At 44.1% G+C, this 72,089-nt stretch overlaps 2 protein-coding genes across 2 annotated transcripts; both read right to left on the bottom strand.

The window, feature by feature from the left end:
• Positions 1-46,846: 46,846 nt before the first annotated feature.
• Positions 46,847-49,940, bottom strand: LOC123447974 (fructose-bisphosphate aldolase, chloroplastic). The gene is made up of 6 exons (XM_045124726.1): positions 49,615-49,940; positions 48,596-48,865; positions 48,219-48,328; positions 48,034-48,124; positions 47,665-47,934; positions 46,847-47,451 (listed from the first exon to the last, which is right to left on the bottom strand). The coding sequence occupies exons 1-6, from the start codon at positions 49,759-49,761 to the stop codon at positions 47,173-47,175; spliced, it is 1,167 nt and encodes a 388-aa protein (XP_044980661.1). The 5' UTR covers positions 49,762-49,940; the 3' UTR covers positions 46,847-47,172.
• Positions 49,941-50,629: 689 nt separating this feature from the next.
• LOC123447975 (integrator complex subunit 3 homolog) lies at positions 50,630-52,820 on the bottom strand. The gene has a single exon (XM_045124727.1). It carries the CDS (start codon positions 52,415-52,417, stop codon positions 51,689-51,691), a length of 729 nt encoding a protein of 242 aa, XP_044980662.1. The 5' UTR covers positions 52,418-52,820; the 3' UTR covers positions 50,630-51,688.
• Between the last annotated feature and the right edge of the window lie 19,269 nt (positions 52,821-72,089).

Below are 72,089 nucleotides of genomic sequence, written 5' to 3'. Positions count from 1 at the left end.
ACGTCATGCACATTTGCAAAGTTTGAAGGGAGTTCAAGCTGATACGCAAGGTCGCCTCTCTTGCCAACAACTCTGAAAGGACCAACGAAATGAGGAGCAAGCTTGCATTTGATGCCAAAGCGTTGTGTACCCTTCATAGGGGACACTTTGAGATAGACGAAGTCATCGAGCTCATAAGACATGTCATGATGCTTGCTATCATTGTAGCTCTTCTAACGGGACTGCGCTGCTCTTAGGTTATCCGGAATGACCCGACACATCTCTTCAGCTTCTTCTATGAAGTTATTCCCAAGAATCTGACGCTCGCCGGTCTCGGACCAGTTGAGCAGGGTACGACACTTCCTGCCATAGAGAATCTCAAACGGAGCTTTGCCTGAACTAGCTTGATAACTGTTGTTATACGAGAACTCAGCGAAAGGCAGGCAGTCTTCCCACTTCATGCCAAAAGAGATAACACAGGATCTCAGCATATCCTCAAGGACCTGATTGACTCTCTCCACTTGCCCACTAGTCTAAGGATGAAAAGTTGTGCTAAATCATATCTTCGTACCCATCGCAGACTAAAAAGAGTCCCAGAACTTGGAAGTGAAGATACTTCCGCGATCTGAAGAAATCAAAATAGGCACGCCGTGCAAAGACACTATCCTGGAAGTGTACAGCTCTGCAAGCTGAGCTGCGGAGATGGATTCCTTGACTGTAAGAAAATGAGCCACTTTACTCAACTTGTCGATGACGAGGAAGATGGCATCATTGCCCTTCTTGGACTTCAGAAACCCGGTGACGAAATCCATCTCAATATGGTCGAACTTCCACTCGGAAATGGGCAATGGATGCAAAAGACCCGCTGGACGTTGATGCTCTGCTTTCGCCCTTCGACATACATCACATTCATTTACGAACTGAGCAATCTCACGCTTCATGCGAGTCCACCAGAAGGTCTGTTTCAAGTCCTGATGCATCTTGGAGCTTCCTGGATGTATTGAGAGCAGAGAGTTATGAGCTTCTTCCATGATTACCTTTCTGAGATCACCTTTCGGAACGACAAGACGATCCTCAAAGAATAACGTGTCTCTGACATCAACACTGAAGCACTTATATTTGGGAACTCCCTTTGCCAAGCCAATCTTAACTTTCTTCACCATTGCATCAAGAAGTTGTGTTAATCGGACCTGATCTTCCAAGGTAGGAGAGATCTGAAGATTTGCAAGAAATCCCTCAGGTACTAACTGAAGGTTGAACTTTCTGAAAGATTCACAAAGGTCAGGCTCGAGAGGCTTTAGAATGAGACTGTTGCAGTAAGCCTTCCTGCTCAAAGCATCTGCCGCGACATTAGCTTTGCCTGGAGTATACTCAATGCTCAGATTAAAATCTTGGAGCATTTCCACCCAACGAGTTTGCCGAAGATTCAGGTTAGGCTGGGTGAAGATGTACTTGAGACTCTTGTGATCGGTGAACACTTCAACCTTTCGTTCCAACAAGAGGTGTCTCCAAGTCATCAGAGCATGTACCACTGCTGCCAGCTCAAGATCATGCACAGGATAATTCTTCTCACTTGGCTTCAACTGCCTCGAGGTATAAGGTACCACTTTCTTCTCTTGCATCAGAACGGTACCAAGACCTTGAAGAGAGGCGTCGCAGAACACTTGGTGAGGTTTGGAGTCATCAGGAGGAACCAAGACTGGAGTAGAGGTGAGCTTCTCTTTGAGTGTGTCGAAGGCCAACTGACACTCTGGAGACCAGGCATACTTCACACCCTTCTGAAGAAGACTTGAGAGAGGCTTAGCAATCTTGGAGAAGTTCTCAACGAACCTTCTACAATAGCTTGCAAGCCCGAGAAAGCTTCGAAGCTGCTTCACATTCTGCGGAGGCTCCCACTCAACAATGGACTGCACCTTCGACGGATCAACTTTGATGCCCTCGGCAGAGATGATGTGCCCAAGATAGAAAACTTCTTTCAACCAGAACTCACACTTGGAAAACTTGTCATAGAACATATGCTCTCTCAGCTTATCAAGCACCAGCCTTAGATGATCTTCATGCTCTTCCTCAGTTTCCGAAAAGACCAGAATATCATCGAGATACAGCAAGAAGAACTCATTCTTCAACGGAGAGAATATGTAGTTCATCATTCTACAAAGTGTTGGTGGAGCATTTGCCAGACCAAAAGACATGACCGTATACTCAAACGAGCCAAAACTTGTCCTGAAAGCAGTCTTTGGAATATCCTCTTCAAGAATGCGAATTTGATGATAGCCCATCCTGAGATCGAGCTTGGAGAAGATCTTAGTCCCTTTCAACTGCTCGAACAACTCATTAATGTTCGGAAGTGGATATTTGTTTCTGATTGTCTTCTTTTTGAACGGACGGTAATTGACACACAATCGGTCTGTGCCATCCTTCTTTTTGACAAACAGCACTCCACAGCCCCAAGGAGACGAGCTTGGTCTGATCAGACCCAAACGCTCCTACTCATCGAGTTGCCTCTTAAGTTCCTTCAGCTCTTCTAGACCCAATTTGTACGGCCGTTTGCACACAGGCTCACTACCCGGTTCAAGCTCAATAACAAATTCAACTTCTCGGTGCGGAGGTGATACGTCTCCATCGTATCTACTTTTCCAAACTCTTTTGCCCTTGTTTTGGACTCTAATTTCCATGATTTGAATGGAACTAACCCGGACTAACGCTGTTCTCAGCAGAATTTCCATGGTGTTGTTTTTGTGCAGAAATGAAAGTTCTCGGAACGTCCTGAAAATTTACGGAGAATATTTCTGGAAAATATGAAAAATACCTGCGCAAAGATCCACCAGAGGGGATTGGCCAGTGGGCCACAAGCCCTGTTGCCGCCCCCTGATACGTCCATTTTGCATCATGTTTTCATGTTGATATTTATTGCTTTTGGGGCTGTTATATTACTTGTGGTACCATATTTATGCCTTTTCTCTCTTATTTTGCAAGGTTTATTTGAAGAGGGAGAATTCAGGCAGCTGGAATTCTGGACTGGAAAAGAAGCAAATCCTAGTCCACTATTCTGCACATCTCCAAATGCCCTGAAAATTTACGTGGATTTTTTCTGGATTATATTAAAAATACTAGGCGAAAGAACTACCGGAGGGGGCCACCAGGGCTCCACAAGCCCCCACTCCGCCACCAACCCCCCTAGTGGCGCAGGGCAGGCTTGTGGGCTGCCTGACGGCCCACTAGCCCCCCTCTTTTGCTATATGAAGGGTTTTGGTCTGGAAAAAATCAATCGGGAGCTTATTCGTGGTTTTGTCACTGCCACGAGGCGGAACTTGAGCAGATCCAATCTAGAGCTCCGGCAGGACGATCCTACCGGGGAAACTTCCCTCCCGGAGGGGGAAATCGTCGCCATCGTCATCACCAACACTCCTCTCGTCGGAGGGGAGGCATCTTCATCAAAATCTTCATCAGCACCATCTCCTCTCCAATCCCTAGTTCATCTCTTGTAACCAATCTTCGTCTCGCAACTCCGATTGGTACTTGTAAGGTTGCTAGTAGTGTTGATTACTCTTTGTAGTTGATGCTAGTTGGATTACTTGGTGGAAGAGTTTATGTTCATATCCTTCATGCTATTCATTACACCTCTGGTCATGATTATGATTATGTCTTGTGAGTAGTTACTTTTGTTCCTGAGGACATGGGATAAGTCATGTTAATAATAGTCATGTGAATTTGATATTCGTTCGGTATTTTGATATGTTGTATGTTGTTTAACCTCTAGTGGTGTTATGTGAACGTTGACTACATAACACTTCACCATATTTGGGCCTAGAGGAAGGCATTGGGAAGTAGTAAGTAGATGATGGGTTGCTGGAGTGACAGAAGCTTAAACCCCAGTCTATGCATTGCTTCGTGAGGGGCTGATTTGGATCCACTAGTTTAATGTTATGGTTAGACTTTGTCTTAATTCTTCTTTTGTAGTTGCGGATGCTTCCGAGAGAGGTTAATCATAAGTGGGATTCTTGTCCAAGTAAGGGCAGTACCCAAGCGCTGGTCCACCCACATATCAAACTATCAAAGTAACGAACGTGAATCATATGGACATGATGAAACTAGCATGACAGAAATTCCCGTGTGTCCTTGGGAGCGTTTTTCCTCCTATAAGACTTTGTTTAGGCTTGTTCCTTGCTACAAAAGGGATTGGGCCACTTGCTGCACCGTTGCTACTACTTGTTACTTGTTACCTTTTGCTCGCTACGTTTCACCTCGCTACACCATCACTTGTTACTGCTACTTTCAGTGCTTGCAGTTATTACCTTGTTGAAATCCGTTTATCACAGCCTTCTGCTCCTCGTTGGGTTCGACACACTTACTTATCAAAAGGACTACGATTGATCCCCTATACTTGTGGGTCATCAAGACTCTTTTCTGGCGCCGTTGCCGGGGAGTAAAGCATCTTTTGTAAGTGGAAATCGGTAAGGAAACATTTATATATTGTGCTGAAATTTATTGTCACTTGTCACTATGGAAACTGTTACTTTGAGGAGTTTGTTCGGGATATCTTCACCACGAACGGAAGCATGAGGAGTTGCTCCTCAACCTGAGGTACCTACTAAAAATATCTTTTATGAAATTCCTTCGGGTATGCTTGAGAAACTGATGGCTAATCCTTTCACAGGAGATGGATCTTCACATCCAGACTTGCATCTGATCTTTGTAGATGAAGTTTGTCGTTTATTTAAGCTTGCAGATTTGCCCGAGGATGAGGTAAAGAAGAAAATCTTTCCTTTATATTTGAAGGATAAGGCGTTGACATGGTATAGGCTATGTGATGATACTGGATCATGGGCCTACAATCGCTTGAAATTGGAATTTCATCAAAAGTTCTATCCTATGCATTTAGTACATCGTGATCAGAACTTTATTTATAACTTTTGGCCTCGTAACAGGGAAAGCATAGCTCAAGCTTGGGGGAGGCTTAAATCAATGCTATATTCATGCCCCAATCATGAGCTCTCGAGAGAAATCATCACTCAAAACTTTTATGCTCGACTTTCTCATGAAGATCGTACCATGCTTGACACTTCTTGTGCCGGTTCTTTTATGAAGAAGGATATTGATCACAAATGGAATTTATTGGAAATAATCAAACGCAACTCTGAAGATTGGGAGCTGGAGGAAGGTAAGGAGTCAGGTATGAATTTCGAGTTTGATTGCGTTAAATCTTTTGTTGAGACAAACACTTCTAGAGATTTTAGCGCTAAGTATGGACTTGACTCTGAGATAGTAGCTTCTCTATGTGAATCTTTTGCTGCTCATGTTGATCTTCCCAAAGAAAAGTGGTTTAAATATCATCCTCCTGTATAAAGCAACATAGCCAAAACCAATCTAGTTGAGGAGAAAATCATAGCTTTTAGTGATCCTGTTATTCCTTGTGCTTACACTGAGAAACCACCATACCCTGCTAGGATAAAGGATTATTCTAAAGCTCCAATGTGATACGTAGGTGTTACATTAGACCACTTGCACCCCCTGAGGATATTAGAGTTGAACCTAGTGTTGCTATTATCAAAGATCTCTTAGCCGAAGACATAGACGGGCATGTTATCAAATTCTGTGAGGACTCCGCTAGAATTGCTAAACCTCACGGAAAGACAAACACGGACCTGTAGTTGTCCTGCCCGTTGTTTCTGTTAAGATAGGAGATCACTGTTACCATGGTTTATGTGATATGGGAGCTAGTGTTAGTGCAATACCCCGTTCTCTATATGATGAAATCAAAGATGAGATTGCACCTGCTGAGTTAGAACCCATTGATGTCACTATTACGCTAGCTAATAGAGACACTATCTGCCCTCTGGGAATTGTGAGAGACGTAGAAGTCCTATGTGGTAAGACGAAGTATCCTACTGATTTCCTCGTCATTGGTACTACGCAAGATAGCTTTTGTCCCATCATATTTGGTAGACCCTTTCTCAACACTGTCAATGCTCACATTGATTGCATTAAGCAGACTATCATAGTAAGTTTCGAGGGTGTGTCTCATGAATTTAACTTCTCCAAGTTTGGAAGACAAACCCATGAAAGAGAGTCGTCTGGTAGAGATGAAATCATTGCTCTTGCCTCTATTGTCGTACCTCCTACGGATCCTTTAGAGCAATATCTACTTGAGCATGACAATGATATGCATATGGAGGAGAGAGATGAGATAGATAAAATTGTCTTAGAACAATATCCTATTCTCAAGAATAATCTGCCTATTGAACTGCTTGGGGATCCTCCCCCACCAAAGGGTGATCATGTGTTCGAGCTTAAACAGTTGTCTGATACTCTTAAGTATGCATATCTTGATGAAAGGAGATATATCCTGTCATTATTAGTGCTCTCCCCTCAGAGCGCGAAGAGAAGAAATTACTAAAAACTCTGAGGAAGCACCGCGCTGCTATTGGATATACTCTTGATGATCTTAAGGGTATTAGTCCTACTCTATGTCAGCACAAGATTAAAACCGATCCTGACTTTAAACCAGTTGCTGATCATCAAAGGAGATTAAATCCTAAGATGAAAGAGGTCGTTAGAAAAGAAATATTAAAGCTTCTGGAAGGAGGAATCATTTATCCTGTCGCTCATATTGATTGGGTAAGTCCAGTACATTGCGTACCCAAGAAGGGAGGTATCACCATCATTCCTAATGATAAGGATGAACTAATCCCACAAAGGATTATTACCGGCTATAGAATGGTGGTAGACTTCCGGAAACTGAACAAGGCAACCAGGAAAGATCATTATCCTTTGTCGTTCATCGACCAAATGCTAGAAAGGCTATCAAAGCACACACACTTCTGCTTTCTAGACGGTTATTCAGGTTTATCGCAGATACCTGTTGCACAATCTGATCAAGAGAAAACCACTTTCACCTGCCCTTTCGGTACCTTTGCCTATAGACGTATGCCTTTTGGCATATGCAATGCACCTACCACCTTTCAAAGATGTATGATGGCTATATTCTCTGACTTTTGTGAAAAGATTGTTGAGGTCTTCATGGATGACTTCTCCGTTTCCGGGTCTTCCTTTGATGATTGCCTCATCAACCTTGATCGAGTCTTACAGAGATGCGAAGAAACCAACCTCGTCTTGAATTGGGAGAAGTGCCACTTTATGGTTAATGAAGGTATCGTCTTAGGACACAAAATCTCTGAAAGAGGCATTGAAGTTGATAAGGCTAAGGTTGATGCAATTGAGAAAATGTCTTGCCCCACAGATATAAGAGGTATACGAAGTTTCCTAGGTCATGCTGGTTCCTATAGAAGGTTCATTAAAGACTTCTATAAGATTTCTAGGCCTCTTACCAACCTCTTGCAGAAGGATGTTCCTTTTGTTTTTGATGAGGATTGTGAGGAAGCCTTTGAAATACTTAAGAAGGCTTTGATAACCGCACCTATTGTTCAACCACCTGACTGGAACTTGCCCTTTGAAATCATGTGTGACGCTAGTGATTACGCTGTTGGTGTTGTTCTAGGACAAAGAGTTGACAAGAAGTTGAATGTCATTCACTACGCTAGTAAAACTCTAGACAGTGTCCAAAGAAATTATGCCACTACGGAGAAGGAATTTTTAGCAGTAGTGTTTGCATGTGAAAAGTTCAGATCTTACATAGTTGACTCCAAAGTCACTATTCACTCTGATGATGCTGCTATTAAGTACCTCATGGAGAAGAAGGACGCTAAGCCTAGGCTGATCAGATGGGTTCTCCTGCTACAGGAATTTGATTTGCACGTCGTTGACCGAAAGGGTGCTGATAACCCTGTAGCAGATAACTTGTCTAGGCTAGAGAATGTCCTTGATGACCCACTACCTATTGATGACAACTTTCCTGATGAGCAATTAAGTGTCATCCGCACTTCACTTAGTGCACCGTGGTATGCCGATTATGCAAACTATATCATAGCCAAATACATACCACCCAGTTTCACCTATCAGCAAAATAAGAAATTCTTCTTTGATTTGAGACACTAGTTTTGGGATGATCCTCACCTTTATAAGGAAGGAGTAGATGGTGTTATTAGACGTTGTGTGCCTGAACATGAACAGGGACAGATCTTGCAGAAGTGTCATTCCGAAGACTACGGAGGACACCATGCTGGAGATAGAACTGCCCATAAGGTATTGCAATCAGGTTTCTATTGTCCCACTCTCTTCAAGGATGCTCGTAAGTTTGTCTTGTCTTGTGAAGAATGCCAAAGGATAGGGAACATCAGTAAGCGTTAAGAAATGCCTATGAACTATTCACTTGTCATTGAACCATTTGATGTCTGGGGCTTTGATTATATGGGACCCTTCCCGAGTTCCAATGGGTACACTCACATCTTAGTTGTTGTGGATTACGTTACTAAGTGGGTAGAGGCTATCCCCACTAAAAATGTTGATCACCACACCTCTATTAAGATGCTTAAAGAAGTCATATTCCCAAGATTTGGTGTCCCTAGATACTTGATGACTGATGGCGGTTCACACTTCATTCATGGTGTTTTCCGCAAGATGCTAGCTAAGTATGATGTCAACCATAGAGTTGCATCTCCTTATCATCCTCAGTCTAGTGGTCAAGTGGAGTTGAGTAATAGGGATATCAAGTTGATCCTACAAAAGACCGTTAATAGATCTCGAAAGATCTGGTCTAGCAAACTTGACGATGCACTATGGGCTTATAGGACTGCTTATAAGAATCACATGGGCATGTCACAGTATAAAATGGTTTATGGTAAGGCCTGTCATTTACCTCTTGAGCTGGAACACAAAGCTTATTGGGCAATCAAAGAGCTCAACTTTGATTTCAAACTTGCCGGTGAGAAGCGGTTGTTTGATATCAGCTCGTTAGATGAATGGAGAGCCCAGGCATATGAGAATGCGAGGTTGTTCAAGGAAAAGGTTAAGAGATGGCAGGACAAACGAATACATAAACGAGAGTTCAATGTAGGTGATTATGTCTTGCTATACAATTCTCGTTTGAGATTCTTTGCAGGCAAGCTTCTCTCTAAATGGGAAGGTCCCTATGTTGTCGAGGAAGTATATCGTTCCGGTGCCATCAAAATCAATAACACGGGAGGAATTTTTCCTAGAGTGGTAAATGGGCAAAGAATCAAGCATTACATCTCTGGTACTCCCATAAATGTTGAGACCAATATCATCAATGTCATAACTCCAGCGGAGTACATAAGGGATGTTTATGAGCCTGTTTCAGACCTTCAAAACGAAGATGTATCTGTTTCGGCAAGAAATTGGACTCCAATATTTTTCCAATAGGAAATTTCTTCCGTTTTGGATTTTTTGGAAAATTAGAAAAATAAAAAGCAATCCGGAGAGCAAACGAGGCAGCCACAAGCCCCCACTCCGCCACCATCCCCTGGCGGCGATGGGCAAGCTTGTGGGCACCTCGTGTGCCTCCCGGACTCTGTTTTCTTGCGGAGGACTCCTTCTGGCCCAGAAAAAATCAATATATAGTCGCCCGAAGGTTTTGATCTCTGTATCGCGCAGTTTTCCTCTGTTTTCGTTTCGAGCTTGTTGTCTGCCGCAGATTTAGAGCAAAGATGTCTCAGGAATCTGTTGGGGAGAATGATCTTCACCATGTTCATGAGGAAGTAGATGTTGATCTGAAAAGAGTAGAAGTCACGGAAGCTAGGGACCAAGCTAAGGAGAAAACCCAAGCTAGGGAGGAAGTTCAACCTATGTTCAACATTGAAGACGTTGAAGGAGTAGATTTTCTCCAACCCTTCCTCCACGTGCTGTCTCCATCCTTGATTGAACTCTTGAGGTTTTGCGAAACAACCCGTGCTCTAAATATTTCTCTTTCTCGTGAAGTTGTTTTGCTAGAAAACCATGTCACAGATCTCAAAGGTATAAATCAAAGATTGATAGATCTCTTGGAATCAAAGGCGACAACAACACCACCATCACCACCAAAGGAAGGCAACTAAGCATTGGTATGGGCAATCCCCTAGGCTTCTGCCAAGCTTGGGGGAGTTGCCCTGGTATCGTATCACCTTTATATCTTTTGCTTTTACCTTTGTTTTAGTTCTTTCCTTTTCAGTTTTTACTTCTTCTTTTAGAGGAATAAGTCTTTAATTTTTAGTTTGAGTCTTTTTGCTTTTGTCTGTCCCCCGATGTATTTGAGCTTACGAGCTATATAATAAAGAGTATCTTAGTCAAGGGCTTTGCTTTGTGCCATGATCAAAAGTATGAAAAGAACGATGGCATGCAAGATCATGAGACGATCTTATGGAAAGTGATAACTTCACTTATGACACGTATGATGATTGAAACTTGTTGAGAATAAATCAACATAGACCTCAGTCATTGTTGCAATTAATAAGAAGTAATAAGGAAAGAGAGGTTCACATATAAATATATCATCTTAGACACTTTTTGCAATTGTGAGCACTCACCAAACTATTACATGCCTAGGAGTAGATGTTGGACAAGGAAGACAACATAATGAATTGTGTTTGCTTGGTTCCAAACAATGTTATATGATTAGAGATCCCTTAGCATGTGACGATTGCTTCCACCTCATATTAGCCAAAACTCCCGCACCAAGTAGAGATACTACTTGTGCATCCATAAACCTCCAACCCAGTTTTGCCATGAGAGTCCACCATACCTACCTATGGATTGATTAAGATCCTTCAAGTAAGTTGTCATCGGTGCAAGCAATAAAAATTGCTCTCTAATATGTATGATCTATTAGTGTGTGGAAAATAAGCTTTGTACGAACCTGTGATGAGGAAGACATAAAAGCGACAGACTGCATAATAAAGTTCTTTATCACAGGAGGCAATATAAAGTGACATTCCTCGGCACTAAGAGGACACGCATTCAAACCTCAAAAGCGCATGACAACCTCTGCTTCCCTCTGCGAAGGGCCTATCGTGTACCTTTACTTTTTACCCTTGTAAGAGTCATGGTGATCTTCACCAATTCCCTTTTTGCGTTTGTCTTGGCTACCGTCAAATGCTTGGGAAAGATCTATATTCATATATCAACTTGGAGTTGAGTACTCATGCTTTATTGTTGTTGACTTTATCCTTGAGGTAAACCGCTGGGAGGCAAAACTGTAAGCCCCTATCTTCCTCTGTGTCCAGCTGAAACTTTGACACCATGAGTACCACGTGAGTTGTAACAATTGTGGAAAACAAAAGAGATGATTGAGTATGTGGGTTTGCCTTACAAGCTCTTATTTGACTCTTTCTGATGTTGTGATAAATTGCAATTTCTTCAATGACTATGGACTATTGTTGGTTACTTCTTGGTAAGGTTTTTGCTTCATGCTTTGCTTTGTGAAGGAATTGTTACTTTCCCATAAGAATCTTTATGATATATTGTTGTTCTATGTGTGATCATGATGCCCTCATGTCCGTATTATGTTTTATCGACACCTTCGTCCCCAAACATGTGGACATGTTTATGGAACTTGGTTTTCGCTTGAGGACAAGCGAGGTCTAAGCTTGGGGGAGTTGATACGTCCATTTTGCATCATGCTTTCATGTTGATATTTATTGCTTTTTGGGCTGTTATATTACTTGTGGTATCATATTTATGCCTTTTCTCTGTTATTTTGCAAGGTTTATTTGAAGAGGGAGAATTCAGGTAGCTGGAATTCTGGACTGGAAAAGGAGCAAATCCTAGTCCACTATTCTGCACATCTCCAAATGCCTTGAAAATTTACGTGGATTTTTTCTGGATTATATTAAAAATACTGGGCGAAAGAACTACCGGGGGGGCCACCAGGGCTCCACAAGCCCCCACTCCGCCACCACCCCCTGGTGGCGCAGGGCAGGCTTGTGGGCTGCCTGACGGCCCACTAGCCCCCCTCTTTTGCTATATGAAGGGTTTTGGTCTGGAAAAAATCAATCAGGAGCTTATTCGTGGTTTTGCCGCCGCCACGAGGCGGAACTTGAGCAGATCCAATCTAGAGCTCCGGCAGGACGATCCTGCCGGGGAAACTTCCCTCCCGGAGGGGGAAATCGTCGCCATCGTCATCACCAACACTCCTCTCGTCGGAGGGGAGGCATCTTCATCAAAATCTTCATCAGCACCATCTCCTCTCCAATCCCTAGTTCATCTCTTGTAACCAATCTTCGTCTCGCAACTCCGATTGGTACTTGTAAGGTTGCTAGTAGTGTTGATTACTCTTTGTAGTTGATGCTAGTTGGATTACTTGGTGGAAGAGTTTATGTTCAGATCCTTGATGCTATTCATTACACCTCTGATCATGATTATGATTATGTCTTGTGAGTAGTTACTTTTGTTCCTGAGGACATGGGATAAGTCATGTTAATAATAGTCATGTGAATTTGATATTCATTCGGTATTTTGATATGATGTATGTTGTTTTTCCTCTAGTGGTGTTATGTGAACGTCGACTACATAACACTTCACCATATTTGGGCCTAGAGGAAGGCATTGGGAAGTAGTAAGTAGATGATGGGTTGCTGGAGTCACAGAAGCTTAAACCCGAGTCTATGCGTTGCTTCGTGAGGGGCTAATTTGGATCCATTAGTTTAATGCTATGGTTAGACTTTGTCTTAATTCTTCTTTTGTAGTTGCGGTTGCTTGCGAGAGAGGTTAATCATAAGTGGGATGCTTTTCCAAGTAAGGGCAGTACCGAAGCGCCGGTCCACCCACATATCAAACTATCAAAGTAACGAACGCGAATCATATGAACATGATGAAACTAGCATGACAGAAATTCCCGTGTGTCCTCGGGAGCGTTTTTCCACCTATAAGACTTTGTTCAGGATTGTCCCTTGCTGCAAAAGGGATTGAGCCACTTGCTGCACCATTGCTACTACTTGTTACTTGTTACCTTTTGCTCGCTACGTTTCACCTCGGTACACCATCACTTGTTACCGCTACTTTCAGTGCTTGCAGTTATTACCTTGCTGAAATCCGTTTATCAGAGCCTTCTGCTCCTCATTGTGTTCGACACTCTTACTTATCGAAAGGACTACGATTCATCCCCTATACTTGTGGGTCATCACCCCCCCATGGCCGCGGAAACCAAGCTTGTGGGGCCCACGTGGGTCTGCCGCCCCCAACTCCAGGAGATTTCATCGCGTTTGCGATAAGGAGGCGCCGCCACCTCCTGTTCTTCATCTAGAGGGCTGATCGGGAGTCCGTTTTGGGCTCCGGAGAGGGGAAATCATCGCCATCGTCATCATCAACCTTATTCCCTCTCCAATTCCATGAAGCTCTTCATCGTTCGTGAGTAATCTATTCTTAGGCTCGCTGGGCAGTGATCAGTAGGATGAGATCTATCATGTAATCGAGTTAGTTTTTACGGGATCAAGATTGATGTTCTGAGATTGATGTTGGTACTACTTTGCCATCCTTAATGCTTTTCACTAGGGCACGAGTGCCATGATTTCAGATCTGAAATTATTATGTTGTCACCAATATATGTGTGTTTTGGATCCGATCTTGCAAGTTGTAGTTACCTACTATGTGTTATGACCCGGCAACCCCGGAGTGACAATAACCGGAACCACTCCCGGTGATGTCCATAGTTTGAGGAGTTCATGTGTTCACAAAGTGCTAATGAGTTGTTCCGGTTCTTTATTAAAAGGAGAACCTTAAATATCCCGTAGTATCCTTTTGGACCCCGCTGCCACGGGAGGGATGGACAATAGATGTCATGCAAGTTCTTTTCCCTAAGCACGTATGACTACACACGGAATGCATGCCTACATCACATTGACGAATGGGAGCTAGCCACATATCTCTCCGTGTTATAACTGTTGCATGATGAATGTCAGCCAAATGAATCACCGACCCATTGCCTACGAGTTTGTCCCACTGCTGTTGTTACTTGTTTTGCTCTGCTGCTGTTACTACTGTTGCTGCTACTGTTACTTGCTACTGCTGTCACTACTGCTCTTCCTTGCCACTGCTGTTACTCGTTACACTGCTGCTACCTGCTACAATACTTTTTCTCGCGCCATTGACGGGAAAGAATATTTTCCATCCACGGTCAACTTCTGGAGCCATTGATACAACAGTTAGGAATAGTCTGCCATCAACAGATCGTTTCTGGCACCGTTGTTATCATACTACTTTGCTACTGATACTTTGCTTGCAGATACTAATCTTTCAGGTGTGGTTGAATCCGACACATTCAGCTGCTAATACTTGAGAGTATCCTTTCACTTCCCGTCTGGCGAACCAACAAATTTGGTTTGAATACTCTACCCTCGAAAACTGACGCGAACCCACACGCTGGTGGGCCATTGCAAGACAATTGCTAATTGTTGAGCAATTGTGAGCAGTTCTGGCTCTGTTGTCGTGGAGGCATCAAGTCAGGCACACGTCAACAACATTCTCCTAGTGTCGTTGCCGTGGACTGCTAGAAAGCAGCTCTTTTCTGGCGCCGTAGCCGGGGAAGGATTGCTATATTCTCTCAGTCACTTGGGATTTATATCTGTTGATCACTATGAGGAATCTGAAAGATCCAAAAACCAAAGTCTTGCCCTCAACTACGAGGGGAGGTAAGGAACTGCCATCTAGCTCTGCACTTGATTCACCTTCAGTTATGAGTAAGTTTGTGACATCACCTCCTGCTAGAAATCTTGATATGTCGCTTGTGCTTGATGATGCTTATGATGCTACTATGGCTGATACTGCTAGAGATGCTATGCCTGATACTGCTAGAGATGCTATGCCTGATACTGCTTTGCCTGATGATGCTAGAGATGCTATTTTGCCTGATGATACTATGCTTGATACTGCTAGAGATACTACTTTGCCTGATGTGCCACTAGGGGTATTCCTTGATGCTCATATTGCTAGAGTTACTGCCAATGCTCGTGATGCTTCTAAAACTGCCGATACTGTTGAGATAGAACCTGCTTTTGCTCCTGCTAGATCTAGCTCTCCTAGATATGAATTGCCTGATATACCCGAGGGTTATGTTATGGAGGGAGAGATAGCTGAGGATTTTCTTGCGTGTAAGGATGCCTATGACGCTGAGAGATTACTTCTCAAGTGGAAGGAAAAATCTCTGAAAGCTAGGATGAAATACGACCCGAAGTTTGCCACTTCACCTATCTTTATCACGGATAAGGATTATGAATTCTCTGTCGACCCTGAGATAATCTCTCAGTCGAATCTGATCCTTTCCACGGTTATGAGTCTGAGACGGTCGTAGCCCATCTTACCAAACTACACGATATAGCCACCCTTTTCACTAGTGAGGAGAAGATCCGCCACTACTATATCCTTAAGCTCTTTCCTTTCTCTCTAAAGGATGACGCTAAAGCCTGGTTCACTTCTCTTGCTCCTGGATGTGTGAGTAGTCCCCAGGATATGGTCTATTACTTCTGTGAGAAATATTTCCCTGCCCATAAGAAGCAAGTTTCCTTGCAGGAAATATATAACTTTGCTCAACTCAAAGAAGAGAGTCTCCCACAAACTTGGGCGAGGCTCATCCAGCTACAGAATGCTTTGCCTAATCACCCTCTTAAGAAGAACGAGATACTTGATATCTTCTATAACGGACTTACCGATGCCTCTAGAGACCACCTAGATAGTTGTGCCGGTTGTGTTTTTAGGGAACGGACTATAGAACAAGTTGAGACTCTACTGAATAACATATTGATCAACGATAATGCTTGGACTATTCCCAAACCACCTCCTAAGACAACTTCAAAGAAAAGAGGTGTTGGGGAACGTCGCATGGGAAACAAAAAATTTCCTACGCGCACGAAGACCTATCATGGTGATGTCCATCTACGAGAGGACATTTCCGATCTACGTACCCTTGTAGATCGCACAGCAGAAGCGTTAGTGAACGCGGTTGATGTAGTGGAACGTCCTCACGTCCCTCGATCCGCCCCGCGAACCGTCCCACGAACCGTCCCGCGATCCGTCCCACGATCTAGTGCCGAACGGACGGCACCACCGTGTTCAACACACGTACAGCTCGACGATGATCTCGGCCTTCTTGATCCAGCAAGAGAGATGGAGAGGTAGATGAGTTCTCCGGCAGCGTGACAGCGCTCCGGAGGTTGGTAATGATCTAATCTCAGCAGGGCTCCGCCCGAGCTCCGCAGAAACGCGATCTAGAGGTAAAACCGTGGAGGTATGTGGTCGGGCTGCCGTGGCAAAAGTTGTCTCAAATCAGCCCTAAAACCCCACTATATATAGGAGGGAGGGAGGGGAGGAGGCAGCCTCAAAACCTAAAGGTTTGGCCGAAATTGGAGGTGGAGGAGTCCTACTCCAATCCTACTTGGAGTAGGATTCCACCTTCCCACTTGGAAACTCTTTCAACCTTGTGTTTTTTCTTCTCAAACCTTATGGGCCTTAGTGGGAACTTATTCCAGCCCACTAGGGGCTGGTTTATCTCTTCCCATAGCCCATGAGACCCCTTGGGGCGTGACACCCCTCCTGATGGTCCCCGGCACCCCTCCCGGCACTCCCAGTACACTACCGATGAGCCCGAAACTTTTCCGGTAATGCACGAAAACCTTCCGGTAACCGAATGAGGTCATCCTATATACCAATCTTCGTTCCCGGACCATTCCGGAAACCCTCGTGACGTCCGTGATCTCATCCGGGACTCCGAACAACATTTGGTAACCAACCATATAACTCTAATACGCATAAAACAACGTCGAACCTTAAGTGTGCAGACCCTGCGGGTTCGAGAACTATGTAGACATGACCCGAGAGACTCCTCGGTCAATATCCAATAGCGGGACCTCGATGCCCATATTGGATCCTACATATTCTACGAAGATCTTATCTTTTGAACCTCAGTGCCAAGGATTCATATAATCCCGTATGTCATTCCCTTTGTCCTTCGCTATGTTACTTGCCTGAGATTCGATCGTCAGTATCCGCATACCTATTTCAATCTCGTTCACCCGCAAGTCTCTTTACTCGTTCCGTAATACAAGATCCCGCAACTTACACTAAGTCACATTGCTTGCAAGGCTTGTGTGTGATGTTGTATTACCGAGTGGGCCCCGAGATACCTCTCCGTCATACGGAGTGACAAATCCCAGTCTTGATCCATACTAACTCAACGAACACCTTCAGAGATATCTATAGAGCATCTTTATAGTCACCCAGTTACGTTGCGACGTTTGATACACACAAAGCATTTATCCGGTGTCAGTGAGTTATATGATCTCATGGTCATAGGAACAAATACTTGACACGCAGAAAATAGTAGCAACAAAATGACACGATCAACATGCTACGTCTATTAGTTTGGGTCTAGTCCATCACATGATTCTCCTAATGATGTGATCCCATTATCAAGTGACAACACTTGCCCATGGTCAGGAAACCTTGACCATCTTTGATCAACGAGCTAGTCAACTAGAGGCTTACTAGGGACAGTGTTTTGTCTATGTATCCACACATGCGCTGTGTTTCCAATCAATACAATTATAGCATGGATAATAAACGATTATCATGAACAAAGAAATATAATAATAACTAATTTATTATTGCCTCTAGGGCATATTTGCAGCAGTCTCCCACTTGCACTAGAGTCAATAATCTAGTTCACATCACCATGTGATTCCAACGAGTCCAACACCCATATAGTTCTGGGGTCTGATCACGTCTTGCTCGTGAGAGAGGTTTTAGTCAATGGTTTTGAAACTTTCAAATCCGTGCGTTGTTTACAAATCTTTATGTCATCTTATAGATGCTGCTACTACGTGCTATTCGGAAATGCTCCAAATATCTACTCTACTATACGAATCCGTTTCACTACTCATAGTTAGTCGGATTAGTGTCAAAGCTTGCATCGACGTAACCCTTTACGACGAACTCTTTAACCACCTCCATAATCGAGAAAAATTCCTTAGTCTATTTAGTTACTAAGGATAACTTTGACCACTGATCAGTGATTCAATCCTGGATCACTCTGTGTACCTCTTAACAGACTTGCTGCAAGGCACACATCAGGTGCGGTACACAGCATGGCATACTTTAGAGTCTACGGCTAAGGCATAGAAGACGACCTTCATCTATTCTCCTTATTCTGGCGTGGTCGGGTTTTGAGTCTTACTCAAATTCACACCTTACAACACAGTCAAGAACTCCTTCTTTGCTGATCTATTTCAAATTCCTTCAAAAACTTGTCAAGGCATGCATCTTGTTGAAACTTCTATTAAGCGTTTTGATCTATATCCATAGAACTTGATGCTCAACGTTCAAGTAGCTCAATCCAGGTATTCCTTTGAAAAACTCCTTTCAAACAACCTTGTATGCTTTACATAAATTCTACATTACTTCTGATCCACAATATGTCAACCACATATACTTATTAGAAATTCTATAGTGCTCCCACTCACTTCTTTGGAAATACAAGTTTCTCGTAAACCTAGTACAAACCCAAAATCTTTGATCATCTCATCAAAGTGTATATTCCAACTCCGAGATGCTTGCAGCAGTCCATTGAAGGATCGCTGCAGCTTGCATACTTGCTAGTATCTTTAGGATCGACAAAACCTCCTGGTTGTATCACATACAATGTATGCTCAAGGAAACCGTCGAGGAAACAATGTTTTGACATTCTATGTGCAATATTTCATAAATAATGCAGCAACTACTAACATAATTCTAACAAACTTTTAGCATCGCTACGAGTGAGAAAGTCTCATCATAGTCAACTGTTTGATCTTGTCGGAAACATCTTTGCGACAAGTCGAGCTTTTCTTAATAGTGACTTATCACCATCATCGTCTGGCTTCCTTTTAAAGATCCATCTTTACTCAATAGTCCTATGACCATCAAGTAGTTCTTCCAAAGTCTACACTTTGTTTTCATACATGGATCCTCTCTCGGATTTCATGGCCTCCAGCCATTTGCCGGAATCCAGGCCGACCATTGCTTTCTCCATAACTCGTAGGTTCATTGTTGCTCAACAACACGACCTCCAAGACAGGGTTACCGTACCACTCTGCAGTAGTACGCGACCTTGTCAACCTACGAGGTTTGTAGTAACTTGATCCGATGCTCGATGATCACCATCATCAGCTTTCACTTCAATTGGTGTAGGCGCCACAGGAACAACTTCCTGCGCCCTGCTACACACTGGTTGAAGTGATGGTTCAATAACCTCATCAAGTTCTAGCCCCCTCCCACTCAATTCTTTCGAGAGAAACCTTTCCTCGAGAAAGGATCCGTTTCTAGAAACAAATACTTTGCTTTCGGATCTGAGATAGGAGATGTACCCAACTGTTTTGGATATCCTATGAAGATGCATTTATCCGCTTTGGGTTCGAGCTTATCAGACTGAAACTTTTTCACATAAGTGTCGAAGCCCCAAACTTTCAAGAAACGACAGTTTAGATTTCTCTAAACCTCAGTCTATACTGTGTCATCTCAACGGAAATACGCGGTGCCCTATTTAAAGTGAATGCGGTTGTCTCTAATGCATAACCCATAAACGATAGTGGTAATTCGATAAGAGACATCATAGCATGCACCATACCAAATAGTGTGTGGCTATGACGTTCAGACACATCATCACACTATGATATTCTAGGTGGCATGAACTGCGAAACAATTTCCACATTGTCTTAACTGCGTACCAAAACTCGTAACTCAGATATTCATTTCTATGATCATATCATAGACAGTTTATCCTCTTGTTATGATGAACTTCACTCCGAAACAGAATTGAACTTTTCAATATTTCAGACTTGTGATTCATTAAGTAAATACTCTTGTATCCACTCAAATCGTCATTGAAGTAAGAACATAATGATATCCACTGCGTGCCTCAGCACCCATTGGACTGCATACATCAAAATGTATCACTTCCAACAAGTTACTATCTTGTTTCATCTCAATGAAAACAAGGCCCTGCTCATGTGGTATGATTTGCATGTCACTAGTGATTCAAAATCAAGTGAGTATAAATATCCATCAGCATGGGGCCTCTTCATGCAATTTATACCAACATGACTCAAGCAGGAGTGCCACAAGTAAGTGGTACTATCATCATTACCTCGTATCTTTTGGCACCAATATCATGAACATGTGTAACACTACGATCGAGATTCAATAAACCATTGAAGGTGATTATTCAAGAAAATAGAGTAACCATTATTCTCTTTAAATGAATAATCGTATTGCAATAAACACGATCCAATCATGTTCATGCTTAACGCAAGCACCAAATAACAATTATTTCGGTTTAACACCGATCCCGATGGTAGACGGAGCGTGCGACGTTTGATCATATCAAGCTTGGAAACACTTCCAACACGTATCGTCACCTCGCCTTTAGCTAGTCTCCGTTTATGTCGTAGCTTTCATTTCGTGTTACTAATCACTTAGCAACCGAACCGGTATCCAATACCCTCGTGCTACTAGGAGTACTAGTAAAGTACACATCAACATCATGTATATCAAATATACTTCTTTCGACTTTTGCCAGCCTTCTTATCTACCAAGTATCTAGAGTTGCTCCGCCTCAGTGACCGTTCCCCTCATAACAGAAGCACTTAGTCTCGGGCTTGGGTTTAATCTGGGGTCTCTTCATTAGTGCAGCAACTGCTTTGTCGTTTCACGAAGTATCCCTTCTAGCCCTTGCCTTTGTCGAAACTTAGTGGTTTTACTAACCATCAACTATTGATGCTCCTTCTTGATTTCTACTTTTGTAGTGTCAAACATCGCGAATCGATCAAGGATCATTGTATCTATCCTTGATATGTTATAGTTCATCACGAAGCTCTCACAGCTTGCTGGCAGTGACTTTGGAGAATCATCACTATCTTATCTGGAAGATCAACTCCCACTTGATTCAAGCGATTGTCGTACTCAGATAATCTGAGCACATGCTCAATGATTGAGCTTTTCTCCTTTACTTCGTGGACAAAGAATCTTGTCGGAGGTCTCATACCTCTTAACAAGGGCACAAGCATGAAATCACAATTTCATCTCTTTAGAACATCTCTTATGTTCCATGACGTTTCAAAACGTCTTCGGCGCCTTGCTTCTAAGCCATTAAGTATTTTGTACTAAACTATCGTGTAGTCATCGGAAACTTGTATGTCGGATGTTCACAACATCTACAGACGACACTTGAGGTGCAGCACACCGAGTGGTGCATTAAGGACATAAGCCTTCTGCGGAGCAACGAGGACAATCCTCGGTTTTACAGACTCAGTCTGCAAAGTTTGCTACTATCAACTTTCAACTAAATTTTCTCTAGGAACATATAAAAACAGTAGAGCTATAGCGCAAGATACATCGTAATTCGCAAAGACCATTAGACGATGTTCATGACAATTAGTTCAATTAATCATATTACTTAAGAACTCCCACTCAAAAAGTACATCTCTCTAGTCATTTGAGTGGTACATGATCCAAATCCACTATCTCAAGTCCGATCATCACGTGAGTCGAGAATAGTTTCAGTCGTAAGCACCTCTATGCTAATCATATCAACTATACGATTCATGCTCGACCTTTCGGTCTCATGTGTTCCGAGGCCATGTCTGCACATGCTAGGCTCGTCAAGCTTAACCCGAGTGTTCCGCGTGTGCAACTTTTTTGCACCTGTTGTATGTGAACATTGAGTCTATCACACCCGATCATCACGTGGTGTCTCGAAACGAAGAACTGTCGCAACGGTGCACAGTCGGGGAGAACACAATTTTGTCTTGAAATTTTAGTGAGAGATCACCTCATAATGCTACCGTCGTTCTAAGCAAGATAAGGTGCATAAAGGATTAACATCACATGCAATTCATAAGTGACATGATATGGCCATCATCATGTGCTTCTTGATCTCCATCACCAAAGCACCGGCACGATCTTCTTGTCACCGGCGTCACACCATGATCTCCATCAACGTGTCGCCATCGGGTTTGTCGTGCTACTCATGCTATTACTACTAAAACTACGTCCTAGCAATATAGTAAACGCATCTGCAAGCACAAACGTTAGTTTAAAGACAACCCTATGGCTCCTGCCGGTTGCCGTACCATCGATGTGCAAGTCGATATTAACTATTACAACATGATCATCTCATACATCCAATATATCACATCACATCATTGGCCATATCACATCACAAGCATACCCTGCAAAAACAAGTTAGACGTCCTCTAATTGTTGTTGCATGTTTTACGTGGTGAACATGGGTATCTAGTAGGATCGCATCTTACTTACGCAAACACCACAACGGAGATATATGAATTGCTATTTAACCTCATCCAAGGACCTCCTCGGTCAAATCCGATTCAACTAAAGTTGGAGAAACCGACACTCGCCGGTCATCTTTGAGCAACGGAGTTACTCGTAGCGATGAAACCAGTCTCTCGTAAGCGTACGAGTAATGTCGGTCCAAGCCGCTTCGATCCAACAATACCGCGGAATCAAGAAAATACTAAGGAGGGCAGCAAAACGCACATCACCGCCCACAAAAACTTTTGTGTTCTACTCGAGATTACATCTATGCATGAACCTAGCTCATGATGCCACTGTTGGGGAACGTCGCATGGGAAACAAAACTTTTCCTACGCGCACGAAGACCTATCATGGTGATGTCCATCTACGAGAGGAGATTTCCGATCTACGTACCCTTGTAGATCGCACAGCAGAAGCGTTAGTGAACGCGGTTGATGTAGTGGAACGTCCTCACGTCCCTCGATCCGCCCCGCGAACCGTCCCATGAACCGTCCCGCGATCCGTCCCACGATCTAGTGTCAAACGGACGGCACCTCCGCGTTCAACACACGTACATCTCGACGATGATCTCGGCCTTCTTGATCCAGCAAGAGAGACGGAGAGGTAGATGAGTTCTCCGGCAGCGTGACAGCGCTCCGGAGGTTGGTGATGATCTAATCTCAGCAGGGCTCCGCCCGAGCTCCGTAGAAACGCGATCTAGAGGTTAAACCGTGGAGGTATGTGGTCGGGCTGCCGTGGCAAAAGTTGTCTCAAATCAGCCCTAAAACCCCACTATATATAGGAGGGAGGGAGGGGAGGAGGCAGACTCAAAACCTAAAGGTTTGGCCGAAATTGGAGGTGGAGAAGTCCTACTCCAATCCTACTTGGAGTAGGATTCCACCTTCCCACTTGGAAACTCTTTGCACCTTGTGTTTTCTCTTCTCAAACCTTATGGGTCTTAGTGGGAACTTATTCCAGCCCACTAGGGGCTGGTTTATCTCTTCCCATAGCCCATGAGACCCCTTGGGGCGTGAAACCCCTCCTGATGGTCCCCGGCACCCCTCCCGGCACTCCCAGTACACTACCGATGAGCCCGAAACTTTTCCGGTAATGCACGAAAACCTTCCGGTAACCAAATGAGGTCATCCTATATATCAATCTTCATTTTCGGACCATTCCGGAAACCCTCGTGACGTCTGTGATCTCATCCGGGAGTCCGAACAACATTCGGTAACCAACCATATAACTCTAATACGCATAAAACAACATCGAGCCTTAAGTGTGCAGACCCTGCGGGTTCGAGAACTATGTAGACATGACCCGAGAGACTCCTCGGTCAATATCCAATAGAGGGACCTGGATGCCCATATTGGATCCTACATATTCTACGAAGATCTTATCGTTTGAACCTCAGTGCCAAGGATTCATATAATCCCGTATGTCATTCCCTTTGTCCTTCGCTACGTTACTTGCCTGAGATTCGATCGTCAGTATCCGCATACCTATTTCAATCTCGTTTACCGGCAAGTCTCTTTTATCGTTCCGTAATACAAGATCCCGCAACTTACACTAAGTCACATTGCTTGCAAGGCTTGTGTGTAATGTTGTATTACCGAGTGGGCCCCGAGATACCTCTCCGTCATACTGAGTGACAAATCCCAGTCTTGATCCATACTAACTCAGCAAACACCTTCGGAGATACCTGTAGAGCATCTTTATAGTCATCCAGTTACGTTGCGACGTTTGATACACACAAAGCATTCCTCCGGTGTCAGTGAGTTATATGATCTCATGGTCATAGGAAAAAAATACTTGACACGCAGAAAACAGTAGCAACAAAATGACACGATCAACATGCTACGTCTATTAGTTTGGGTCTAGTCCATCACATGATTCTCCTAATGATGTGATCCCGTTATCAAGTGACAACACTTGCCTATGGTCAGGAAACCTTGACCATCTTTGATCAACGAGCTAGTCAACTAGAGGCTTACTAGGGACAGTGTTTTGTCTATGTATCCACACATGCACTGTGTTTCCAATCAATACAATTACAGCATGGATAATAAACGATTATCATGAACAAAGAAATATAATAATAACTAATTTATTATTGCCTCTAGGGCATATTTCCAGCAAGAGGTACTCTATTCCTCAGTCCCGAAGATATGCAAGAAGCCAAGAAATCTATGCAAGAGAAAGGCATTAGATCTAAAGATGTCAAAAGTCTACGACCTATCGAAGAGATTCATGGTCTCGATAACCCGATACACGTAGTGGAAGTAAATTCTCTGCGTAGTTTGATGAGAGTGATATTCCTTTTGATAAACCTGCTAGCCTATGCTTAATTTGATGTATTTGACAACTTTGTTGCCAAACAATAGAGTTTCAATGATTATGTTAGCAGACATTTGGAACAAAGTACACGTATGCTTAGTCATTTAAGTGCTTGTGTAGACAAAAATGTCAATGATCTGAAGCTTCTGAGTAAACATGCCTCTATGATTACTACTCAGGTAGAACAAGTACTTAAAGCTCAGAATGACCTGCTCAATGAATTAGATGACAACTGTGTCATCAAGATTCTCAAGGAATTAATGCTGATACACCCAGTCATACTAAGGAGAAGAAGAAGGATGATAGAAACCTGCATGATAGTTCACCAAATACGGTCACACCTGAAGAACCAAATGATATTTCTGCGTGTGATGCAGAAACACAATCTGGTGATGAACATGAACCTGGTGACAATATGGACAGCGATGTTCATAATGATGCTCAACCTAGCAATGATAAGGATGTGGAGATTGAACCTACGGTTAATCCTGATAACCCACAACCTAAGAGATACGATAAGAATGACTTCACTGCTAGGAAGCATGGCAAAGAAAGGGAGCCATGGGTTCAGAGACCTATGCCCTTCCCTCCTAAGCCATTCAAGAAAAAAGATGATGAGGATTTTGAGCACTTTAATGAAATGATAAGACCCGTCTTTCTGCAGATGCGGTTAGTTGATATGCTCAAAATGTCTCCATATGCCAAGTACATGAAAGATATCGTGACCAATAAACGGAAGATACCAGATCTTGAGATCTCCACCATGCTTGCCAATTACACTTTCAAAGGTGGAACTCCTAAGAAACTTGGTGATCCCGGAGTGCCCACTATACCTTGCTCCATTAAAGGAAACTACGTAAGAACTGCCTTATGTGACCTTGGAGCCGGTGTTAGTGTTATGCCTCTCTCTCTTTATCGTAGACTTGAACTGGATAAGTTGACACCCACTGAAATCTCTCTGCAAATGGCCGGCAAATCAACTGCTTTCCCTGTCGGCATTTGCGAGGATGTGCCTGTTGTGGTTGCTAACACCACTATCTTAACAGACTTTGTTATCTTGGATATTCCCGAGGACGATGCCATGGTTGTCATCCTCGGAAGACCCTTTTTAAACAGTACAGGGGCTGTTATAGATTGCAACAAAGGCAATGTCACTTTCCATGTCAACAGTAATGAGCATACCGTGCACTTTCCGAAGAAACGATGTCAAGTACATTACATCAATGCTATCGAAAAACCTTCATCGATTCTTATTGGGAGCTTTGAATGCCATATTCCTCATGTCAAGATGAATTATGATTTGCTTGTTGGGGAGATACATATCCCCATTGAGGTAACTTAGTGGCTATTAAAAAATTCTCGGTTCTCTTTTGCAATTCGAGAAAGTTTTGTCATAAGGATTTGATCAACCCCATTGACGGATTTCTTTCGATGACCATGAAATGGATGAATCAAAGAGTCACATACCTGTGTTTTAAGCTTTCACTTTATTTTGCTTAGAAGAAAAATGATAGGTTTAGTTTAGTTTTTCCTGTTTCCTGTTTTAGCATCCCGGAGAAAAATACCCCGAAAATAAAAGTTCTTCGATGGTCCTGAAAATCTAGTATGATTTTTTTTGGAATATTTGAAAAATACTGGGACTGAGAGCTAGCCCGGGGGCCACACCAGTGGGCCACAAGACCTTTCACCGCGGCCAACCCCCTGGCCGCGGCAAGCAAGCTTGTGGGGCCCACAGGGACCCCCTCCACTCATTCCGGCTCCCATCCTCTTCTTCTTCCTCCAGAAAAAAACGTTTCGCAACTCAAACCCGTGGTCTTGCTCATTTGGCTGTGATTTTCGATCTCCTTGCTCAAAGCACCATTCTCCGAACCGTTTTGGGGAAATTACTCCTTGGTAAGTGACTCCTCCATTGGTCCAATTAGTTTTTTCTCTAGTGCTTTATCCTTCGCGTATTCTTGCTACCTTGGTGACCCTGTTCTTGAGCTTTAAATGTTGATTTTAGCTGGTCCCAAGTAGTTTTAGCGCGTGATACGGTCTCTAGGCACTAGTAGGAGTAGTTGCTACAAGGTGTGGTTGGTCTTTATTCACTTTTCTCTTGAACTTCAAAAATTTCAGGAAAAGAAATTATGTTCAGGAGGAAGTTTCATGGTGGTTCCTCAAGTAAGAAGGGTCCCCATCTTTCTATTCTGGAGCCCGATCCTTATCAACTAAGGGACGCACCGGTACAACCATGTGAGTGGCCTTCCAATGAGTTCATGATCGATGCAGGCTTCAAGGATGAGTTTGATACACTTGTCCGCAATGCCGGGTTAGAAGAATTCCTCTCAGATAAATGTGAACAGTATGCTATGCTCACTTCATCTTTTGTGCGTAGATTTAAATTTTCAGTTGGCCGTGACTCATCCATACTGTTTGATCTGTATGATAAATCCTACGCCATGGATTTGGAGGATTTTAACAGAATTTGCAAAATACCCGATGGGGGTAATCTTAAAGATCCTGCTAAATCTTCGGTTAGAGACTTTTTCTCTAGTATATCTGTTGGAGAAACTAGAGACATCACGCAAGCTACCATAGGAAGCATTCATTTCCCTGCCTTGCAGTACTTTGCCCTCTTCATAGGTAGATGCATTAACGGTAAAGTTGAACATTGGCACCTATGCGCATCCGACCTTAGTATCCTTAAGAGCGCAGTTACGGGTGACAAAAGCTTCAACATTGGAGCTATTATAGCAAGGAGGTTGAATAAGAATGCTATTGAGGGGGATTTCTTTGGCGGCATCTATGCCACCCGCATGGAAAATTTTCTTGGAGTACCCATCCGCGCAGAAGATCCCCCGCTCCATACAGCTTTCCTTGACCGCGTCGCTATGACACATTACCAGTTCCTTGAGAAGGATGATGAATCCCTCCTATACCGATTGATTTTAACCGGCAGCGTGTCTTCCATATTACCCTTGCTGCTCCTGCTTTCTTTGACTTTCAGGTAAAACGGAGATACTACATAACCATAGGAGAGGCGAAGGAGTATGAGAGGGAGGCGACGGCTGCGCGTCTTTATGAGGCAGCTATTCAGGCAGTGGCTGCAGCGCTCCCGTAAAACCCCGATTATGATTTTGGATTTTGCCAGGACCGTCCTTGGTAGTAGACCAAGCTAGGCCAAAAGCCTAAGCTTGGGGGAGTACGTGTTCTCACCGACCTTACATTCATGCTTATGCTTTCACCTTGTTAGCCGGTGTTTACACTTTGCCACTGTATTATCCATGCTAGTTTATTTTCTTTTTCTTCTTTTCTTGTTTTGTGTCCTTTTGAGAAAACCCAAAAATATTTTCCTTTCTTCTTTTGCTTGTTGGGAGTTTTCCCGTGTAAATAGTTTTCTTTTTCTTTGGGTCAAGGTAGAAGATATTGGTTACAATGTTTAGTGGCTCTTGCATGCATACCTGTTTAGCTTTCAAAGAGCCATATTACTTTGTCTTCTCCTTTGTGTTTGCCTGCAGATTCAGCTTAGTCCATTGCACGAGCACGCTTATTATTGTTCACATCATTCCGTCGTGCAAGTGAAAGGAAATAATGACGATATATGATGAAGTGACTGAGCCTGGAAAAGCTGGTATGAACTCTATCTATTTTGTTTTTGTAAATATGACTAGCTTGTCGTCCCAGATTCAGCTTTGTTGTGAGAGAACCATGTTTGCAATGACAACTTAGAGATCATAGTTTCTGATGCCATGCTTATTTAGCTAGGAGCTTATAATGGTTTGTCTTGGATGCCGACATAGATTTTGAGATGACTATGATGTAGTATGATAGGATGGTATTCTTCTTTGAATGATTCAAGTGGCTTGACTTGGCGCATGTTCATGCATGTAGTTGAAAAAAATCAACATAGCCTCTATGATGTTCGTGTTCATGGTGATTTATATCATGTTCATGCTTGCACTCCATATTAGTCAAACTAATTGCATCTTGATGGCCGTTGTCGCTCTCTAGTTGGTCGCTTCCCAGTCTTTTGCTAGCCTTCACTTGTACTAAGCGGAATACTGCTTGTGCATCCACTTCCATAAACCCAAAAGTTTTTCGATGAGAGTCCACCATACCTACCTATTTGCGGTATTTACCTGCCGTTCCAAGTAAATTTGCATGTGCCATTCTCTAAACCTTCAAGAAATAATCTGTTTTGCATGCCCGAACCGCTCATGTGGTGACAGGGGGCTATTGGTATCTTCCATGTTAGGCGTGTTATCCTCGACATGTGTTTATTCACTGTCATTCACTAGAAAGGGGCCGGTAATTGGAATGACCAGTTCCACGCTTAAATCAAAAACATAACTGTAAAACAAGGCTCCCCCCGGATTGATGTTAGTATGGATGGTACCCGAGGATTCGACTAGCCGTGGAGTGTGATTGATTGGTGGTGGGGGAGTTAAAACTTTACTTTTCTGTTTGGGAACCGCCTATAGCATGAGTAGCATGGAAGATATTGAGAAGTCTTGGTCATTGCGTTGACAATGAAAGCATGCCACCCAAAATTATTATATCTGTTTTCAAAGCTTGAGCTCTGGCACCTCTGCAAATCAATGCTTCCCTCTGCAAAGGGCTTGCCTATTTATTTTCCTATTGAGTCATCCTCTTCATATATAAGCACCAATTAGAGAGCACCTCTGTCATTTTTATGCTTTGCTTTTGATTGATATTGCGTATGACTATGACTGGATCTTCGTTGCTATGAATTACAATGTTTAGTCAGCCCTTGATCTTTGAAAGTGCTCTACATTTATGTTTTGCGGTCTCAGAAAGAGCTAGCGAGATACCACCTATTCATATTGCTTCCTTCTTGTTTTGATTGAATTGTTGGTATCTGAAACTTATTATTATTTGCTCGCTAGCTGATTATACCATTGACATTAGTTTACCGTGAGACCTTTGTGTCACTTGCTTATGTGGTTAACTTGTGATATTGCTGAAATTCTGGTTACGAGTTAGACATAGTTGCAACAACAAGATCAAACAGAGTTTGTCAAAGTTTTTCTTTCTCTTTCAGTTTGTCAACTGAGTTGCTTGAGGACAAGCAATGTTTTAAGCTTGGGGGAGTTGATACGTCTCCATCGTATCTACTTTTCCGAACTCTTTTGCCCTTGTTTTGGACTCTAATTTGCATGATTTGAATGGAACTAACCCGGACTGACGTTGTTTTCAGCAGAATTGTCATGGTGTTGTTTTTGTGCAGAAATGAAAGTTCTCGGAACGTCTTGAAAATTTACAGAGAATATTTCTGGAAAATATGAAAAATACCTGCACAAAGATCCACCGGAGGGGATGTGCCAGTGGGCCACAAGCCGTGTTGCCGCGGCCCCCCTAGCCACGGCAACCAAGCTTGTGGGGCCCACATGGGTCTGCTGCCCCCAACTCCAGCTCTATAAATTCACTTTCGCTCAGAAAAAAATCAAGAGAGAAGATTTCATCGCGTTTGCGATACGGAGGCGCCGCCACATCCTGTTCTTCATCTGGAGGTCAGATGTGGAGTCTGTTTTGAGCTCCGGAGAGGGGAAATCGTCGCCATCGTCATCATCAACCTTCTTCCCCCTCCAATTCCATGAAGCTCTTCATCGTTCGTGAGTAATCTATTCGTAGGATCGCTGGGCGGTGATGAGTAGGATGAGATCTATCATGTAATCGAGTTAATTTTGACGGGGATTGATCCCTAGTATCCACTATGTTGTGAGATTGATGTTGCTACTACTTTGCCATGCTTAATACTTGTCACTAGGGCCCGAGTGCCATGATTTCAGATCTGAAATTATTATGTTGTCACCAATATATGTGTGTTTTAGATCCGATCTTGCAAGTTGTAGTTACCAACTATGTGTTATGACCCGGCAACCCCGGAGTGACAATAACTGGAACCACTCCCGGTGATGACCATAGTTTGAGGAGTTCATGTTTCTCCCACTACTGTGGTTACTTGTTTTGCTCTGCTGCTGTTACTACTGCTGCTGGTACTGTTACTTGCTACTGTTGCTACTTTTTACTGCTGTCACTACTGTTGTTCCTTGCCACTGTTGTTACTCGTTACACTGCTGCTACCTGCTACAATACTTTTTCTCGTGTCGTTGACGGGAAAGAATATTTTCCGTCCACGGTCAACTTCTGGCGCCATTGATACAACAGTTAGGAATAGTCTGCCGTCAACATATCATTTCTGGCACCGTTGTTATCATACTACTTTGCTACTGATACTTTGCTTGCAGATACAAATCTTTCAGGTGTGGTTGAATCCGACACATTCAGCTGCTAATACTTGAGAGTATCCTTTCACTTCCCGTCTGGTGAACCAACAAATTTGGGTTGAATACTCTACCCTCGAAAATTGTCGCAAACCCACACGCTGGTGGGCCATTGCAAGACAATTGCTAATTGTTGAGCAACTGGGAGCAGTTCTGGCTCTGTTGCCGCGGAGGCATCAAGTCAGGCACACATCAACAACATTCTCCTAGTGTCTTTGTCGTGGACTGCTAGCAAGCAGGAGGCATTCCTGGCAGTTCTTTTGGAAACACATCTTCATATTCGCAGACCAGTGGGACTTGCAAAATTGGATTAATCTCACCCTTTTCATTCAAAGAGAACAGAGGGATTGTGTCATCGCGCGCCGCGAAGATAAAGACGTCCTCCGAAGAGTGAGTAAGCTTCACTTCTTTAGCTTCACAATCAATCGATGCCTTGTTCATGGCCAACCAATCCATACCAAGGATCAAATCAATGTCGGAATTGCCCAAGACAATAGGAGACGCCGGAAAAGAATAACTACCCATCTTAACAGAAACATTCGGAACCACCATGTGGGAATTCATGATCTTGCCGGGAGACACAATTGATAGAGGCTTAGGCAAATCATGAGTTGAGAACCCATGCTTGAATGAGAATGGCCTTGAGATAAACAAATGCGATGCACCAGAATCAAATAAAACCTTAGCAGGAATATCATTAACGAGGAGGTTACCCATAATCACATCTGACGAGTTCTGTGCTTGAGCTGCATTCACCATATTGACTCTAGCAGACTTGGGGTTGAACTTCACGATAGCATTGCTTGGAGGTTTGCCTGGAGGAGGAGGCGGAAGACGGAGCTGAGAAGTGCACTTGTTGGCATAGTGACCCTTCTGCCCACACTTGTGACAAGTAACATCTGTCGACTGACGGTACTGTGTCTAAGGAGGCCCTTGCTTCTGCTGCTGAAACCTCTGCTAGAAAGCTGGGTTGGGTGGGTGGGAAGAACCACGGCCACCTGAATGCTTGAACTGCTGCGTGTGCTGAGGAGGAGGAGGAGACACCTAATACTTATGTTGCTTCTGAACCACCTGAGTTGAGGAAGACGAGCTGGAATCTCTGAAGCACTTCTTTGAATTCCCCACCCTGAGCAAAGCTACCTCAGTCCTGAGAGCTAAATTGTAGAACTTATTGAACTCCTCAGGATCGTGCAAAGTGAGAGCTAGCTGCAAATCCTCTTTTAAACCACCTCTGAACTGATAAATCTTGCTCTTCTGATCAGGAATGTCCTGCAAGGCATATCGGGCTAGCTCGTGGAACTCGACGTTGTACTTGTACACGGAGTTACCACCTTGCTTCAAGCGCCTGAAATTCTCACGCATCTCCTACACAAAGTTGGACGGGATGAAGTGGGATCTGAAGTCTCTGCAGAACTCATCCCAAGAGATCACTCTGGCACCACTGGAATCCTTCAACTTTTGCCACCAGATAGATGCTTGCCCCTTCAGCTGGAATGTTGCAAACTTGACGAAATCCTCTGGACGAACATTGATGCATTCAAAGTTCTTGTTCATGTCGCGGATCCAATCCTCAGCATCAAACGGCTGGTCACACGACGTGAAGGTCTTCGGCTGATTTGACAGGAACTGACTCAGATTAGCAAATTGATTGCCCCCATGATGGAAGTTGCATTGCTGCTGATTAGTCCTCTCTTGCAACAACTATATCAGCATCTGAGAGTTTGCATTTGTAGCAGTCATCACCGCTTGCTAAGCCTCTGCAGGAGGAGGCGGCGGCAGAGGAGGATTCTCTGGAGGAGGAGGTGGCGGCGGCATGTCAGCACCCTCATGACCTGGATTCTGACGAGTTGGTGGAGCCATCCTGAAGACGGACAACACATTAGCCCACAGAATAAATTGAAGGTAAAGCTGAATCAAAAAGGCAGGAATATCTGAACAGGAATATAGCATTTGCACTCAAACAAAATAGTAAGAATGCTTCCTCAAAGTGACTGTCGACAAAATTCTGATTAAGACCACTTGCAAACAAGTATGAGCTAGAACTGCTTGGAACAAACATATGATCGAGATTTCATCCGATATCTTCGTGGATAAGATCGCACGGGCTCGAATTTACAGTAGCCATCATGTGCAAGGTAGTGTACATGACTTACGAAGTATCCCCGAGTCATAGCAAGCTACAAGGACTCTTTAAGACACAACGAGAACCGCTGTAAGACGACGTGAACAAACGTACCCACTGGATGTCGTATCCCAACCTCACATCATGCATCTGTAGGAAGATTGTCCTATAAGTCACTACTTTATATCCCACCTATGAAATCCCGAAATATCTGGTCATGCAATCTGGTACACAGATACAAGGAGTAATATTCACACAACTCCTCTACTAACCCGTCCACTGTATCACATCCGTCAACACATAACCAGAATCTCGGACCTTCATCTAACACAGACCCTTGTGATCACAACGATACAAAGTATGGCAGTACTCCCGAACAATCTGCACCAGTACTGGGGACATCGGGGTTATCTCGCCACTACTAGTATTGAAGCAATTACGAACATCCTTTGTTCTGAGATACTCAGAAATCTGAATGATGGCGATGTGCACAAGAATCCCCTCGAGCTCAACTCCCCAGAAGAAATCAAGGCAGACAGGAGGCACCAAGACAAAACTCCGTCACATCGATATCATATAGATTTCAAAATACCCACGTGATCCTAAAATATTTTTTGAGCGAGAAGAGGAGTAGAATTAAGATTTCCTAAGTCGAGAACCTCACCAGAGCATGGAAGAGGAGAAAAAAGAAACCTACTCTCCGATATAACTAAGACTCAAAACATTTTACTAGACTCGACTCGGCCAACTACGATCACACAAATGCTCATATGGTCGTAAGGCTCTCATTACCAACTTGTAACGACTAAGATGCGGTCCTTTCCGACTTAGGGAACGAGGCCCCAAAATGGAAAGAAGTGCATATAAGTGTTTCGCAAGCAAGATAAACATAGCACATACATAATAAAAGAATGACAAATAGGGAATCGTTTGCCATATCATAGATAATATCAGAGTTTACATCCCACATTTATTCAGACAAGGTAGTTCCGCTACGGACTACATAACATGAGAAAAGGCTATGCTATCCCGCATGCTTGCCCACGATCACGACCACGCCCCAGTCTTCTGGATAGTTCATGTACAGGTGGTCGTTCTCCTCATCATACTGCCATGCTAGCTGCGTGCCATCGGGATCACCTGTGTCGTGCATACCTGTACCTGTTAGGGTGTTGAAGTAATCTGTGAGCCACAGGGACTCAGCAATCTATGACCTCGGTACCGAAACTAGTCAAGTTATTAGGTAAGGAAGATTCAGTGTTTAGGTTGCAGCATCCTAAGCATTTATGGTGACTAACTTACGTAGAACAAGTTATAGATGTGGTGGTCTACGCGAGCAGTCGAAGACTAGTTGATCACTAAGTGATCCTGAACACCTACTTACGTCAAACATAACCACGCCGTGTTCCCGATCGAAGAGAGGTCTTCCAAGGGGACAGTCATGATTACGCACACAGTTGGCAGTTTTATTAGATTAAGTTCAAGTTATCTATAACCGGATGTTAACAAATATTCCAAGTTGCCACATAACCGCGAGCATGGCTTTACGAAAGATTAAACCCTGCAGGGGTGCTCCAACTAGTCCATCACAAACGGTCACGGGCCGCAAAGTAATCCTCTATCACGAATCTCGTGATCTCGTCGGATTCCTTAGAGGAAAACCTCAACTCTGGGAAGAACCAAAGCTTCACGGGGATTCCTATACGCAAGATATATCGCTAAGGTAAGACAAGGCTAGCAGGACCTCCCGGTGTGTCGACGACCCAGATAAGAGCCGCGTATCTCAATCTCAGGACAACACCGTCTATGCATAGTGGACAATGACCAATGCCTCAAGTTTCCCTGAGGTGGTATTGCCGACTGCTAGGTGGGTGGACCAACACTCATGAGGAGCACTGGCCCGGGTTGTTGATTAATTCCACGGGGTAGCTATTCCCTATGCATTATTATTATTAAGTGATTAGCAAATTAAAAACCAATGTTGGGTCCTGTGGGACAAGTCTTAACACTACATGATTTATCAAGGGGGTCCCCATAACAACCCCGAACGTGTTAGGAGCGATCAGTTATGGAATCAAACACCGGTAGCCGGAAACTAAGGCGGCAATAACGGAACAAAACACCCGGCAAGAGGCTAGGCCTTCCGTTATTTACCAAGTATATAGGTGCATTAATTAAATAACAGAATTAAAGATAATGATATCAAACTCATGTTATCACATGAGACAATTGCACCTGCAACTAGCAACGCTAACATTAGAAGCTGAGCAAGCCTACTTAGCCATTCAATATTAGCTAGGAGGGGAAAGTGTTTGGGTTTCATGGCAATATCAGGAGGCAATTATTTCAGTGGTAGGCAGCGAGCATATGACGAAGGAAACGTGAATCTAGGCATAACAAAGCTAGAGACGGTATCAAGGTCATGGTCATCTTGCCTGTGATGTCTTCAGCTTGGAACTGCTCTTGTTTGTCATGCACGTACTTTCCCGAATCCACGTACTCGCTCTCCGATCCCGGTGCTACCCAACATAAAAATACCATCCAATGAACAACAACACCACATGATGCATGAGATGAGAATGTAACATGCATCTCTATTCTAGTCACTTGCATATGCATGAGAAGAAAAGACAAAGTTCTGGACATAACTTCTCCCTAAGCTATCTTGACATGCATGAATATGAAATGAACAGATGCATCACGCGAAAATGATGCAAAAACATATAAAGAACGTTGAGAACGGAGCTACGGATCAACCGGAAACTACGAAATAACATATGGAGTCTCTACGGGTCAATTCTACCACAAGCACTCTCCAATGGCATACTTCTGGTACTCCCAGGTTGCCACATGACCAAACAAACAAGTATAGGTGGGGTGGATAAAAGAAACTCACCACACCATCAACTATGCACTCACAAGCATCAAAAGAACAAAACTATACAATCTGTCCTAAACAGCAACATAGCAGTTTGAGAGCAACATGCAAAGCACCTACAACCACCCAAATGTGCCAAACAAGATATGTGGCAAAAGCTATTCAAAAGCTCTACAAGCATGAGAAAAAAGATAATACAAATGAGTTACTCACGGAAAGATCTACAACTGCTAACTTGGACAAAAATAACAGATTTTGGGGACTTAGTGAAAATCTCAGATTCTCACCAGCTGTTTATGCTTTGAAGCATTTTGAAAGCCCCCAAAACAATATCTACAGGAAGTGAAAGAGAATGAAAATTGACAGAGAGCTAGACAAACACAAAAGCTAAAACTCTCTAGTTGATTGCAAGGGCTAATTCCCAACACATGAACTTTTGCAACCACAACTACAAGGGAAGAAAATAACAGCAGTTTTGACAATTTCAGCCACAAGCCTACTTTGACAAAGCACAACTTGCACATACAAACTCCTAAGCATAAAGCAAAACCACCATGCTGTAGAGGGGTTCACCCACTACTGCCACATCAAGGAATCATCCTCTTAGGCTCATCACACCACATGGCACCAAGCTCTAAACATAGTTCAAAACAAAAAAATGACATTTCCAGAAAGTGTTCCAAAGGGAAATCTGATTCCACCAATGGATTCCTGGGATGATTCTACCCCAAAAACATATATAATACCTAGGTACTTGCATAGAACAAATAGGCACAAAGCTAAGATGAAAAACTACATGGAATCACATAAATGCAAATAGTGCCATATCACATGTGTTTCTCACTACATCATCACCTACGCATGCACTTGCACACACTCACAACTCCAATGGTGACATGAGGGTTTAGACCTCATGTATGTGTGCCATAGCACATCACCATACACCAAGCATACACACCTGGCACCTACACATGCTAGTCTCCACACACACACATACTTGCACTCACACCACTATCACTACACACACACATACAAGCTTGCACACAAGTGCTCCTAAGGTAAATCCATGCCTTGGGCATGTGGGTGTCACACACACACATGCACCACAAGGACCCATACACACTCACACAACACATGGATGCTTGCACACTCCCAAGCACACACCCCATGCACATGCACTAGTGCACACATGCACAAGCACACACACATGCACCACATGCACCTACACATGCTCTTGGGTGCTTGTACCACACAAGCACACATGCACATAGATGCTTGCTCACACATATATATCCTACACACATACACTAGCACAATCACATACATAAGCATCACTAACTACACAAGCACACTAACTAAAACATAGGTGAAAAACCTACTGGTTATGATGTAGGAACACCTCCACTTGCTGCTCAAGCAAAGATATGAAGCACCTAGTTGAAACAGCAACATAGCAACACAAAAAGAAATAAAAAAAATAAAAGGGGGTCAGAGGGGTTTCGAACCCATGACCTGCTGCACCACACACAACACCACTAGCACTGCGCTACAACACTCTTGCTCGACAGAACAGAGGGAGTATACAGGATATGCTTCCCCTCCTGTTGCTACTGTGTCGAAAAAAAACACCAAAAAGGGGCGCTGCGGGTACTCGAACCCACGACCTGCGCGAGGTAAAACACACTGTTGCCGCTGTGTTGCGCTATCGGAGGTTAACAAAGAGGGGGACTCTGCTCTTTTGAGCAACCCCCTCTGGATCTATCACAACCCGACGGTGGCCGGAACAGGGGAGGCACACCGCCGGCGATCTACTACAAATTGAGCACGGGCTCATCGCTAGGAGGAAGAGGGAACACTCACAGTCTCATTTCAGGCCTAAACGCGACGAGTGGTGGCCTACAGCTACTGCAACAACGTGCACGACGGCGCCGGTGACAGAGGGAAGCGTGGCGGCACAGCTACGGCCTAGGCAGGAACCTACACGTCAGGATCGGGATGGGACTGCGGCTAGCTCACCTAGGGAGCATCGAGGAGGACAGGATTGACGTGGAGGAAGAAGATGTCGACAAGGAGGAAGAAGCCGCAGCAGATCTTGTCGGAGCAGAGGAGGAAGACGACGTCGAGGAAGTAGGGGAAGCAGTGGCGTTCGGCGTCGATTGGCTGCGGGAACGGGCTCCCTTGAGGTCCCGCGTGCTCGCCGAAGGCTTGGAGAGGAAGCAGGGGCACGACAACGATGGCAATGAGCTCCTCAAGGTTCGGCCATGGTGGAGGAGGGGCTCGCTTACCTGTTGTCGACGAGCGAGAGAGAGGAGGAAGAAGGGAAAGGAGGTGGCGGCGCTGGGAGGGAACCCTAGCCAGGGCACGCACACCAAGGGGTTAAATAAAGGGCGAGGGAGGTCGCCTCGACGTCCGTGAGCAACGGCGTCGACCTCTCTGCCTTGCTCTCTCTCTGACGAAACTGACGGTAGGAGGGAGGGGGGAGACGCCGTCTATAGGAGCAGGCTGTTGCGCGAGGGATTAGTTGGTCCAGCCAGGGGGAGGAAGCCCACTCGGATGCCCACATAAGAAAAAGAAAAACCCACTGGGTTTTTTTATTTAAAACAAAACAGAGACAAAATAAATACACAGGCCACAGTGTTGATGCTAAAATAAAACAAAAATGCCCCTGGACATAAGGGAATTAAGACCTATTTACATAAAATGAAAAAGGAATTTTTGGAGCATTTAAATAGTTACAAAACAGAATTAATTAAACTGTTTTCTGAATATTTACCCCTCTCAAACATAGATTCAAAACACTTTAATCCTAGCATCACATCCACCACAATACACTCTAAAATATAAACATTTTTTAATCAGGGATAGGGCAAGTAAAACTTGAGCTTTGAGAAATAGAGAGGGGGGTTTTGAAACCTATTTGAAAACTAGCAAAGTTGCACCCCACTTTCAAATACACCACTTCATCACATCACATATCATCATCACATGTCACACCACATACATGGATTCACAATAACAACAAACACAAGAGGCATGGAATGATATGGATGCATGCATGCAAGGGAAACAAGAAATGCACATAAAATACCACATGAAATATAACTCTCATATCAATGACATGATGGACCCACATACATGAAGGTTCCAAATCAGGCAAGTAACACTCTGGGGCATTACAATACATAACTTAATAATAGTGAAACGTCATCGAACTTTAAGTGTGCAGACCCTGCGGGTTCGAGAACTATGCAGACATGACCTGAGACACTCTCCGAAACTTTTTGTGCAAAAAATGAAAGTTCTCGGAATCGCCCGAAACTTTTTGTATTTTTTTCGGGAGGAAATAAGAAATATTGGAGCGAAGAACCACCGAAGGGGAGCCACCTGTGGGCCACAAGCCAACATGGCGCACCCCCTAGGTCACGCCTTGATGGCTTGTAGGGCCCATGTGGCTCCATTTGGCGTGATTCAAACGTTGAACATCCTTTATATACCAGAGACCCTAGAAATAAAGAGAGAACTTCCGCTCCGCTGCCGCAACTATGTGTATAGACGAAAAATCCATCTGGAGCCTTTCCAGTACCCTGTCAGAGGGGGAAATCATCTTTGGTGGCCATCTTCATCATCCCGGCGGAGGCCATGGCAAGGAGGGAGTAGTTCTCCCTCAGGGCTGAGGGTATGTACCAGTAGCTATGTGTTCAATCTCTCTCTCTCTCTCATGTTCTTAATATGGCACAATCTTGATGTATCACGGGCCTTGTTAATCTAGTTGGATCATATGATGTTATTCACTTGCTACCTTGTTGTGATGAATTGAATATTTGCCTTTAAGATCTCGTTATGTTGGATTGAATATTTGGTTTGAGGACACTTGATGTATGTCTTGCATGCGGATACCCGTAGTGACATTAGGGTATTCAAGTGATTTACTTGACATATGTTATGGCATCAACTTGCGGATCCGATGACCTTGGGGATTTATGCATTGGGGTTGATTGCACGTTTTCATACTATGTTCTCCCATAGAAATCTTGGGGTGCTCCTTGAAGTTCTTTGTGTTGGATTGAATATGATAGATCTGAATTTGTTTGATACATATCGCATAATTCACCTACAGATACTTGAGGTGACATTGGAGTATCTAGGTGACACTAGGGTTGATTGATATGTATCATGGGTGTTATTCTAGTACGAACTCTGGGGCTGTTTGTGACACTTATAGGAATAGCTCAAAAGGTTGATCAAAAAGAATAATTTTGAGGTGGTTCTACTACCTACACCAATTTCATATTATTGTTCTCCGCTAATAGTAACTTGGAGTGATTCTTTGTTGCACATTGAGGGATGATCATATGATTCTATTATGTTAGCATCGATAAGAGATTGCACTAGTGGAAGTATTAACCCTAGGCCTTATTTCCAAGCATTTATACAACGTGTTGCTCGTTGTTTTACACTTGCTACCATGCTGTTTTATATTTTTAGATTACAAAAACCTATATCTACTCTCCATACTACACTTGTATCACCATTGTTGAGGCATAATTTATGCCTAAGTAATTTTGGTGATTGATGACAGTACCGTACAGGACTAATCGTGTGTGTCAAGGTTTCAGGCAACATTCGTCAACGGCACAAGACGACACGACTCCTCTCTTCGGGAACGGAAGCATGGCGCTATCCTAGATTCTCTTCATTTGAGTCATAGGAAAGCCGTACAATTAAGAGGGGATCCGTAGTGGAAAGGTTTGGGTGGAATCTATCTTTGCACACGCACACCTCTATTTTCTCCCTTTCCTTTATCCATGGAGCGGCCCTCGCCGTTTTGTTCTTTGCGTCTCGGCAAAATGGTCCCAGCGGTAGTACCGCTGGTCCCAGCGGTAGTACCGCTGGACTGCCAGCGGTAGTACCGCCCCTGGTCAGCGGTAGTACCGCCAGGCTGACGGTAGTACCGCCCTGGCTGGCGGTAGTACCGCTCCAGGTGCCCTGTTCCACCTACCTAGCGGTAGTTCGTGGACGGACCCTTTTGCGAAGACTTTCTCGGCGGTAGTAGTACTTATGCACTACCAAGGACCAGCGGTAGTACCGCTGGAAGCCCCAGCGGTAGTACCGCTGCATACAGCGGTAGTACCGCCAAGCAGCGGTAGTACCGCTCCTTCCCAGCGGTAGTACCGCTGGATCTCGGGCAGAGAGTGGGAAAACGGTCTGAATTTTCCCCCCACTATATAAAGGGTTCTTCTAGCTGAGGAACCCTATCTCTCACCTCTCTAAGCTCCATTGTTGCTCCACAAGCTTAAAAGTGCCTGATCTCTCTCCCTAGCCAATCAAACTTGTTGATTCTTTAGGGATTGGTTGAGAAGGCCTAGATCCACACTTCCACCAAGAGAAAAGTTGATTCCCCCACCTATCCCTTGCGGATCTTGTTACTCTTGGGTGTTTGAGCATCCTAGACGGTTGAGGTCACCTCGAAGCCATATTCCATCGTGGTGAAGCTTCGTGGTCTTGTTGGGAGCCTCCAAGCTTTGTGTGGAGTTGCCCCAACCTTGTTTGTAAAGGTTCGGTCGCCGCCTTCAAGGGCACCTATAGTGGAATCACGATACCTTGCATCGTGCGAGGGCGTGAGGAGAATACGGTGGCCTTAGTGGCTTTTTGGGGAGCATTGTGCCTCCACACCGCTCCAACGGAGACGTACTTCCTGTCAAAGGGAAGGAACTTCGGTAACACATCCTCGTCTCCATCAGTTCCACTTGTGGTTATCTCTAACCTTTACTTTGTATTTGCTTTTCCTTGTGACAATATCTTACTTGTCTTAATAGGTCTTGTTGATAGCTTCTATAGGGGTCACCTCTTTGTCATATTATTTGTGAACCCGTATAGTGTTTACCTTAACTTGTTAAGATTAATTAAAAAGTGGTCGTTGTCTATTCACCCCCCCCCCCTCTAGCCAACCATATCGATCCTTTCAACCATCTCTTCGTCGAACTAGTGCACCTATACAATTTGCCATTGTATTGGGTGTGTTGGGGACACAAGAGATTTTTTGTATTTGATTGCAGGGTTGTTTAAGAGAGGCCATCTTCATCCTACACCTCCCATGGATTGATAAACCTTAGGTCATCCACTTGAGGGAAAATTGCTACTGTCCTACAAAACATTGTGCTTGGAGGCCCAACATAGTCTACAGGAATAAAGTTGTGTAGTATACATCATGTACCTAGTCCTTCTAAGAAGAAAAATAAAAAATGATAGGACTTTGCATGCTATTGGTGAACCTGATATTGAGAAACCTGCTGAGAATCATAATGATGTTTCTATTTTTTATGCCGAGACACAATTGTTGGGGAACGTCGCATGGGAAACAAAAAAATTCCTACGCGCACACAAGATCTATCCATGGTGATGACCATCTACGAGACGGAAGAGTGCATCTACATACCCTTATAGATCGCTAAGTGGAAGTGTATATAAAGTGGTTGATGTAGTCGTACGTCTTCGCAATCCAATCACGATCCATCCCACGATCTCATCACGATCCGTCCCGTGATCTCATCATGGTCCTTCCGATCTAGTGCCGAATGAAGGGCACCACCGTGTTCAACACACGTACAGCTCAGTGAAGATCTCTGCCTTCTTGATCCAGCAAGAGAGGCGGAGAGGTAGATGAGTTCTCCAGCACGGTGGCATGGTTGTGGTGGTGGGCAATCCATCAGGGTTTCGCCAAGCGCTGCGGAACTAATCTAGAGGAGAAAACGATCTAGAGAGAAAGAGGGCACCACGTGGCTTGTTAGGGTTAGGGCTGCCCTCAAATCCTCTACTATATATAGGAGGTAGGGAGGGGAGGAGGCATCCCAAAACCCTTTAGGTGTTCGGCCAACCTAGGAGGAGGTGGAAGAGTCCACCTCCAATCCTACTCCAAGTAGGATTCCTCTCCAACTTGGAATCCTTCTTCTCCTTTGGGGTTTTCTTCCCTTTCCTCACCTCTTGGCCGAAATACGCCCTCTTGGGCTGGCTGCACCAGTCCACTAAGGGCTGGTGCACCACCTTTAGGCCTATTATGTTCTCTCTCGGGTGGGTGGCCCCTCCCGGTAAAACCACGGAACCCATTCTTCACTCCGGTACTTTACCGGTAATGCCCGAAAACTTTCCGGAAGCCAAATGCAACTTTCCTATGTATTAATATTTACCTCCGGACCATTTTGGAGCTCCTCGTGACATCCGGGATCTCATCTAGGACTCCAAACAACTTTCGGTCACCAACATACATAACTCAATAATACCGAAATGTCACCGAACCTTAAGTGTGCAGGCCCTGTGGGTTCGAGAACTACGCAGACATGACCTGAGACACTCTCTAGGCAATAACCAATATCGGGACCTGGATGTCCATATTGGCTCCTACATATTCTACGAAGATCTTTATCGGTTGAACCTGCATGTCAAGGATTCAGTTAATCCCTTATGATGTTCCCTTTGTCCTTCGATATGTTACTTGCTCGAGATTCGATCGTCGGTATCTCCATACCTAGTTCAATATCGTTACTGGCAAGTCTCTTTACTCATTCCGTAATACAATATCATGTGACTAACTCCTTAGTCACGTTGCTTGCAAGGCTTCTTGTGATGTTGTATTACCGAGTGGGCTCCGAGATACCTCTCCGTCACACGAAGTGACAAACCCAACAGACGCCTTTAGAGATACCTGTAAAGCACATTTATAGTCACCCAGTTACGTTGCGATGTTTGATACAGACAATGTATTCCTCCGGTGCCCGGGATTTGCATGATCTCATGGTCATAGAAACAGATACTTGAAATGAAGAAAACAGTAGCAATAAACTAACACGATCACATGCTACGTTCATAGTTTTGGTCTTCTCCATCACATCATTCTCCTAATGATGTGATCCCGTTATCAAATGACAAATCATGTCTATGGTCAGGAAACCTTGACCATCTTTGATCAACGAGCTAGTCCTTAAAGGCTCACTGGGTACAATATGTTGTCTATGTATCCACACATGTATTTGAGTTTCCAATCAATACAATTATAGCATGGATAATAAACGATTATCATGAACAAGGAAATATAATAATAAGTAATTTATTATTGCCTCTAGGGCATATTTCGAACAACAATTTGGTAGTGAACATAAACCTACTCCCTTCATCCATATATATAGGGCCTAATGCATTTTTCAAGATTAACTTTGACTATTGATAAGATTAATAGTATATGAGATGTATAATGTCAAAATTATATCATTGAAAGCTCCTTTTACTAACGAATTTGAAGATATGCTTTGTGTAACTTGCATGTCATATATTATTGCTCTAACATATGATCAAAGTTAGCCTTGAAAAACGCATTAGGCCCTATATATATGGATATAGGGAGTAGTGATAATGAAAATGGTAATAATGATGTTCATGTAGAAGATCCACGAGATAGTAATAAGGACCCTAACAATGATGTGGAAATAGAACCTGCTGAAGATCTTGATAACCCACCTCCTAAGAATAAATGTTATGGTAAAGGGACTTTGTTGCTAGAATGCACGGAAAAGAGAGTCATGGGTTCAGAAATCCATGCCCTTCCCTCGCAAGCCTTTCTAAAGGTGCGGACGAGGAAGAATTTGAGCGCTTTGCTGAAATGATTAGACCTGTCTTTTTGCGCACTCTATATGCCAAGTGTATGAAGGATATTATTACCAACAAAAGAACAATATATGAAACTGAAATTTCCTCTATGCTTGCTAATTATTCTTTTCATGGTGGAGTACCTAAAAAGTTTGGAGGTCCTGCATACCCACTATACCTTGCTCTATGAAAAAGAAACTATGTTAAAAATGATCTATGTGATTTAGGATCCGGTGTTAGTCTGATGCCCTTTTCTCTATATAAAAGACTAGATCTGAATAAGCTTACACCCAGTGAGATAACTTTGTAAATGAGTGATAAATTCATTGCTTTACCTATTGGAATTTGTGAGGATGTTCCTATTGTGGTTGCGAATGTTACTATCTTAACAGACTTTGTAATTCCTGATATGCTCATGGATGACAATATGTCGATCATCCTTGGTAGACCCATTCTAAATACTGGACGGGTTGTTATTGATTGCAACAAAAGTAAAGTTACTTTGCATGTCCATGGCAAGCAACATACCGTGCATTTTTCGAAGAAACAAACTTTGGTTAATAATATTAACATCATTGAGCCATGTGTCACGGTCATCGTTGGCGATTTTCAAATCCCTCTTTTTTACTGCCAAGCAGAAATATTACAATTTTATTGTGAGGAGATGCAAATCCCCATTGAGGTAACCTAGTGATATATGAAGATTCTTCGGTTTCATGTCAATCGGAAATGGTTATTAATAAGACTTGATCAGCCTTATTAATGGATCCTTTTTTAAAGACATGTGATTGATGAATTGAGCATTCACAACTCTGTGTTTCACAAGTTTATTTTTTTGTTCTCTTTCCTACAGAAAAAATAAAATGCCATGATTATCCTATTTTCTTAGTTTTCCATGCATAGAAAAATGACCCAAAAATAAGAAGTCTTAGAATGGCACAAAATTTAACATAACTTTTCTAAAATATTTTAAAAAATTACATCAAAATTGTAGCAGGGAGGTACACTTGGGAGAGAGTAAGAGGGAGAGAGAGTGCGGTTAGAGAGAGCTCAAGGGATTTATGACGACAGTTTGGAAAAAAATGTGTGTGCAACCCTATGCCTTCCTTGCACGCGTTAACCATAAGAAACTACCACTTTTTTATTTTTTCAAAATTGTATCACAAAATTGTTTCGTTGTACCAAAAAACCTAAATGACAATGTGATTTAGGCCCTGTTTGGAACCATAATAGATTATGATAATCTGGATTATGAAGATAGATTATATAATCTGCTTTATAAAAATAATCTAGGTGGACATGTTTGGAGGCCAGATTATATAAACTGTAATCCATATTTTACATTGCATAATGACCTGTCTGCCCTGTGTTTTTTTGTAAAAAAGAGAAGGATGGCGGTGGTAGGAATGTAATTATCTATAACTTTACAAGGGTAATGGGTCATTAGCAATCCATAATCTGATTTTAGCTGGTATAGAGTAGATTATGAGTTTTTAATAATCTATCCATCTAGTTTTTATAATCTATACCATAAGATGTCCTGTTTGGAGACAGAATAGATTATAAAAACTGAATTATATAATCTGGGTGGTTCCAAACAGGGCCTTAGAATTAATCTGGTTTATGACAAGTCGGGCCCGCTCCTAAACCCACATGTTAGGGTGCTCTCTCTCCCTCCCTTATCTTTCTTCTCTCCTTGTTCTTCCTCTCCTTTCCCGACCAACAGCATCGGCGGCCGGCAGCTGCAGCGGCAACGGCGGGCGGCACGCAGGAGCAGCGGCGGCGGCGGCGGCCGGCACGCAGCACGCAAAAACCACCACCACGATGCCCGACGTAGCCACCGGGGCCGGCCACCACCAGGCCCGGTGCAACCACTCCCCACGGCCGTCGGGGCCGACCACCACCACGTCCGTCGTAGCCACTTCTCGCGGCCACCGGGGCCGGCCACCATGACGCTCGACCCGTCTCCGGCAACGAGCTCGCCCGCGAGTTTCCGATTGCTTTTTATATTTTTTCCAGGGACCCGATTGCTTTTTATATTTTTTTTCCAGTGACCTGACTGTAATTCAAAAAATATTTGGGTCCACCTATCATAACCTGTCAATGGTCAACCTGACGAGTGGACCCGAGCTGTCATAATAACGTTTAAATTTAATTAACATATTTATGAGTGTGACATGGTAGTTTTTCAAAACAGCAAACCAATTTTGTGGTAGTTTTTTTAATTAAAAAAGATAGTTTTTCAAACTTTAGCCCGTAATGTGATAGTTTTTTGCTATATACTCAAGCAGGTCCCTGTTAGATGCATGAGCTTGTGCCCCACGGCCACGGGGTTCATACGAAATTCACCATTTGTCAATTTTTGGTCCTGCACTCGAGAAATTGGAACGCAGGAATTTCACGCGAGATCTGCAGTGGTTCCAGCAAACAGATGGATCAATATGCTCCAAGAAAAATTACCGTGTTCCAAACGGGCGCTTGAGATTGTTCATATACTTACTTACTTAGGGTGGCAAACAAAGGCAACAACAACGCTCTAGAGAAGAAAAAAAACATGCGAATACAGCAGTAAAACCATTCCAAAGTTTTTTTACTTAGGGTGGTAAAACACAGTATATGCTCTCCGTCCATCTCTTCCATCAGAGCTGGTCTCGACCTGTAACAACGACGACACACTGGCTGGCTAAGGTGCCCTCAAGCTGCTCAAGGCGCTACTAGCACTCTCCCTCCGTAGGTAGATTATGTAGATAGGACAGCTCGCCGACGGATCAGTAGCTGTAGTTCTTGACGAACATGTTCTCTTTGGCAGCTGCGGCCTCGCCGTCGCTGGTGTACTTGCCGAGCTGCGCCAGGGAGTTGGCCTTGGCGCGCAGCAGCAGCGCCTCCTGCGCTGCCGCGACGTTCTCCGGCCGCCCGCCCCACGTCTTGAGGCAGGTGTTCTGCAGCGCCCTCGCGTAGGAGAAGGACACGTGCCACGGGTTCGGCGCCTGGTTCATCGCGTTCAGGTTCAGCGTCGCCTCCACCTCCGACTGTCCACCAGACAAGAACTGCACCACCACAGAAAAGAGACAACAAATTTGGATGTGAGCTTGTGCAGAACTAATGATTTGTTGATTTCTCAAGGCATGCTATTGTTGCACTTTTGAGTTACTAGTTACTATGTCACGATGCAAATTGGTTGTTGAGTATAGTGTCGTGTCAACATAATCTTATACGTATTCATGATTGTGCACTTAGGTTTGGGAGGGTGCTCTGCTCACCATGATGCCGGGGACGGAAGGGGGGATCCTTCTCTGGAGGAGCTTGAGGGTGTAGCTGGCTACTTCCTCAGGGGTGGCCCTGTCCTTGCACTCGGCACCAGGGGTCACCATGCTTGGCTTCAGGAGGATGCCCTCAAACATGACGTTGTTCTGGGCCATGTAGTAAAAGGTCTCCGCCCACACCTTCTGCGCCACCTCGAAGGTCCTCTCGATGCCGTGCTCACCATCGAGCATGATCTCAGGCTCCACAATCGGCACCAGCCCATTGTCCTAGAACATCGACAAACAAGAGGTTTACATATCCACTAGAATGTTGTGCCTCACCATTGTGCTCTAGAAGTTTGGTCTGTTAGGAAATGGCAACAATACCTGTGAGATGGCCGCGTAACGGGCAAGACCCCAGGCAGCTTCCTTGACAGCAAGCTCAGATGGTCCGTTAGGAATGCTGACAACAGTGCGCCTGCAAGTGAACTTCATGTCAGCCAGAGGAGCATGAAGCTATGAGCTGATAGAAGGTAGACTGTCCTCAATCCTCATAGGTGCAAATTTCTAACCACTTGGCGAAGCGGGCGCCTTGCTGGTAGTATGCTGCTTCACGGGAGGCAAGGCCATCGAGGCCTTGGCACCATGACTCATCGTTGGAACCAACAAGTGGCACAAGACCCTGAGAATGAGCACCAGTTTAGAAGAATGTTTGATTTCTGGGCTTCAAATAAACCTGGGATCATCTGGTTTTGCTTGAAATGTAAAGCTAGTGACATGGAGAATCATGCCATGTACATGTAGTTCAACAAGAAAACATATGATTATTCTGATGCATTAATAGTAGAAGCAGTTTGTATCTTAGTTTCACAATTGATATAATATAACAACTTTGATAACGGAATGCACAACAAAAACCATGTGTTAGTTTGGAGTGAAATCAACCTACCTTGTCAACCTTGATACCGGGAACGATCCCCTGCTCGACAAGGATGTCAACAATCTTCTTGCCATCAACAGTCGACTGGTAGAGGGTCTCCTCAAAGAGGATAGCACCAGAGATGTAGTTTCCCAAGCCTGGTGGAGTGACAAGGAGGGTCCGGTAAGCCTGGCGGTTAGCCTCGGTGTTCTCAAGGCCAATCGAGGCAAGTCTCTTGCCACAGGTAGCATTCGACTCATCCATGGCAAGGATACCCCTGCCAGGCGATGCGATGGTTTTCTGCATCAGGAAGAATAAAGCTTGATATCTGTTGAACCATGGAAGTCTTACTCATTTAGTAGAGATTTTACTCTTGTAAACTTGATGATTGGACGTTAAAAGCAACTATGTAGTTTTGTTATGACTTATGAACCTTCGGATGGATTGCTGAGCTTAAGCAGGACACATGGATTCAAACAATGATATCACTGGAATGCGGGTTGTTTAATTTCTGTGTACCATGATGCATCCTGCCCTTATCATTACAGCTAGTGGTGATTAACGTGCCTCATGGCTTACTGCAGATGTTTAATCCAGAAACATACACGCTTATGTTTGTTGTTTCACAAGCTCCTTTTTGGTACAACACAACGTCAATCATATCTATTTAGCTTGCAGCGATGAAGATAGAAAATTTACTGTACCAATGCAATATAGAAAAAAATATGTTATGAATGTTGATCCGGGCTAGTGGTTTCAGTATGATAAAAAACAGCCAAATAATATTACTCTGCCTGACAAAACATTTGTCTTACGTCCACTGGATTATGATAAATGGTACTAGGGTAACTGTTCATCCTAATAAGAATACATTTGATTTATCTCCTTATCAGTGGTAGTTTCTGTATTGACAATACGTCGAGATCTCCCCTTCCCACTGATGTAAAGAGGATTCTAGCCAGAAGTTACTGCCCATCAAAGATCAAACAAATACACGCATATGCATGGCAAAATTGTAGAATTATACTGTCGGTGTTAAGAAAGCATACCGCGGTTTTCACAAGCTCATCGGCGTACGCGCTGGCACGGACAACCATGGAGACGGTCATCGGCTTGGGAGCGGCGGCCTGGCGCGTGGCGCCCCATTCGGCCTTCTTGGGAAGGAAAGACGATTTGAGGAGGGTAGCAGACGCCATTGCTTCTGAAGGGAAGCAGATCAGATGCTACCCTCTTCTTCGACACACCTTGCGATTGCAGCCTTTCCTTAGGGGGGGTGGGAAGTGCAGCAACCGCTGAGATATAAGGGTGAGCACCTGGGCGCACAAGGGATATGAGTTGTGAGGTGGAGGTTGGCCTTTTGGATATGGATGGCTGTGATTTGGTTGCTCCAATCCTCTTGCCGCCTCCTTTTTGTCCTGGCTCTGCCACATGGCTGTCTCTATGATTTCGCTCCCTTTTCTGTGTACCATGTAAAACCTGTATAATACTGATTTTTTTTTCTTGTTTGCGCCATGCGGTCCATAAATATTGTCTGAATGTTCTTGGCCTTGGGGATGGTCTTGGCAGATGAAACGTTCTGGGATTCTGTGGGTGCATTTCACCAAGGGTTATCGCCCATAAGCGTCTTCTGACGGTCGAGATGCCCTGATATATTGCATCCATGGATTTTTTCCAGTAACCATTGATTCCATGGAATAAATCACTTTTCTCAGTCAGTCTTTTGGTGATAACAACCTGAGCTGTGGTCTGTGTGGCACACCATTCTTTGTTCTGGCTCTGAGACAGAGTGCTGCTTCTCCTTGTGCCCCAGTGCCTGGCTGCAGAAAACACATCCACCATCAACATGACACTCCCTGCCAAGGATGCCATCAAGAGGATACCAACCATGTAACAATCTTGTATGTAAACCCCATGAATCTTGATATGATGCTTTCATTTAGGAAGAAATGAGCTTTCCCAAGCCTTAATAAAATATCTGAATTAAAATGCCATATGGTATTCAATATCAGAATGCATTAGTAGGAACTAGGAAGTGTCACAATGGCTAGGAGAAAACCAGAGAAATAAGGATACAAATATGCATATTTTCCAGACTCGAGGTGTTCGATAAAAGTTTAAAGCGTAAATCAGAAAAGGAATTTGGCACCTTTGTCTACTCACCAAAAACATTAACATCAGAGAGCGAGTTGGTATGTGGAGCCTACTGCCCTCAATGAAAGGACAAGACACTAAATACGATGAAAGGGATTTTACTACTGAATAACAAAAACCGGTAATTACAAATAGTTTACAAGTACATAAGGTTGGCCTACTTAGATCAGATAATGTCCTATAACTCGAAATACATCCATAAAGACTCCCCATGGTGTATGTGACTTCTCCCATGAGGTGTATAAGCATGCCTGAATAAAAACACTCGCTATCACAAGCTTGATTTGCATGATGTCTGTGCTGCACATGCCACCAGGTCTTAAGTCTGATCACATCATTCAATCCATATATTGTGTATTTATCTCAGAATTGTCAAAAGGGCCATGAGGCTTCTTTCATCAGTTCAAGCAGATGATGAGTTTGTGAGACAGTTGTTACTTTGCTGCCAGCACTTCAGTTCATCACATTTGAAGTTAAATTGTAATGAATCACAAGAAGCGGTCTACCCTTCAGTTAAATTCATGCTATGCTTCAGATGAACATAAGTGTTCCGCATATCAATCAGAGATACTATATGTTGAGAAACTCTTGAGTTTTAGTTATCAACCAGCAGAAATCAAAAATCAAAGCTTCCTGCTCATGATCTGCATGTACTGTGGCGTTATCAGCATTAATTGGACGGAATTGAATTGACTTCTAGTGTAGTTCGAATCGAAGAGTAGCCTTTGATTGGACATATTCTGTGGATATTGGTGAGGACCAGGTTTATAGGTCCAAGGGCAAGCTGATGATGAGCCCACACTCCAAATTCCTTTTTCTTGCTCAAGGATGCCTTCACCTGAATTGCTTGTAAATTGGTGTGGTCTTGTAGACCCTCTCTGTATGCCTTCTCAGATCATTCACAAGGTGGAATTATTGGTGGATTGGTGCTGACTGCAGTTCATTCATTCAGGAAATAGAAGGTTGTGGCATCTAGATTGAGCAAACTCTCTTCTTCAATTCTGCTGGTTTAGAAACCTCACTAACCGGTTTCAAGCAAGCTTCTACAGCTTCTACAGGACTGGTACTAGATAAAAATGCCACAAGCTTCTGCCTAAGCAATGGTGATAGCTTCTCGCAGCATGTCAACAACTCCAATGATGGGAGCACTCCTTTTTTCACCAGCACTGTAAATGCACACCTCACACACTGCTCGATGGCCTCCTTCCTCCGCACCTCATAGTGCTCAATCAGAAGAAATAAGAACTCAAGTAGCATGTTTGTGATATCTACATACTGAGATATTGAGTTCAACATCAGAAGCATTGCGGGCTCAATGTTCATGACGTTACCCTTGGTCTCATCAAAAAACAGCCAGTCATAGAAGAGCGCCAACTTGGCATTCGCTACAATGTATCCCTTGCTGCAACTAGTCAGCAACCAACCAATGACAGCCCAGCGAGCAATAACACCGGACTGTATAACCTCATTGGTCGGGTGGTACCCGCAGCATATGAAGCGGACAATGTCCGGTATCCTCTCCTCCCCTCCAGGCACCATCAAATGCTTCCTCGCAAACCACAGCTGGTACCTCTTCTGGCTTCCCCACTTCACATTGTTCATCAAGAAGAGCAGTTGCGTCTCCATCTCAGGCGAGATAGACAAGGTGGTGCACCAACCTGGAGTGGCAAACCGGCAGATATCAACAGTGCGGGCCAGCATCAAGTCTTTCCATAGTCCCTGGAACTCCGGCACGAGCACCAGTTCATGGAGCGACCGCGCGAGGTCCCTCCCGATCAGCGTGCACACCTGCAAGTGATCCCGCAGCACCGAGACACAGAAGGATATCAGCTTATCTACGCACTCTTCGAGGTTCTTCGCGTTCTTGCACTCGTCGCAGTTGCTGCACTCGGCGCTCCTGGGAAACGGGGCGAGGCGGTTCCTGGCGAGGAGGCGGAGGAACGCAAAGACGGCGGAGGCGATGAGCTGGGGCTCCTCGGCGGCGAGGAAGGAGGAATGCTCGCGGATGAGGTCGAGGAGGCGGGCGTCTCCGGGGAAGGGCACGCGGCGGAGCAGGGAGAGGAGTAGGGACGCGAACCCCGGCGCGGCCGCGCGGGTGAGCTCGGCGGCGGCGAGGAGTAGGCGGGTGCGTGGGTGGGGGAGGAGGAGGGGGAAGGGGAGCAAGAGGAGGGCAGAGGCAAATGAGTGGTAGAAGGCGGGGAAGCGGCCCCCAGCGGCGTGGAGGAGGAGGAGGAGGCGGCGCGGGAGAGGGGGCGGGTGGGTGAGGAAGGAGAAGGCTAGAGCGTGGGGGAGGTGCGGGGAGGAGAGATCGGAGGGGGATGGGTCCGGGAGGAGGAGGTGCGCCGAGAAGAGAGGATGCTCCGGGGAGGAGGTCGACGTGGGGGGTGGACTGTGGTCGCCGCCGGCGAGCAGCCGTGGTGGCGGCGGCGTCATTGCGGGAGGCCCGAGGGTGAAAAGAGGTTTTTTTTTAGGATGGATCCCTTTCTTCATTAGGTTCCTATACAATACACGCATGAACGGTCCCAAATTTCTTAGTGGGCTGGGCTCCAGGACACAAATTTGTTAGTGGGCTGGGCTCCAGCTCTTATAAGTTATAAGGGAGAGGCAAAATTTGCTCCAAGAAAAAGAAAACACGGTACCCTCGAAAGAAAAAGGAAAAAAAAGGGGGGGGAGAGGCGATGCGGCGGCAGCGGCCATGGCGATATGGGTGAGGGAGGAGGATCTACGGGTAATCCTGATGCATGCCATGTTCACCGCGAAGAGCATCCGAGGCCAGCGCGACCGTCTCCTGCACCACCAGCACGTCCAGCTGCAGCGGATCCCAGGCGCCACCCCAGAGGACCGCGTCGGGATGCTCGGGGCGAATAGCTCCCATGCGACGTCGTTGAGTTGAATTATCTCTCATGCGACGTCGTTGGTTGTAATGGCTCTCATGCGACATCTCCCACCACAGAAATAGCTCAAGCAACACAACCCGTTTACGGGGCTAACTGGATGTTAGTTAGGCTGAGATTTGGTTAGGAATGTGCTCTGACTGGTGGGGTCCACCTAGGGCCACGTCGTCAAGAGTCAACCGTCCACTACTCGACCAATGACTGTGTGACCATACTCGACTTGACCGTGCAGGACTGGGCGAGCGGCACCGTCGTGTGCATCTTCTCCGGCAGAGGCGGCAGTTTCTTCTCCGCGGTGGTGGAGCGCCTTTCTCGGCAGCGGCAGAGCTATTGCGAGTGAGTATTTTCGAAACCCTAGTCCCATTCCCCAAAATTTTGGATAGATCTATGGTCTCATGCTCTGTTTCTTGGCGATTTAGAATCTCGATTGGATAGGAGCGCGGGGGCTGAATTAGATGGAGCGAGGAGACAGTGCTTCAAATCGGTAATGCTGCCCCTCCCTCTTTTCTCTTTTAGTTGTTATCAAACTCGATTTGGTAGTGAGTGTAGCTTACACTACCGCTGCCCGCCATTGACAAAACAGGGGAGGTTCTGGTTCTGCCACCACATTCGCAATTATAGTGGATTTTTTTCCCTGTAAAGCCAAGCTCAGTGATGGCAGTGTCCAAGACATTTATAGAGATACCACCGCCAGGTTGGATGTCGAACTTGCAGATGTTGATACCCAGGAATTAGAGAGCATGAAGGAGAAGGCCGTGGGCAATTTGGTGGACAGAATTGGGGAGAGTATTGTTTGGGGTCCAGAACAAGAGGTATCTGTGCAACGTTTCGACAACTACTATGGTGAATATGTTAGAATTGAAGATGGAGAATCCATGGTTGCTGAAATTGATCAGCAAGAAGGGTGGGCATGCAAACAAGTAACATTTTATGCAGAGCTAATTGATCTGCAAACTAATTCCAGAGTTGGTTATGTGCCATCAAAGATGGTTGCACAGCTGGAAGATGATGTGTGGGTTTCACAAAAGAATATGTTGGCATTGTTGACTGAACCGTCTGTAATAGATGAAGATACAGGGATTGATGTAGATGGAGAGGAGGGAACCCATGGTGCTAGGAAGATTGTTGTTGACTGGAATGTAGTAGATTTGAATGAAAAAACAGATTTGGTCATTACACCAATATCTGACATTGATATGGCCGAAATGTTTGGCATTCAAGTTGATGACAAAGATAAGGAGAAGGATGACAGTTCTTTGCCTGCTGATGGTAACACAGGCCCTAGAAATGCAAATGAGGATGAAGAAGAGCTGATGAGAATGGGTGCAGATGATGTGGATGATACAAATGATAATGAGCTGGTTTGTTTGTATGACAGAGAACCTAGTTATTAAGGTGGGAAAGTTGTGTCCAAGCATGGTTGAGTTTAGGATGTCTTTCAGGACCTTTGCAGTGAAAAAAGATTTCGACGCCAAGACTATGTGGACTGATCGAAAAAAAATTATGCTCGGTGCAAAGGTTATGATGGTGGTGGCAATGCTTGCAAATGGTACATATCTGCCAGACTACAATCTGATGGAAGTATAGTAAGGGTAAATCAAATACCACACCAGCATACATGTATGACCACTTCACATAGAGTTTCAAAGATGACATCACAGCTTTGGATTACAGAGAAGATTAGTCCTATTTTAGCCAAGACTCCAAACAGTACTGAAAGAGGCTTAAAGTTGACTTGGAGAAGCTGTACCCCATCCAACTGCAATATACCACAGTGTGGAAAGCAAAACAAAGGGCCATGAAATCATTGTATGGTGACTGGGCAAATACATTTAGGATGTTGTATAGTTTTAAAGCAGAGGTGGAGAAGAGGTCACCTGGAAGTGTGGTGGAGATAGATACAAAGGTAACAGAGGATGGCAAGGTTTTTTCAGCAAGTTTTTATGTGTTTGAAGCCTTGCGTAGATGGATTCAAAGCAAGTTGTCGTCCATATTTGAGCATAGACTCATCTTTTTTGACTGGAAAGCGGAATGGTCAGTTGGCTGCATGCAATGCTCTAGATGGACATAACTGGATGTTCCCAGTTGCAATAGGAATGTTTCAATCAGAGACAGAGGCATCATGGATATGGTTCATGATGCAACAGAAAAGATGCATAGGGCCAGTTTCTCCTTTGGCCATCCACACAGATGCATGTAAAGGGTTGGAAAATGCAGTAAAAAAAATTTCCCACATGCTGAGCAGAGGGGGTGCTTTGGACATATGTGGATGAATCTGATAAAAAAATTCAGAGGAGATGAATTTGGGCGCATGTGGCCGGCAGCAAGATCGTACACCAGATAGACACATTCCAATCACCTTGGTAAGATATTGGCATCATGTAGTGATAATGAATTTGCTTCATGGTTGAACAACCACCATTCTATGTTGTGGTACAGATCAGGTTTTAATACTGCCATAAAATGTGATCATATCAATAACAACTTGGCAGAAAGTTTTAACAACAAAGTGAAGGATTTGAAAGACTTGCCTGTGCATGACATGGTGGACCAAATAAGGATCATGATCATGCGTTTGTGGGAGTTGAGAGGAAAAATTGCTAATATTTTGGAAGGGGACAAGCTTCCAACAGTGGTACAACAAGTGGTTAATAGGAGTAGAAATCTTTCACATCTATCTATTGAGAAATCTTCCTTGTGGGGTGCTGAAGTTAGAGATACAAAGAGTGGCAAGAGGCATGTGGTAAATACTGAGTTGCATGAGTGCACTTGCCAAGAATGGCAACACACTGGAAAACCATGTGAGCATGCAATACTTTTTTTGGCATCTAAACCCAGGTTAAATATGCACCCATATTTGCATGAGTATTATTCAGTACAAAAATGCAAAGCTGCATATGCAAGTCCAATTCCTGCACTGATTGACCAATCTCAGTGGCCTGAGGTGGAAATAGAATTTACCTTGTGTCCCCCTGTCACTAGAAGAAAGGCTGGGAGGCCAAAACAGAGCAGATTCAAAGCTTGGTTTGAGAAAGGTGGTTGTAGTAGGAAGGGGAAAAAGGAAAAGGAAAATAATGAAAAGCCCAAAAGGGCTCAACAAGGTAACAAAAATAGGTGCAAGTTGTGTGAGGTACTTGGGCACGGAATTGGTTCATCCAAATGTATCTACACTCCTCAGAAGCCAAAGTATGTTTATGTTACTGTTTTTGCAAGTTTTTTATTTTGCTACTTGTTCTAGTATCTAACCAAGTCAAATGCTTTATGTTTTAGGAGGAAGCGTGCATAAAAAGCCCCACCTCTTGTTGTTGAACAATGCTGGCCAGTGAAAAAAGCAAGACTCAATGGCTTTAGAAGGAAGAGAACTATTACTGCTGAAACTGTTACTCCTGAACATGAGCTAACTGAAACTGTTACTGTTGAACATGAGCAAACTGAAAATGTTACTGCTGAACATGAGCTAACTGAAACTGTTACTGAATCTTTTTTGCAGGCGCTAGGACAATCTGAAACTATTGCAGATGAAGCAACTATTGTGCTGCCATGCATGGAGGTTATGCTGCCAAGTGTTGAACATGAGAAAACTGAAACTGTTACTGAATCTGCTTTTGACAGCTGTGTTTCCATGTTTGGAGGTTGTGTTGTCAAGTGTTGAGTTGCAAACTGAAGAAGTTGAACAATGTGTGCCATCTACTCAATCTACAGAAGTGCAAACTGAAGAAGTGGGACATGGTCAGGTGCAAAGGTTGAGGGGGCCTAGTGGAGTTGTTGGCAAGAATACCAAGAGCATCAATATCAACAAACTATGCCTTGTGGAACCAAACAGTGGAAAAAAGGAGAAGAAATCGAGTGGTAGAAAGAAGCAAAAGAAATAGAGTCGAAATCATTCAAATGTGATGTGATTTGATATAAAAACTTAAATTTGTTGCCATTTGATGTGAAAACTTATGTTCTTTGATGTAAAACTTATGTGCTATGATGTTGATTTGACTTGGAAATAAAATTCAAATTTGAACCAAAATTCAAATTTGAACCTATTTCCAATATTTTTGGAGTTCATTTGTTTGTTCTGTGATGTTGCACTATTTTATATACTACTATGCACTTTAGTTCATAAATCCAACCCTTTTTGCGAAGTCCAACTCATATCACTGAAAATGTTGTCCAAACAGGCTCCAAAGTAAGGGAAAACGACCCAATTTCTAAGCAAGTTTTTTTAACCTTCTTAAAATCACCCAAAAAGATTTTCTTAGCTTATATTATACCTATATAGGATCAATACGAAGTCTCACCTTTTTTTGAATAAGTATTCATATTATTAATTTATTTTTGAAAAAACACCCTTTAATACAAAGTCACCAACAAAACATGTTTAAAAATTTAAAATGCAAAAATAACTTCAGATCCTGCTTAGTCACTACAAAATGAAGCTAAGGTGAGGTTTTCTGATTTTTTCAATTTTCAAAACCCGAAACCCTCTTCTCACTCTTTTGAACTCTATGCAACCTGAGTCGAGATAGTCCAATTTGTGAAGGTTTTTTTATGCAAAGATCATTACATCAAGTTTATCATTTTATATCATAACTATGTAACATAACAAGACTATATGCGCTGGTTTTTCATTTTTTACATTTTTTTGAATTAGTTATACACATTTGAATGTTTTGTCAAACCTTTCAAAACCCCGTTGACTTCCTCCAAAACCCATCTAACCCTAACACCTTCTCAATCACCCAAAAAAAATTTCTTAGCTTATATTATACCTATATAAGATCAATACGCAGTCTCGCCTTTTTTTGAATAAGTATTCATATTATTAATTTATTTTTGAAAAAACACCCTTTAATACAAAGTCAGCAACAAAACAAGTTTAAAAATTTAAAATGCAAAAATAACTTCAGATTCTGCTTAGTCACTCAAAAATGAAGCTAAAAGGTGAGGTTTCTGATTTTTTGAATTTTCAAAACCTGAAACCCTCTTCTCATCTTTTGAACTCTATGCAACCGCAATCGAGATAGTCCAATTTGTGAAGGTTTTTTCATGCAAAGATCATTACATTAAGTTCATCATTTTATATCATAACTATGTAACATAACAAGACTATATGCGTTGGTTTTTCATTTTTTAGTTTTTTTTGAATTAGTTACACACATTTGAATGTTCGGTCAAACCTTCAAAAACCCCATTGACTCCCTCCAAAACCCATCTAACCCAAATGCCAAACGTCCACCGTCGATCTAACCCTAACGCCAAACTGCGGCCGTCGGATAGGCCGCGGGTGTGGGGGAGTATCTCAGTGACCGTTGGGCCGAGCGGATAACGTTGAGCGAGGGAGCATCTCAGTGACCGTTGGGCCGAGCGGATCGACCCGACAGAGCCTGGCGTGCGTCGCGGCGAGATGGCGTCGCAGCCTAGCTATTCTGCCAAATGAACACAGCCTAGCAGCCATGCAGCATTAAAACGGGCGGCAGGGGCGCAGCGGTACGTCGCATCTAAGCTATTTTTAACAATTGCATGCACGAACCTCAGAACATGGGACGGACGCGTCGGTGACACAGTTTCTCACGCCGATTAAAAACGAAGCATCTCGCCTGTGCCGCCCGTGCCTCTTTGAATGCTCTGCCGTTTTTTTGCATGCCCATTAATTATGCCACCACACGGAGGAGAGAAAACGAGCAATCGTGTACATTGACTATGGCTGCAACGCGGCTATAAAAGGGCACCATATCCTCATCCCTCTCACACTCATATCTCAAGCCTCCTCCTCTTCTTCTTCTTTCCGAGCGAAATCCACCACTCCAGCCACCATGCAGTTCAACGGCCCGACCTACCGTCACCCTCGCACTGTGCCGGAGAGGCAGTTCCCGCCCGGAGAAGTCGTCGAGAATAGCCTGAGGATTTGCGCCATCTCAAGGTGGAGGGCCCCTATAGAGTTGGCTCGCTTCTTCCTCCACGCCGGCTACCGCCACCTCCCTTCGGGCACTCCGCCCATGTTCCACCTTCACGAGCAGGTTGATGGCGGCCCCAACGGCTTCGTCATCGGCCTCGACGTCACTTCACCAACCACTACGACGCTTACTGATACGTCTCAAACGTATCTATAATTTTTGATGGTTTCATGCTGTTATCTTGTCAACTTTGGATGTCTTATATACCTTTTATATCTTTTTGGAACTAACTTATTAATTCAGTGCCAAGTGCCAGTTCCTGTTTTTTCTGTGTTTTTGACTCTTTTCAGATCTGATTTTGGAACGGAGTCCAAACGGAATAAAATCCCCGAAATGAATTTTTCTAGAACAAAAGAACATCGGGGGACTTGAGGGCCAAGGCAAGAGGCTCACAGGGAGCCCACAAGACCTGTGGCCGCGGCCAGGGGGCGCGGCGACCAGGCTTGTGGCCTCCATGGAGCTCCCTGTTGGGTAACGTAGCATAAATTCAAAATTTTCCTACGCATATTCAGATCTTCCTATGGAGAGACCAGCAACGAGAGAGGGGTAAGAGCATCTTCATACCTTTGAAGATTGCTAAGCGGAAGCGTTGCTAGAACGTGGTCGATGGAGTCGTACTCGCAGTGATTCCAATCTAGTGCCGAACTACGGCACCTCCGCGTTCAACACACGTGCAGCCCGGTGACGTCTCCCGCACCTTGATCCGGCAAGGAGGAGGGAGAGGTTGGGGAAGAACTCCAGTAGCACGACGGCATGGTGTCGATGAAGATACGAGGTCTCCCGGCAGGGCTTCGCCAAGCACCGGCAGAGAGGAGGAGGAAGAGGGGCAGGGCTGCGCCGAGAGAGAGGGAAAACCGTGTCTCTCAATGGCCAAGACCCCTCTCTATTTATAGGAGGAGGGGGGAGGGCTGCGCCACCCCTAGGGTTCCGTCCCTAGGTGCCGGCGGCCACCAGATAGGAGAGGGGGGCGGCGGCTAGGGTGGGATGTGTGTGGCGCACCACGTGGTGGGCCTAAGGCCCGCCTGCGCCTAGGGATGCCCCCTCTCCCCACCACTTGCGCATTGGGCTGGGTGTGGGAGGCGCACCAGCCCACCTAGGGGCTGGTTCCCTCCCGCACTTAGCCCCTCTAGCCCCTCGGGGTCGTTTCCCCCCTTCGGTGGACCCCCGGGGCCACCTCCGGTGGTCCCGGTGGTCCTGGTACGTTACTGGTGATGCCCGAAACACTTCGGTGTTCGAAACCATCTGTCCTATATATCAATCTTTACCTCCGGACCATTTCGGAGCTCCTCGTGACGTCCGGGATCTCATCCGGGACTCCGAACAACTTTCGGTAACCTCGTATAACAATTCCCTATAACCCTAGCGTCATCGAACCTTAAGTGTGTAGACCCTACGGGTTCGGGAGACAGGCAGACATGACCGAGACACCTCTCTAGCCAATAACCATCAGCGGGGTCTGGATACCCATGGTGGCTCCCACTTGCTCCATGATGATCTCACCGGATGAACCACGATGTAAAGGATTCAATCAATCCCATATACGATTCCCTTTGTCTGTCGGTATAGAACTTGCCCGAGATTCGATCGTCGGTATACCTATACCTTGTTCAATCTCGTTACCGGTAAATCTCTTTACTCATTCCGTAGCATGTCGTCGTGTGACTAACTCCTTAGTCACATTGAGCTCATGATGATGTTCTACCGAGTGGGCCTAGAGATACCTCTCCGTCACACGGAGTGACAAATCCCGATCTTGATTAGTACCAACCCAACAGACACTTTCAGAGATACCTGTAGTGCACCTTTATAGTCACCCAGTTACGTTGTGACGTTTGATACACCCAAAGCACTCCTACGGTATCCGGGAGTTGCACAATCTCACGGTCGAAGGAAAAGATACTTGACATTAGAAAAGCTTTAGCATACGAACAATACGATCTAGTGCTACGCTTAGGATTGGGTCTTGTCCATCACATCATTCTCCCAATGATGTGATCCCGTTATCAATGACATCTAATGCCCATGATCAGGAAACCATGATCATCTATTGACCAACGAGCTAGCCAACTAGAGGCTTGCTAGGGACACATTGTGATCTATTTATTCACACATGTATTACTGTTTCCTGTTAATACAATTATAGCATGAACAATAGACGATTATCATGGACAAGGAAATATGATAATAACCATTTTATTATTGCCTCTAGGGCATATTTCCAACAGTCTCCCACTTGCACTAGAGTCAATAATCTAGTTACATTGTGATGTATCGAACACCCATAGCATTATGGTGTTGATCATGTTTTTCTCGTGGAAGAGGTTTAGTCAATGGGTCTGCAATATTCAGATCCGTGTGTACTTTCCAAATATCTATTACTCCACTCTGGACATGGTCCTGGATGGAGTTGTAGCGGCGTTTGATGTGCTTCGTCTTCCGGTGAAACCTGGGCTCCTTGGCTATGGCAATGGCTCCAGTGTTATCACAAAAGAGTGTCATTGGACCCAACGCGCTTGGAACCACTCCAAGGTCGGTGATGAGCTCCTTCATCCAAATTCCTTCATGAGCCGCTTCTGAAGCAGCTATGTACTCCGCTTCACATGTAGATGCTGCCGCAACTTCTTGCTTGCTGCTGCACCAGCTCACTGCCCCACCATTCAACACTTATACGTATCCGGTTAGTGACTTAGAGTCATCCGGATCTGTGTCGAAGCTAGAGTCGACGTAACCCTTTACGACGAGCTCTTCGTCACCTCCATAAACAAGAAACATTTCCTTAGTCCTTTTCAGGTACTTAAGGATATTCTTGACCGCTGTCCAGTGTTCCATACCTGGATCACTTTGGTACCTCCCTACCAAACTTATGGCAAGGTTTATATCAGGTCTGGTACACAGCATGGCATACATTAGAGAGCCCACGGCTGAAGCGTAGGGGACAGAACTCATCTTCTCTCTATCTGCTGCCGTGGTCGGCGACTGAGTCTTACTCAATCTCATACCTTGCAAAACTGGCAAGAACCCTTTCTTTGAGTTTTCCATATTGAACTTCTTCAATATCTTGTCAAGGTATGTACTTTGCGAAAGACCTATGAGGCGTCTTGATCTATCTCTATAGATCTTGATGCCTAATATGTATGCAGCTTCTCCAAGGTCCTTCATTGAAAAACTTTTGTTCAAATAGGCCTTTATGCTCTCCAACATCTCTATATTATTCCCCATCAATAATATGTCATCCACATACAGTATGAGTAAAGCTACAGAGCTCCCACTCACTTTCTTGTACAGACAGGCTTCTCCGTAAACCTGTATGAATCCAAACGCTTTAATCACCTCATTAAAGCGAATGTTCCAACTCCGAGATGCTTGCACCAGCCCATAGATGGAGCGCTGGAGCTTGCACACTTTGTTAGCACCCTTAGGGTCGACAAAACCTTCTGGTTGCATCATATACAACTCTTCCTTAAGGTTCCCGTTAAGGAACGCTGTTTTGACGTCCATTTGCCAAATTTCATAATCATAAAAGGCGGCAATTGCGAACATGATTCAGACTGATTTCAGCTTCGCTACGGGAGAGAAAGTCTCTTCATAGTCAACTCCTTGAATTTGTCGAAAACCCTTTGCGACAAGTCGAGCTTTGTAAACGGTTACATTACCGTTTGCATCAGTCTTCTTCTTGAAGATCCATTTATTTTCTATGGCTCGCCGGTCATCGGGCAAGTCCACCAAAGTCCATACTTTGTTCTCATACATGGATCCTATCTCGGATTTCATAGCCTCAAGCCATTTGTTGGAATCCGGGCCCGCCATCGCTTCTTCATAGTTCGAAGGTTCACCGTTGTCTAACAACATGATTTCCATCACAGGGTTGCCGTACCACCCTGGTGCGGAGCGTGCCCTTGTGGACCTTCGCAGTTCAGTAGTAACTTCATCCGAAGCTTCATGATCATCATCATTAACTTCCTCTTCAGTCGGTGTAGGCGCCACATGAACAACTTTCCGCGCTGTGCTACTATCCTGTTCGAGAGGGGGTGTAATTACCTCATCAAGTTCTACCTTCCTCCCACTTACTTCTTTCGAGAGAAACTCTTTCTCTAGAAAGGATCCGTTCTTGGCAACAAAGGTTTTACCTTCGGATCTAAGATAGAAGGTATACCCAATAGTTTCCTTAGGGTATCCTATGAATACGCATTTCTCCGCTTTGGGTTCGAGCTTTTCTGGTTGAAGTTTCTTCACATAAGCATCGCAGCCCCAAACTTTAAGAAACGACAACTTAGGTTTCTTGCCAAAGCATAGTTCATACGGTGTCGTCTCAACGGATTTAGACGGTGCCCTATTTAAAGTGAATGCTGCAGTTTCTAATGCGTATCCCCAAAATGATAGCGGTAAGTCGGTAAGAGACATCGTAGATCGTACCATATCTAATAAAGTGCGATTACGACGTTCAGACACTCCGTTGCGTTGCGGTGTGCCAGGCGGCGTCAGTTGTGAAACGATTCCACACTTCCTTAGGTGTGTGCCAAACTCGTGACTCAAATATTCTCCTCCACGATCAAATCGTAGACATTTGATTTTTCTGTCACGTTGATTCTCAACCTCACTCTGAAATTCCTTGAACTTTTCAAACGTCTCAGATTTGTGCTTCATCAAGTAGATATACCCATACCTACTCAAATCATCGGTGAGAGTGAGAACATAACGATAACCACCGCGAGCTTCAACGTTCATTGGACCACACACATCAATATGTATTATTTCCAATAAGTCGGTTGCTCTCTCCATTATTCCTGAGAATGGAGTCTTAGTCATCTTGCCCATGAGGCACGGTTCGCATGTGTCAAATGATTCAAAGTCAAGAGACTCTAATAGTCCATCAGTATGGAGCTTCTTCATGCGCTTAACGCCGATATGACCAAGGCGGCAGTGCCACAAGTATGTGGGACTGTCATTATCAACTTTACATCTTTTGGTACTCACACTATGAATATGTGTAACATCACAATCGAGATTCATCAAGAATAAACCATTCACCAGCGGAGCATGACCATAAAACATATCACTCATATAAATAGAACAACCATTATTCTCTGACTTAAATGAGTAGCCGTCTCGCATTAAGCAAGACCCTGATACAATGTTCATGCTTAAAGCTGGTACTAAATAACAATTATTACGGTTTTAAACTAATCCCGACGGTAGATGTAGAGGTAGCGTGCCGACGGCGATCACATCGACCTTTGAACCATTCCCGACGCGCATCGTCACCTCGTCCTTGGCCAGTCTCCGCTTATTCCGCAGTTCCTGCTTTGAGTTGCAAATGTGAGCAATATCACCGGTATCAAATACCCAGGAGCTACTACGAGCGCTGTTAAGGTACACATCAATAACATGTATATCACATATACCTTTAACGTTGCCGGCCTTCTTGTCCGCTAAGTATTTGGGGTAGTTCCGCTTCCAGTGACCCTTTCCCTTGCAATAGAAGCACTCAGTCTCAGGCTTGGGTCCGTTCTTTTTCTTCTTCCCGGCATCTGGCTTACCGGGCGCGGCAACAGCTTTGCCGTCTTTCTTGAAGTTCTTCTTACCCTTGCCTTTCTTGAAACTAGTGGTCTTGTTGACCATCAACACTTGATGCTCTTTCTTGATTTCTACTTTTGCAGACTTGAGCATCGAGTATAACTTGGGAATGGTCTTCTCCATCCCTTGTATGTTGTAGTTAAGCACAAAGCCTTTGTAGCTTGGTGGGAGAGGCTGGAGGATTCTGTCAATTATAGCATCATCCGGAAGTTCGACTCCAAGTGAAGTCAGACGACCGTGTAACCCAGACATTTTGAGTATGTGCTCACTGACAGAACTGTTCTCCTCCATCTTACAGCTAAAGAACTTGTCGAAGACTTCATATCTCTCGACACGGGATGAGCTTGAAAAACTAGCTTCAGCTCCTGGAACATCTCATATGCCCCGTGTTGCTCAAAACGCCTTTGGAGCCCCGTTTCTAAACTGTATAACATGCCACACCTAACCAGAGAGTAGTCATCACTCCGCGTTTGCCAGACGTTCATAATGTCCTGGGCTGCTGCGGGAGCGGGAGGGTCACCTAGCGGCGCATCAAGGACATAAGCCTTTTTAGCTGCTTCAAGGATGAGCTTCAAGTTGCGAACCCAGTCCGCATAGTTGCTACCATCATCTTTCAGCTTGTTTTTCTCTAGGAATGCATTGAAATTGAGGTTGACGTTGGCCATCTACAGTATTTATAAAGACAACTTTTAGACTAAGTTCATGACAATTAAGTTCATTTAATCAAATTAAGTATGAACTCCCACTTAAATCAACATCCCTTTAGTCATCTAAGTGATACATGATCCATGTTGACTAACCCGTGTCCGATCATCACGTGAGACGGACTAGTCACCATGGTGAGCAACTCCATGCTGATCGTATTCAACCATACGACTCATGTTCGACCTTTCGGTCTCTTGTATTCGAGGTCATGTCTGTACATGCTAAGCTCGTCGAGTCAACCTAGGTGTTTCGCGTGTGTAAATCTGGCTTACACCCGTTGTATGCGAACGTTAGAATCTATCACACCCGATCATCACGTGGTGCTTCGAGACAACGAACCTTCGCAACGGTGCACACTTAGGGGAATACGTTCTCGAAATTTTAAGAGGGATCATCTTATTATGCTACCGTCGTTCTAAGCAATAAGATGTAAAACATGATAAACATCACAATGCAATCATATAGTGACATGATATGGCCATCATCATCTTTGCTCTTTCGATCTCCATCTTCAGGCATCGCATGATCATCATCGTCACCGGCGTGACACCATGATCTCCATCATCATGATCTCCATCATCGTGTCTCCGTGAAGTCGTCATGCCAACTACTACTATCACTACTACTATAGCTAACCGTTAGCAATGAAGTAAAAGTAGTAAGCACATGGCGTTGCATCTCATACAATAAATTAAGACAACTCCCATGGCTCCTGCCGGTTGTCATACTCATCGACATGCAAGTCGTGAAACCTATTACAATAACATGATCATCTCATACATCATACATGCAACATCACAACTTTGGCCATATCACATCACATGTCAAACCCTGCAAAAACAAGTTAGACGTCCTCTAATTGTTGTTGCAAGTTTTACGTGGCTGATTTGGGTTTCTAGCAAGAACGCCTTCTTACCTACGTGACAGCCACAACAATGATATGCCAAAGCTATTTACCCTTCATAAGGACCCTTTTCATCAAATCCAATCCGACTAGAGTAGGAGAGACAAACACCCGCTAGCCACCTTTATGCACGGTGTGCATGTCTGTCGGTGGAACTAGTCTCACGTAAGCGTACGTGTAAAGTCGGTCCGGGCCGCTTCATCCCACAATACCGCCGGAAAAGAATAAGACTAGTAGCGGCAAGCAAATTGACAAATCATCGCCCACAACTTTTGTGTTCTACTCGTGCATAGAATCTACGCATAGAAAACCTGGCTCGGATGCCACTGTTGGGTAACGTAGCATAAATTCAAAATTTTCCTACGCATATTCAGATCTTCCTATGGAGAGACCAGCAACGAGGGAGGGGTAAGAGCATCTTCATACCTTTGAAGATCGCTAAGTGGAAGCGTTGCTAGAACGCGGTTGATGGAGTCGTACTCGCAGTGATTCCGATCTAGTGCCGAACTACGGCACCTCCGCGTTCAACACACGCGCAGCCCGTTGACGTCTCCCGCACCTTGATCCAGCAAGGAGGAGGGAGAGGTTGGGGAAGAACTCCAGCAGCACGACGACGTCATCGAACCTTAAGTGTGTAGACCCTACGGGTTCGGGAGACAGGCAGACATGACCGAGACACCTATCTAGCCAATAACCATCAGCGGGGTCTGGATACCCATGGTGGCTCCCACTTGCTCCATGATGATCTCATCGGATGAACCACGATGTCAAGGATTCAATCAATCCCGTATACGATTCCCTTTGTCTATCGGTATAGAACTTGCCCGAGATTCGATTGTCGGTATACCTATACCTTGTTCAATCTCGTTACCGGTAAGTCTCTTTACTCGTTCCGTAGCACGTCATCATGTGACTAACTCCTTATTCACATTGAGCTCATGATGATGTTCTACCGAGTGGGCCCAGAGATACCTCTCCGTCACACGGAGTGACAAATCCCGATCTTGATTCGTACCAACCCAACAGACACTTTCAGAGATACCTGTAGTGCACCTTTATAGTCACCCAGTTACGTTGTGACGTTTGATACACCCAAAGCACTCCTACGGTATCCGGGAGTTGCACAATCTCACGGTCGAAGGAAAAGATACTTGACATTAGAAAAGCTTTTGCATATGAACAATACGATCTAGTGCTACGCTTAGGATTGGGTCTTGTCCATCACATCATTCTCCCAATGATGTGATCCCGTTATCAATGACATCTAATGCCCATGATCAGGAAACCATGATCATCTATTGACCAACGAGCTAGCCAACTAGAGGCTTGCTAGGGACACATTGTGATCTATTTATTCACACATGTATTACTGTTTCCTGTTAATACAATTATAGCATGAACAATAGACGATTATCATGAACAAGGAAATATGATAATAACCATTTTATTATTGCCTCTAGGGCATATTTCCAACACTCCCCTCCCCTAGCTCTTTGGACTATATATTCCCTAAAATCCCAGAAAAATTCAAGGCATCCACGAAATCACTTTTCCGCCGCCGCAAGCTTTCGTTTCCGCAAGATCTCATCTGGAGACCCTTCCCGGTGCCCTGCCGGAGGGGACTTTGGAGCTGGAGGGCTTATACATCAACATCATTGCCTCTCCAATGACTCGTGAGTAGTCTACGTCAGACCTACGGGTCCGTAATTAGTAGCTAGATGGCTTCTTCTCTCTCTTGGATCTTCAATACAATGTTCTCCATGATCTTCATGGAGATCTATCCGATGTAATCCTCTTTGGCGGTGTGTTTGTCGAGATCCGATGAATTGTGGATTTGTGATCAGATTATCTATGAATTATATTTAAGTCTTTGCTGATTTCTTATATGCATAATTTGATATCCTTGTAAGTCTCCCCGAGTCTTGGGTTTTGTTTGGCCAACTAGATCTATGATTCTTGCAATGGGAGAAGTGCTTGGTTTTGGGTTCATACCGTGCGGTGACCTTTCCCAGTGACAGAAGGGGCAGCAAGGCACGCATCGTGTTGTTGCCATCAAGGGTAACAAGATGGGCTTTCATCATAGATTTGAGATTGTCCATCTACATCATGTCATCTTGCTTAAGGCGTTACTCTGTTCTTCTGAACTCAATACACTAGATGCATGTTGGATAGCGGTCGACGTGTGGAGTAATAGTAGTAGATGCAAAAAGTATCGGTCTACTTGTTTTGGACGTGATGCCTATATGTATGATCATTGCCATAGATAACGTCATGGCTTTGCGTGGTTCTATCAATTGCTCGACAGTAATTCGTTCAGCCACCATCTACTTGCTTTCATGAGAGAAGCCACTTGTGAACACTACGCCCCCCGGGTCTATTCACAACTATCGTCTCCGCTTTTACTTTTACTTTGCTTTGTTTACTTTTTGCTTTCAGTTCTCACTTTGCAAACAATCTATAAGGGATTGACAACCCCTTCATAGTGTTGGGTGCAAGCTCTTTGTGTTTGTGCAGGTACTTGTGACTTGAAGCGATCCTCCTACTGGATTGATACCTTGATTCTCAAACTGAGGGAAATACTTACCGCCGCTGTGCTACATCACCCTTTCCTCTTCAAGGGAACACCAACGCAAGGCTCCAAGGCCGCGGCGGAATCCTTTGCATATTTGCCAAGGAAATCCCTATAGGCGTAGCCAGCAATAGAAGGATTTCTGGCGCCGTTGCCGGGGAGAGATCAAGTCAAGATCTATCCAAGTAAGTGTCACAAACTCATCTCTTGCATTTACCTTTTTTGCCAGTTGCCTCTCGTTTTCCTCTCCCCCACTTCACATTTGCCGTTTTCATTTTCCTTTCTCCTTTGTCGTTTTCATTTGCCTTTTTGTCGTTCTCTTTTGCCCGTTTGACTCGCTTACTTCTTGCTCGTTTGTGTGTGGGATAGTCCATCAATGGCTAGACCCACCACTCCAAACGATAGCCGTGAGAACGAAGTTCTCAATTTCAAGCAGAATGAGGAAGAAAATTTAAAGGATGCTTGGTACAGGATTTGCAATGCTCAAAGTAGATCTACTCGTAAGCAATCCACTACTGTTCTTCTTCGCACTTTTTATGTTGGAATCTCTCCTTGGAATAGGTATATTCTTGATACCATCGTAGGCGGGATTTTTTTGGGGAGCCATACCGTTTACTCCTATGGAGCTATCATGAATTTGGTAGGCTCACCCCCGCTCATGGTTAATGGAACTACCTTGACCTTGGAACACGTGATGCAAAGGCTTGATGCCATTGAAAACAAAATTGCCACAATTGAACTTATTGAGGATTTGGATAGAAAGATCCACAATCAAATTACTCAGTACAGATCCAAAGTGGGAATGGTTTTGAAAAATTTAAGGGAGAAGGAACCTATAGTTAATGATTCATCTAGAATTGGAAAACTAGAAGATGTCATAACCAACTTGGGTTCCGCTTTTGCCGTTGTGCAAAATACTCCAAATCTCACTCTCAAAAAGACCGTCAAGTCTGTTTTTGTTCCCAAAGCTAGTGGTGAGTCATCCAATAAAGATGAAGATCTTAAGATGATAAATGATCACACTACTTATGGTTTGAGCACCAAAGATAACTATACGTGATTCCATCACCTTATGCCTAGCCAAGGGCGTTAAACAATAGCGCTTGTTGGGAGGCAACCCAACGAATCTATCCTTTTTCTTTCTGTTTTGTGTTTTCCACACTTTCATAATTTTGTTATGATTGTGTTTTTTGTGTTTCTTTTGCGTTTGTGCCAAGTAAAACCGTTATGATTAGTCTTGGGGATGATCGTTTGGTCATGCTGGAAAAGACAAAAACTTTCTGCTCAGGAAAAGAATTTTCATTTTTTTTTTCTGTGAGAGCTTTTGAGTTGATTCTTTTTTCTGCTGATTGCTACACAAATTCTTTAGACCATCGTAATTTTTCAGAATTTTTGAAGTACCAGAAGTATACGAAGTATACAGATTGCTACAGACTGGTCTGCTGTTAGCAGATTCTGTTTTTGTTGAGTTGGTTGCTTATTTTGATGAAACTATGGATAGTATCGGGTGGAATTAGCCATGGAAGATTGAAAATATAGTAACCCAACATCAACATAAGTAGAATTTAAGTTTGCTACAGTACCTAAGGAAGTGGTGATTTGCTTTCTTATACTAATGATATCACGAGTTTCTGTTTAAGTTTCGTATTGTGAAGTTTTCAAGTTTTGGGTGAAGTTCTTATGGACAAAGAGATAAAGAGTGGCAAGAGCTCAAGCTTGGGGATTCCCAAGGCACCCCAAGTGTATTCTAGGATGCCGAAAAAGCCTAAGCTTGGGGATGCCCCGGGAAGGCATCCCCTCTTTCGTCTTCAATCCATCGGTAAAGTTACTTGGGGCTATATTTTTATTCACCACATGTTATGTGTTTTGCTTGGAGCGTCTTGTATCGTAGGAGTCTTTTATTTTTGTTGTGTCACAATCTTCCTTGCTTCACACCTAGAGAGAGACATGCACTCACCGTGATTTTGTCGAGCTTCACTTATATCCTTTGGTTAGACAATTCAGCTCACATGTGTTTCACTTATATCTTTTGAGCTAGTTGATTTTGCTCTATGTGTTTCACTTCTATCTTTTAGAGCACGGAAGCGCGTGGCGTGGTAGTTGATCTATGCTGTGAAAGTAGTCTCAAAAGGGGTAGTTATCCAAAGGGATATGAAAACTTCCACTTTCATGTGCATTGAGTAGTTAGAGAAGTTTGATTCATCTCAATTAGTTTTGAGTTGTGGTTGTGGTAATATTGAAGTTATACTAAGTAAGGTGTTGTGGATCTAGAAACACTTGTGTTGAAGTTAGTGATTCCCGTAGCATGCACGTATGGTGAACCGCTATGTGATGAAGTCTGAGCATGATTAGTTTATTGATTGTCATCCTTTGTGTGGCGGTCAGGATCGCGCGATGGTTTATACCTACCAACCCTTCCCCTAGGAGTATGTGTTGAATGCTTTGTTTCGACTACTACTAAAACTTTTGCAACAAGTATATGAGTTCGTCATGACTAATCTTGAGTCCATGGTTTAGATGCACTTTCACCTTACACCATCACTATCTTCTTTAGTGGCGTGCAACTTTCGCTGGTGCACAAAACCCACCATTAGCCTCCCTCAAAACAGCCACCATATCTACCTACTATGGCTTTTTCAACGCCATTCCGAGATATATTGCCATGCAATTACCACCATGACATGTGCCACAGCTTCTACATTGCCATTGCATGATCATAAGATAGCTAGCATGATGTTTCCATTGATGTCTATGCCATGCTAGATCATTGTCACGGTACACT

The sequence above is a fragment of the Hordeum vulgare genome, chromosome 4H (genome assembly GCF_904849725.1).
Source record: "Hordeum vulgare subsp. vulgare chromosome 4H, MorexV3_pseudomolecules_assembly, whole genome shotgun sequence".
NCBI classification, from domain to species: Eukaryota; Viridiplantae; Streptophyta; class Magnoliopsida; order Poales; family Poaceae; genus Hordeum; species Hordeum vulgare.
This window is presented reverse-complemented; position numbering and strand designations above follow the sequence as displayed.

Excerpts from the sequence above, each read along its gene's own strand:
- LOC123447975 (XM_045124727.1), bottom strand. The coding sequence starts at position 52,417 with ATGCTGGCCCGCACTGTTGATATCTGCCGGTTTGCCACTCCAGGTTGG.
- LOC123447974 (XM_045124726.1), bottom strand. The coding sequence starts at position 49,761 with ATGGCGTCTGCTACCCTCCTCAAATCGTCTTTCCTTCCCAAGAAGGCC. Across the intron at positions 48,866-49,614 it reads ATGAGCTTGTGAAAACCGCG|AAAACCATCGCATCGCCTGG; the intron begins GTATGCTTTCTT and ends TTCCTGATGCAG. Across the intron at positions 48,329-48,595 it reads CCGGTATCAAGGTTGACAAG|GGTCTTGTGCCACTTGTTGG; the intron begins GTAGGTTGATTT and ends GCTCATTCTCAG.